This window comes from Arachis hypogaea, chromosome 14, assembly GCF_003086295.3.
Source record: "Arachis hypogaea cultivar Tifrunner chromosome 14, arahy.Tifrunner.gnm2.J5K5, whole genome shotgun sequence".
Lineage (NCBI taxonomy): Eukaryota > Viridiplantae > Streptophyta > Magnoliopsida > Fabales > Fabaceae > Arachis > Arachis hypogaea.
The window spans coordinates 12,739,685-12,811,773 of NC_092049.1; the positions used below are offsets into that span (position 1 = coordinate 12,739,685).

The 72,089-nt window shown below is 34.6% G+C and overlaps 5 protein-coding genes and 1 pseudogene across 11 annotated transcripts in view; 4 read left to right on the forward strand and 2 right to left on the reverse strand.

Moving 5' to 3' along the window:
• Positions 1–4,063, reverse strand: part of LOC112742255 (uncharacterized) — a 15,230-nt gene extending 11,167 nt beyond the window's left edge. For all 3 annotated transcript variants that reach the window (XM_072216078.1, XM_072216077.1, XM_072216076.1), the window contains exons 1-3: positions 3,833–4,063; positions 3,067–3,313; positions 2,527–2,647 (exon numbers count right to left, since the gene is read on the reverse strand). In XM_072216078.1, coding sequence (XP_072072179.1) covers positions 2,527–2,647; positions 3,067–3,133 — 188 coding nt within the window. In that variant the 5' untranslated portion in view covers positions 3,134–3,313; positions 3,833–4,063. The remainder of the gene's footprint in view (positions 1–2,526; positions 2,648–3,066; positions 3,314–3,832) is intronic.
• A 17,139-nt stretch (positions 4,064–21,202) lies between these two features.
• Positions 21,203–26,080, reverse strand: LOC112741564 (uncharacterized). Of its 4 annotated transcripts, none has more exons than XR_011870642.1 (8): positions 25,408–26,080; positions 24,792–24,867; positions 24,621–24,705; positions 24,081–24,201; positions 23,687–23,741; positions 22,943–23,005; positions 22,208–22,616; positions 21,203–21,808 (listed from the first exon to the last, which is right to left on the reverse strand). XR_011870642.1 is itself a non-coding variant. In XM_072213781.1 (7 exons), exons 1-7 carry the CDS (start codon positions 25,704–25,706, stop codon positions 21,593–21,595), a joined length of 1,269 nt encoding a protein of 422 aa, XP_072069882.1. In that variant the 5' UTR covers positions 25,707–26,080; the 3' UTR covers positions 21,203–21,592. The 4 variants fall into 4 exon arrangements, 2 of the variants coding, with proteins under 2 accessions (XP_072069882.1, XP_072069883.1); XR_011870641.1 differs by having other exon boundaries at positions 22,862–23,005; XM_072213781.1 differs by lacking the exon at positions 23,687–23,741.
• A 2,501-nt stretch (positions 26,081–28,581) lies between these two features.
• LOC112741569 (stilbene synthase 1-like) lies at positions 28,582–30,630 on the forward strand (annotated as a pseudogene).
• A 4,264-nt stretch (positions 30,631–34,894) lies between these two features.
• Positions 34,895–36,828, forward strand: LOC112741570 (stilbene synthase 1-like). The gene is made up of 2 exons (XM_025790591.2): positions 34,895–35,178; positions 35,617–36,828. The coding sequence occupies exons 1-2, from the start codon at positions 35,001–35,003 to the stop codon at positions 36,606–36,608; spliced, it is 1,170 nt and encodes a 389-aa protein (XP_025646376.1). The 5' UTR covers positions 34,895–35,000; the 3' UTR covers positions 36,609–36,828.
• Positions 36,829–42,049: 5,221 nt separating this feature from the next.
• LOC112741573 (putative stilbene synthase 2) lies at positions 42,050–43,910 on the forward strand. Of its 2 annotated transcripts, none has more exons than XM_025790593.3 (2): positions 42,050–42,375; positions 42,711–43,910. In XM_025790593.3, exons 1-2 carry the CDS (start codon positions 42,198–42,200, stop codon positions 43,700–43,702), a joined length of 1,170 nt encoding a protein of 389 aa, XP_025646378.1. In that variant the 5' UTR covers positions 42,050–42,197; the 3' UTR covers positions 43,703–43,910. The 2 variants fall into 2 exon arrangements, with proteins under 2 accessions (XP_025646378.1, XP_072069884.1); XM_072213783.1 differs by having other exon boundaries at positions 42,109–42,379.
• Positions 43,911–51,806: 7,896 nt separating this feature from the next.
• On the forward strand, positions 51,807–52,340 carry LOC140178481 (uncharacterized). Its single transcript, XM_072215575.1, has one exon. The coding sequence runs from the start codon at positions 51,807–51,809 to the stop codon at positions 52,338–52,340; it is 534 nt and encodes a 177-aa protein (XP_072071676.1).
• Positions 52,341–72,089: the final 19,749 nt, after the last annotated feature.

Here is a 72,089-nt window from a genome sequence, read left to right on the forward strand (position 1 = left end):
GTGTCAGCAATCTGTAGAAACTGTGCCAGAAACTCTGTAGGTTCTTCCTGTGGAAGACCGGAATACTGGCAACTTTGCTGCACCATGATAATGAGCTGAGGATTCAACTCAAAGCTACTGACTCCAATGGAGGGTATGCAGATACTACTCCCATATGAAGCAGTAGAGGGGTTAGAATATGACCCCAGAGTCCTCCTGGACTGTTCATTTCCGCTTAGGTCCATGATGGAGAAAGGAAGATGATGTAAAATAGAAAAAATATTTTTATTTATTTATTTATATATTTATTTCGAAAATGAAATAAATTAAAATAAATAAAAATTGAGTGAAGATTTTCGAAAAACTGAGGAGAGAGAAAGTGGTTAGGAAGTTTTGAAAAGGATATGATGATTTTAAAAAAAAAAGTTTTAAATTTTGAAATAAAAATCTGAATTTTTAGAAATATATTTCGAAAAATTGTTTTTAAAATAGAGAGAAAAGATATTTTTGATTTTTAAGAGGAAAGAGAAAAACAATAAGATAGCACAAGATTTAAAATTTTTAGATCTAATGGTCCTTATTTTCGAAAATTTTGGAGGGAAAACACTAAGGAACACCAAACTAAAAAATTTTAAGATCAAGACACAAAAAAAACTCAAGAACACTTTGAAGACTCACAAGAACACAAGAACATGAAGGACGAACACCAAATTTAAAATTTTTAGAAAACCAAAATAAATTTTCGAAAATTTTAAGAAAAATCAACAAGAAAACACCAAACTTAAAGTTTGGCACAGAATTTAGTAGAAAAATTATTTTTTTGAAAAAGATTTTAAAAAGAAAATAAGGATTCTAAAATTTTAACACAACAATAATAAGAGACTCTAAACAAAAAAAAGGAGAAATTTTTCCTAATCTAAGCAACAAAATAAACCGTTAGTTGTCCAAACACGAACAATCCCCGGCAACGGCGCCAAAAACTTGGTGCACGAATTGTGAATCACACTTTTCAAAACTCGTACCACTGACCAGCAAGTGCACTGGGTCGTCCAAGTAATACCTCACGTGAGTAAGGGTCGAATCCCACGGAGATTGTTGGTTTGAAGCAATCTATGGTTATCTTGTAAATCTAAGTCAGGAAGTCAATTATGTTTATCAGTTGAATTGCAAATAAACAAGAGAGCATGGATTAAAGGTTACTTGTTATGCAGTAATGGAGAATATGTTGGAGTTTTGGAGATGCTTTGTCTTCTGAATCTCTGCTTTCCTCTGTCTTCTTGTTCACGCACGCACGTCATCCTATGGCAAGCTGTGTGTTGGTGGATCACCGTTGTCAATGGCTACCTTCCATCCTTCCAGTGAAAACTACGCTCACGCGCTCTGTCACAGCACGGCTAATCATCGGTTGGTTCTCGATCCGGTTGGAATAGAATCCCTAGATTCCTTTGCGTTTGTCACTAACGCCCAGCCTTCAGGAGTTTGAAGCTCGTCACAGTCATTCAATCCTTGAATCCTACTCGGAATACCACAGACAAGATTTAGACTTTCCGGATTCTTGTGAATGCTGCCATCAATTCTAGCTTATACCACGAAGATTCTGATTAAGAGATCTAAGAGATACTCATTCAATCTGATATAGAACGGAGGTGGTTGTCAGGCACACGTTCATGGGTTGAGAATGGTGATGAGTGTCACGGATCATCACCTTCATCACAGTTAAGCGCGAATGAACATCTTAGATAGGAACAAGCGTGTTTGAATAGAAAACAGAAATACTTGCATTAATTCATCGAGACACAGCAGAGCTCCTCACCCCCAACAATGGAGTTTAGAGACTCATGCCGTCAAAGAGTACAAAGTTCGGATCTAAAATGTCATAAGGTACAAAATAAGTCTCTAAAAGTAGTTTAAATACTAAACTAGTAGCCTAGGTTTACAGAAAATGAGTAAACTCTGATAGATGGTGCAGAGATCCACTTCTGGGGCCCACTTGGTGTGTGCTGGGGTTGAGACTTAAGCAATTCACGTGCATAAGGCTATTTTGGGCGTTCAATGCCAGGTTTGGATCCATTTCTGGCGTTGAACTCCAACTTTTGATCCTTTTCTGGCGCTGGACGCCAGAATTGGGCAGAGAACTGGCGTTGAACGCCAGTTTACGTCATCTATCCTTGTGCAAAGTATGGACTATTATATATTTCTAGAAAGCCCTGGATGTCTACTTTCCAACGCAATTGGAAGCGCTCCATTTCGAGTTCTGTAGCTCCAGAAAATCCACTTTAAGTGCAGGGAGGTCAGAATCCAACAGCATCAGCAGTCCTTTTTCAGCCTGAATCAGATTTTTGCTCAGCTCCCTCAATTTCAGCCAGAAAAATACTTGAAATCACAGAAAAACACACAACTCATAATAAAGTCCAGAAATATGAATTTTTCCTAAAAACTAATGGAATTAAACTAAAAACTAACTAAAACACCCTAAAAACTATATGAAATTAACCCCAAAAAGCGTATAAAATATCCGCTCATCAACACACAAAAAAAGATACTCACCCTGTACTAACTCTGGACTCAACTAACTTGGAGAGCTGTGTCAATGCCTCCCTTGAAAGCTTAACTTTCTGAATGTCACTGTCCTGCCTGTACCCTTCATCTCCAACAACAAATCCATGTCCTGATTTTATATTTGTACACCATAACCAACATAAAAATAAAATAAATAATCAATTAGCTAAATAACAGATTAAATCTTGTTTGCCTACAGAAAAACATAGCTTAATTCTTTAGTTTTTAGATGAATTCCGGGTTTATGTGATTAAGGAGAATTTAAATTGGTAATCAAATTTCCATGTAAAACACCCAAAGCAAAGAAAACATAACCAAAAAAAGCATCAGAGAGGAATATAGCTTGAAGCTGGAAATTGAAAGCAACCACTATGTTCAAGGAATTCATCATATTAACTAGATTTGGAAGGTTAATTTTACCAAAAGAGAATTCATCATATTAACTAGCCTCCTCAAAACATATTTACATGTCATTGGAAAAAAACAAAAATGGAAAATTCATAGGAAAATGTAATTGCAATTACCTACCTATTGATATCAATCTTCTCATCAGATTCAACAATAGTAGCTTCAAAACCATAAATTCCACCTCCATAACTAGTAACAGGTTCACCTTCAACAGTTACGATGTAAATCTCAACTTTCACATACACAATAAGACCACATAGAACTGCAACCAAGCACCCAAACTCCAACAACCTCATTGTGCCAACTCCAACACTTCACATCCACAAGATCTGTTTCATAATCCAAATGATGACACAGTTGAGTTAGACTGAAAAAACAAAGAAAGAAGGTTAGTTCCAATGTGACACTGATCCGAGTAAATCAGCTGAACGTGCATTGGTAGTTGGTGTTTAAAATAATATAACTTCTGAGAACATAGAAAAGGATCAGCAACTCATTCATATATGGTGTTTTGAAAAAACAAGTCATTAGCAAATCTTCTATTTTGCTTTTTAATTGATATCAAAATTCAGGAAACACAGTTGAGCTGCAATAGGGGACTGAACCGACCACTTAGAATTTAGAAACATGCAAGATTACAGCTCTTGAATCAAATTCCTTCCTGTCAAGTTCTACAATGATCAGATTTTGAAACTAATCGACACTAACTTTTGAAACTAAAATAACTGTTATAACAGATGCTAGTCTAATAGATATAGTGCAGCAAATTGTTAAAAATTGAAACAAACAAACTAACTTCTAATTTCTAACTAACCTGACAATTATAACAAATTAACCAACTCACAAATTCTTCAACAGATATAGTACCAAAGCAAACTGAAAGTACCTCCTCATTGTCACCCTCAGGATCTGAATGTGACTCAGTAACACTACAAGTAATTCCTCTCTTCCCTCTTTATTCCAAAATAACATCACCACGCGAAGCAGAATCAGTAACAATTCAGAAAAAATAAACAAATAAACAAATAAAACGCAAATTCCACTAAGAATGGAAAGCAAAGCCGCTTCCTGAAGCTCGAGCTCAGCTTGAAGGAACTCCAACGCCGTAGAGGGTAGCAGGTGCGTACGGAAACTGGGTAACGGGTTTGGCGAGAATAAGGAAAAAAAGGGTATTCAAGTTGAACCATGCATGTTCATCAACAACGGTGATGAGCGGCGACGGAGAAGAGATGAGCGGTGACGCAACATCTTGGAGACGGTGCAGCAGCTCAGCAGCGAGCTCCAGTCGACGACAGCGCGGCGACAGAGCACAACAGTGGCGAGACATCCCTTCGAGATCCTTGGCAGCGGTACATCAGCCTGGCGGTGGCAGAACGGCGATGACAACAAGTGTAACACCCTACCATACAGAATCTTATGCTTAAGTCATAATTCAGAGATGGCAAGGTATTACGACCTCTAAAATAAAAATTGAGTACGTATAGTAGTATGAATGATTGATTATAACTAGGAGCCTTTATAGAAAAAGGGGTAAACAAAAAAACGTAACTCGAAAGCGCTACACTCCGATCGATAACGTAACGAGTAAAGGATAAGCGAATGCGAGATCATATATATAAAGAGTGTCAAAAACGGGAATAACAAGGCTCAAAATCCGGCCGCGAAGATAACCGGTCCGAGCATAGCAATATATACATATAATAAAATAAGGAAAACCCCAAGGAAAACCCAAAGGGACACAAATACAGAAACCTATTCTCCAAAACCTCCTATAAGAGGAGTCATCACAGTTTGTATTATTTAATGGAGATAAAAGTATCTAAACAAGATATATAACCCAAAACAGAGTCCCGAGAACAAAGGATCTTCGCTAATCCAGAAGTCTCCAGCATGCCTCAACGAGAAGCCTCGCGTCCTGCATTTGAAAACCACAAAATCTGCATGGGTGAGAACCAGAGGTCCCCAGCACGGTAACAGCTTTCACATATATAATACATAATAATAGAGGAAAGCCGAAGGCAATCCTAGAACTTCCTCCAGATAATATCAAAGCTTATAAACAAACTAAACCGTAAGTGGCAACTGACTAAAGATTCTTCAGTCTAACTAATACTTCCCTTTCCAATTCCTTCAGACCTCCCAACCACCAGCAGGAGTATAATATAGCAAACACAGTTATATCAGACAAGAGATTTACAAATAGGAATAGATAAGGCATTTAGACAATTAGCAAGTAATATGAAGTCAAATAGGCAATCTCAAACAATTCATGTAGTATGCTTATGATGCATGCCTGTCCCTAGTGGCTGATGATATCATTTGTCGGTTATAGAGCCAACCCGACAAGTCCTGGTAGCTAACCATTGGACTGTCCCTCTGTCGCACATCCCCAACTCGAGTTGTACTCATCATAAACTTGATCATAATCATGATCCATATCCATCACCCTCACTGGTGAATATTTACGGGGGCGAGCTCATCCGAGCCTTTCACAGTGCCTGGCCACACTTACGACATAGGGTCAACAGAGTATCAAGTCTCAACCTGGAGCACGTGGTGGCTAGCCACTGCTGCTACCTAGGGAAACTCGTATCTCAGATAGTGGAAGTGCAACATTCACAATTCATTCAACAGCATATATGCATTTATACTTAGCCATAATCATGGCTCCGCCGTAACACGGCAATAATCTAGCCATCCGGCTTACGGTTAAATCCATAACCAGCCAATTCATTAACAATTACGGCCCTTCGGCCCATGGCATAACAAGCACTTCCACCGCCATTCTCCGCATCTCACGTAATCATCTTTGATCATCATTGATCATTCATTTTTCCCTTGCTTCACTCGCAAGTTACCACATTCACTAGCCCTTTTCCTCATGCTAGGCATATCATAATGATTTAAGATATAAGTGGTGAGATCGGAGGCTTAGAAGTATGAAATTTGGCTTTTAAAACTCAAAAATCAACTTTGGGATGAAAACAAGGCCACGCGTACGCGCACTCCACGCGCACGCGCGGATGGCCAAAAACTCATCGACGCGCAAGCATCATACGCGCGAACGTGCGGGTTGAAAAATATCCAAACGACGCGCAAGCGTCAGCCACGCGTACGCGTGGGTGCTCTTGCGCCCAGGCACAAAACTGGCACAATTCTGGCACAACTCTCTGGAAAATAGCTGGGAATATGGCGCAGCGCATCGACGCGCCCGCGCACACCACGCGCACGCGTGGATGGTGCTTCCTGGAAGAATGGCGTGCACGCGCCAAGTGCGCCTACGCGCGGAGGGTTATTCTGCTAAAAATTTTCTAAGTTAAAAGCTGCAGAATTCACAGATTCAACCCCCAATCTTCCGACGGTCATAAGTCTCTCATTTTAAATCATTTTTCACCCGTTCTTCGAACGGCATGGACATCCCGGATCCAATTTCATTTCTAAATAGATTTGGCACAAATCAGAGATCCGTAGTCCAGGTTATGTCCCGTCAAAGTATGCCCAAAAACCATGTTTTCATACAAAACCACAAAGTGCCATTTTCAAAACAAGTCACTTTCAACTCTTTTCAAAATCAATCAAAACATGCCAATTTCAAGCCTTTTCTTTGAAATCATTCGAAATGTACCAAAATCAACAACAAGCCATCCTCAACTCACACATTGACACTTTACCAAAATTTCCAAAATCACCATCCAACCCTTTTAACACTTCTCAATCAAATTGCTAAAGGACAAACACAATATCATGTCATACATCCTCCCTCATCCCAATTTCCAATAATACCATTTCCAATCAACCATCATTATACATAATCAACATCATACTCACCATCAACATGGTATCACCCATCAATTCAACCTCAATCATCCATCAAGCATATATCACAACATGCATTTCTCATATATCACACAATCAAGGCATCAATATTCATAATCACATATATGATCACATCATATATCTCAACCATTCAACCACATCAACAATTCAATTCCTATCTTAGGGCCTCTAGCCTAAGTATTTCCTACCACATTACATATTAGATACGGGAAACCGAAACCATACCTTAGCCGATTACCCAAGCTCAACCGGAACACTTCCAAACCACTTGTCCACAAGCTCTCAAGGTCTCAACACCTCCAAGAACAGATTTTATCACACAAAACCCTCTCCCAAGCTTTCCAAAATCACCAATCAAGCTCCAATATTCACATATACACAACCTAAGCCACAATCATCATATCCATACACAACATCTCAATACCCAAACATCATAGAACAACAAATTACACTAGGGTTGAGAATCTTACCACACCCAAGGTCCAAGGAGACAAGATTAACCTTCTCCTTCAAGAGAGTTGGGTCCTATAACATCAAAGAGCCCAAAATCTCAATATTTTTGCTCATGAAACTCGAAATCAAGGCTGGAAATTCGAAGATAAAAACGTGGCTTACCTCAAGATTGATTGTATGGGTTTTGTAGAGATCTTCGCGGTGAACGCGTGGCCGCAAACGGTGCGGCAATCGGAGCTCTAGATCAAAAGTTATGGTGGTTTGAAGATCAAGTGAGAGATAGAACTTGAGAGAGTGTTCTTCCCCTCCCTTACTCCATTTCAGCGTGTTTGAGTGATAAGTGAGGAGAGAGAGTGCTGAAATAAGTGTTTTAGGGTTTAGTTATGTTGGGCCAAGGGCCCACTTTGGGTCCGGTTGGCCCGGTTTGGCCCGTTCGGTCCAATCTTGGTCCGATTTCTATAAAATTGGTACCGAAATTCTCGTCTCAATCTCCTCTATCATATTAAGCCATAAAAATAACATTTTTGGCTTTATAGAATAAATTCTCATTTATGGGTTAATTAGTCGTTAATTAACCGGGTCTTACAACAAGCCCTAGCAGCGGCGGTGGAGCTTCAGCGGCGATAGAGCACCCCTTTCTTCTCTCCTCCATTGCGTTTTCTCTCTTCCTCAAGCTCTCTCTCTCTCTCTCACTGGCATTCGACGACGACGATGACAGAGCCCTAGCCAGTTAGCCGCCGTCGTTCTCTCCTTCCTTCCCTCTCCTCTCTTCTTCTTCCCATTCTCCCCCTTAGTTTTCTGATTTCTTCGCTCTTTCGTGTGTCTGTTGAGTGAGGATGAGGGTGTGTGTCGAGTGAGGATGAGGGACTGAGGGTGATCGATTGAGGGCAAACAAAATTTCACTAAGTGTTTATTTGGTATTTTAATATTAGGAGACACTTCTGAAGCGCACCCAAAACTTAATAAATGAGTTACGTTTTAAAAGTGCTCCCTTTGGTTTAAAAAGTGTACCCATAGCTTTTTAGATTTGGCTACACTTTATAAGTGATATTTAAAATATCTAAGGAGACGCTTTTGAAGTGATGCCTCAATAGTGTTTCCTTTTCTCTTATAAAAGGGCACCATGCAAAAAAGCGTAGCCTATTCTAGGAATAGGCTACGCTTTTCAAATGTAACTTAAAAAAAGTGTAGCTGAATGGGTGTTTTTCTTGTAGCAGTAACAACCCTTGCTTTCACCTTCGTCCTCTAACGGTTGTTCAGGTCCACTGCTCTTATGACTTTGAGTTAATTTTTCTGAAATAATTTTGTTGATTGCTGAAGGTACTTCTTTTAATTTTTTTTTTGTTGATTTATGATGTTATTGTCTAATTGTAATGGATTTTGACTTCTGAGTTTGTCTTCTGAACTTTTAAATGTAATTGTTGATTGTGTTCTAATGATGCATGTGTTGTTGGTTTGTTGATGTGATTAGAAATTGTATAAATCTTTGTTACTAATTCATACTTAATTGTTGACTGCATTTAATTTGTATAAGTTTGTGTTTGTGATTGTTGCTAATTATAAATTTTTATTTTTGAAAATAGAATTTTTAATAATTTTATTTTATATTTAATTAAACCGGTTGAATTTCAGTTGAACTATTGAACTAATCATCTTACCGGTTTATTGATCGATTTGGTTTTCGGAACCTTGCTATAGACTATCTCTATTGTTACGGTTTTTAAACATGACATAAAAAAACCGTAGCTTAATTAAAGACCGGAATTATATATGGTGGTAGACTCCATTATTGTCATCCACCCACCAAACTCCTCACACATCCAGTCAAATACATCGTCTTTGAATATTGAAATTTATATAAAATGACAAGATCACCTTAATTATAAATATACTTAAGTACCACTAGTTAATAAATCAGACACAAATATTTTTGCAATTCTAAGAGATTTAATTTCAATAAGACTTGGATGTAATGGAAATAATAAGCACGTGTGTGCAACTTTAATTTCAACATGACTTGGATAATGTTAGAGATATATCTATCTATATTATTTTTTTTATTAGTTTAAATTTTTAGAATGAATGGTATATATCATGATATGATATCAAAATTTTATATCCAAAAAATTTAAAATTCAATCTTTGATAAATTCTAAAAGTAAAAAAAAAATTATACAAAAATTAAGTAAATTCAAATAAAATTTACTTAAAAAAAATTAAAGTATCAAAAATATAATTATTAATTCATGTTATCTTTTGTTGTCAACGTAATGTTTTGGCACCAGTAGTATCATGATAGATGTAATGGAAATAATAAGCATGTGTGCCCAACTACCTACTGGATGCACCTATTCATATCTTTCGTAATTGGATGCAAATATATAAAATATTAGGTAAAAACTTAGGTGAAGTCGACTTCACGTGAAGTTGATATTTGAGAACCGTTAGATGAAAATTTAGTCAAATCAGTCAAATTATTTAACGACTCTTAGGTATCAATTTTACGTGAAATCAACTGCACCTAAGTTCTTTCTTTCTTTCCAAAATTTTGAAAAATATCCAAATACACAATTAAATAAAGATGTCCATTGGAGCTATAGTAAAATCACTAGAAAGTCAAATTTACTTTTAAAGTAAGTGCAATTGCGTAAACCAGTAAAAGTACAGACAAGGTATTAGAAAGAAATAGTTGTTAAACTGCATAAATAATTTCAAAGTCTCATATATAGAAAAGTATATATCTAATCAACAGCAATTTATAAAATCTCAAAATTGGTTGTGATCACTGTCCAGTAAGAGAAAAACTGAATCAACAATTTCTCAAAGAATGGAATCAGAACCCGGAGTTAAAAGTCACAGCACATTAAGACAAGTTCAAGGCTATATCAAAGAATACTTGAATCAAGAAGAACTCAAACAGAGGAAGATAGATGCAACAAGGATTTTAAACAAGCATATGCACTTAAGATCAAAAAGAATGCATATGAATAGAGAAACAGAGTGGAAGCATCAAATTACTTTTCAGGAGGAGTAGCAAACAAGAACTTCAAGTTAGGGTATGAAGAACAGGTCGACTCGAACAAAATCCAAGATACACAACTGAACAGTCTCGAGAAATAGTTTCTAACGTTTCCAAAACCAGCGATTCGCTTCACTCAAAACTCGTATATCATCTATGATAACCCATTAGTGCTGTTATATACAAGATTCACTGGTATTAAGCCGGCCAAACTTAATATCAGGAATTATGCAATGCAAGACTAATAGCGTTAATCAATAGATCGTCATGTGCATAAAGCTCTAATTCTCGTCATTTGACAAGACCTATTCCATGACAAACGCTCAGAGCATGCAATTGAAGCATAGTCAGTCCATTCCTCAGGCTCTACAGGAAGAACTGCTCTGATACCATAATGTAACACCCTAACTACCAAAGCTCACGCTTCCGGCTGCGCGACTCTGATAGGTCGGACATTACGACGACACTTATCTTATTTAATACTAAAATATGAGCCTGTTTGAAACTTTAAACCGCAATACCGCTCCCAAAAACTTTCATCCGATAACATACGTCCATAAATACCATACAACTTACAAAACTCATAAAGAGTACATCCATATATATACATAAATATATATAAATAATATCACAAACATAATCCAACACAATTCCTATCCCTCTTACAGAATATCTCAAGATAAAGGCGAGGGTACAAATAATAGTCTAAAGCAATACAAAGCATTTCAACCACAACTAAAAGAACTCTTCGTAACTTCTGCGCCCATATCCTGAAAGGGGAAAAATGTAGGGGGGTGAGAACATCATCCTCGAAAGGATTCTCAGTAGAGGGTTTTTGGGAATTACTGTAATAGGATACATGAAGATAAACCGTACCAGTGATTAATAACCTTCTTATGCCTCTTTTCAAAAACACGGTTTTCAATAAAAGTAAAGTCAAAAATCTTTACTGAAAGAGGAACCATTCAATTCTCAAAACTCAAAAGCCTTTCAAAACGGTTTATCTATGCGGAACAAAAATAGCCTTTCATAATTTTATTCCAAACCAGAAACACAAAACCGAAATCAACCATCAGTTCATCTCTTTCCAACCACGGCCCTAGGCCCAAACAATCCAACCAACAACCAATCACCACAAATCCAACAGAGTCCCAGATGCAAACACAGATAGGAAGTTCAAGCACAAACAAACAGTTATTACAAGTAGAACAGTTAGCAATTAATCACATAGGCAAACCAAGTATAATATGCACACCCAACCAATGTCACACAAATGCATATGATGCATGCCTGTCCCTAGTGGCTGATGATATCATCTGTCGGTTATAGAGCCAACCCGACAAGTCTTGGTAGCTAACCATTGGACTGTCCCTCTGTCGTGCATCCCCAACTCGAGTTATACTCATCATAAACTTGATCATAATCATGATCCATATCCATCACCCTCACTGGTGAATATTTACGGGGGCGAGCTCATCCGGGCCTTTCACAGTGCCCGGCCACACTTACGACATAGGGTCAACAGAGTATCAAGTCTCGACCCGGAGCACGTGGTGGCTAGCCACTGCTACTACCCAGGGAAACTCGTATCTCAGATAGTGGAAGTGCAACATTCACATTTATCAATGATTCAGCATAAACATGCATTCAATCTCATCCATGGATCAACATCCATCTCAGCCATCCGGCTCACGGTTCAGTCCAGAACCAGCCAATATTCATATCATACACAGCCATTCCGGCTCACGGTTCAATCCAGAACCAACCAATATGTATAATCATACACAGCCATTCCGGCTCACGACAAAACATCACTTCCACCAATCAACATCATTAAATTCATAAAGTCGGCATTTAAGCCATAAATCATTTTCTCAATTCATTTCACTTTGAAATCGAGTTTCAACTCTTTTCAGCATTGGCTTTAGAAATCTCATTTCTCAAATCATCTCAGGCTCATAAGCCGAATTTACTCAAAGTGAGTTCCCTTTTTAAAACAAAGCCACTCTTGGCATTCTCTTTCCAAAACTTCCAAAACCATGGAAAGTTAAAGATTCCTTTTGAATCATTCAAAATCACCCATCCAACAATGAGATTTTTGCAACAAAAGTTCCTCGGCAGAGTCCCAAGTCCTTAGGGGAGAACAGCATAACTCATTTTGCCAAATTCATTTAAAATCATTAAAACATTGGCTTTCCGATTTGAGTAATAAAATAGGATCCAAGCCAAACCGAGTCACGTAATCATTTACTTCCTTCAAAGCCGTTTCCTCTACTTAGGCAAAACCAGCTTTAACCCCCATGACAAATTCTAAAACGTTTCATCTGTTAAAATTGTTTTAGTCTTGCAAGGATTCAGAATTCAAAGAGTACTCAAACCTTTCTCAAAACATTTCAAAATGAAACTTGTCAATAGACACTCAGGTTCTTTCAAAGTCATTGAAACTCCTTTAATTAAAACCCCCAAGTCAAATTCAAAGGCATAAACCCTTTTCGCATTCAAACAGCTTTAAAACACAAGTTTCATCTAAATAACTTTCTCTTGAAAGAGATACAATGCCTTTCTTAAGAAGCAAGACTAAATCACAATTTCCTCTTTACTAACTCATTTCGAAAGCATGAATCTTCCTTTTCTTGATAATTCAAATAAAATAGCAGAAGTCTTTAACTCATCATTTTCCAGACAACATTTCAATAAAGACTCAGGTTTTATAGAAATTTCGGCAGCACCTCCCCTAAAACTTGGACTTTTGCCACCCGGTTCGGGTCCCAACTAAACTGTTTCTCATTCCTTCTCAACAGCTCAAAACCAGAAATCAATTCAAAAACAAGCTAAGTCCAACAATCGCCTCAGTGGCATATCTCAAGGAAACCATTTCAAAAATCAACTCAATATCAACCGATTTAACTCATTTCCAAAGCTTTAAAGAATCAGTTCAGCAATAAATCATTTATCAAAACCACATCAATTAAAGCAACCCAGGCTGAATTTCAAGAGTATTCTATCTTCACATCATCAAAATAGTTGACTCAATTCAAACCAATCCTCAACGGATTAAACTCATTTCAAATCTTTAAAGAATCAACTTCAAACATTACATCTCACAAGCCACACAACAATTCAGCCAAACCAACATCCATAGTCATTCGAGTCAATCAAATAATACATAAGGCAGATACAATCACCAAATACACAATATCTCACATCAGTACCCATATGTAATAATTCCAATAATAAACTATAGTTTTCGGAAAGCGCCCTACCTCAAAACGCAAATCCATAACTCAAACGCGCCACAAAGTCCTTTCCGCCTCGACCCGAAATCCACAACCACAATTCCGGCAGCCAAAACCTCAGCTTCCAGTCACGTTCGCAATAACCATAGCAACACTAATCGTAACATACAATAATCAGGACTCGACGCCACGTTATCAAAACTCGTATTCATTAACCGAACACAACAGAATACTAACGCGAGATCATTCGAAACATAATTTCTTACCGAAACAACACAATGAGGCAACTACGATTTCGAACCGGCCCGGCAACAGCTCCGGCGGCGGCCAGAAGCTCCGGCGGATCAACTGGAAGAGCCGTACAGCATCAAAACCTTCTCGAAACTCAAAATGACCGAAGCCACAAATTTAAAACCCTTACCGGCAAAGTTCTCCAGCGACGGCAGCGAAGTTTTGGGCGGCAGGAGCGGCGACTTGAACGGCACCCAGGAGCTGGCAGCAGCGGCAAAGCCTTGGAACAACCCCAACCAGCTCCATTAACGGCGACCTGAACCATTTCTGATGGCGGCGCTCGAGAATGTCGGCGACGACAACGACAGCACAGGCAGCGGCGGCGGCACGGTGCTTCTGGCAGCGTCCACCTCCCTCGCGCGTCTCTGCTTTGGTGATGGCTGAAGGACGACGACACGGATCCACGGCGAGGAGCAACCGCGGCCACACATAAGCCCCGCGAAGACGGCGGCGGATGCAAGGCTACCTCGCGACGGCGCCTGCACGAGGGTGACAGCAACTGGAGTCTGAACGGCGGCGAGTTGAACGCGGATTCTGGGCCGCGCAGCAGCTTCTCCGGCGCTTCTCCTGGACGACCGTGGCGGCGCGATCCTCTCCCTCTCGTGTCTGTTTGCTCGCTCACTCGCCCTCCCTGATGCAACACGGCGGCGCGGCGGCAGTGACGCCCGCCGGCGCCGTGCTTCCTCCCTTTCCCTCATCTCTCTCAGAAGTTCTCCTCCCCTGTTTTGTGTGTGCTTTTCATTTTGGGGGGGGGGAAGAAGGGGCTTGCGGCTGCTACTGCAGCTTCTGATGGGAAACGGTAATGGGTTAGGGTTTTTAGGGTTAGGATTTTATTTTCAAAAATTAGGGTTAGGGGCATTTTAGTAATTTCACTTAAAAATAGGGATAATATAGTAATTAGAAATAAATTCTAATCCATTAATAATAATGTATAAAAATACTATTTGCTCATCAATTTCATAAATTATTTTCAATAAAATGTCCCCACCAAATAATTAGAAATAATATACTTATTTTCTTCATTTTCCAAAATAGTAATATCAATATTCTAAAATATTAATTATTTAGTCCAAAATCATATAAAAATCCTTTTTATTTCACAACTACCAATTATATGATTTAAATATAGAAAATAATCCAATAATTGTAAAATTGGATAATACCCATAACTTATCTCAAATTCAATAAATCAAAACTTGCCTTAATTATCTTTAATAAAATAATCTCTGAAATTAAGGCTATAAATAACTGTAGGATTTGAGACTTGATCATAATAAGACTTTTCAAAGATTCTGGGTCTTACAGAAAGCTAAGAGAGTGTTCTTTTGCCGTTTTCTTTCGTTTTCACCTTCGTCTCATCATCTCTTCTCCACCGTCACTGCTCATCACCGCGCTCACCAGGTAAGCATTCTCTATCTCATTCTCCATTCTCTCTTCTCGCTCATTCTCTAACTCCCTCTCCCTTTTCAGTGTCGAAAAAAGTCTGTGCACGCTCTGCTCTCTCGCGACCCCTCCTATTTTAACGAGTAAGCACGTAAACCACGTTTTGAAGGTTGATTCGCTGCTCCGATGAATCTATTGAAGAGTCAAGGTTTTTGATGAGGAGAAGCATCAATCTCTAATGAGCGAGGTAAGCGCCTGATGATGATGATGGTGAACAACAATAGCTAGTGAAGACAGAGAAAGTATGTATCAATTTTCAGTTGGTTCTGTGAAATTTGGGGGGTTTTGGGTTTTGATTTTTGGATTTTTAATTAAGAATTTTTGCTTCTGAATCTATATTGTTTCTTATTTTTAGGATTATAAGTTTTGTTTTGGGTTCTGATTTGCCAAAAATAAATTAAGTCAGGGGATCCATGTATTGGTCCGTCAATTGCATTGGGAATATTAGTGCAAAATTGATATATCTGTCTCCATTCATATATAAAATTATAATAATTATTGATAGATAAGTAGATTAAAATTTATATTATTTTAATCTTATAAGAAAGGAATAAAGTATAGACTAAAAGACAAATAGGTCCCTGACCTTTTCGGGGACATTTTCGTCCCTCAAGATTGGAAAATACATTTCAATCCCCCACGTTTTAAAACGGGAGACAATTATACCCTTCTGTCCGTTTTGGGCCAAAAACGGCAACGGAGCCAGCTGACATGGAAGGGCAGTGAATGACGTGGCCGTTACAGTTGGTGAGGTGGATTGGGACGAAATTTTAGTGGACAATTATACCCTTTCTTTCTTTTTCTCTCATAAACATTTCATCAAACACCATGTCAGCTCCACTACCACTAACCCTTTTCCTCTTCTGCATTATCATCTTCTTCTTCCATTGCTGCATGTGCAATGACTCATCATCAACAACAACCCTTCAAACCCTTAAGCCCATCCTCCCAAACAAAAGCCCAGGCCCAGGCCCATCTCATCCATCAACAGCAACCATCCCTGCATTCCCTGAACAATCTGATGTCAAAGGTTCCCCTTGACACTCTCAGATGAACTCTTTGACGGTATAAAGAATGCTTGTGGAGGCGGTGGTGGTGGTGGTTCTGACATGGAGCTCTACCGCATACGGTGCTGCCCTGTTCTTGCATCATGGTTATACTCTGCATATTCTTCCACTGCATTAACCCATAGCCATACCCACACATCATCATTGTCATATGAGATGCCATTGTTACCAGATGACTCAGAAACATGTGTGAATGACTTAGAGAATGCACTGAAAGTGAGAGGGATTCAGCTGAAAAGACCCAATGAGACATGTGATGTTGTATTCTGCTTCTGTGGGATAAGGCTTCACCCTCTGAGTTGCCCAGATGCATTTTTAGTTAATGAAAATGGTGAACTTGTTGGGGATAAAACTGTGAGAAAGTTAGAGAAGAATTGCATCAGTAGAACCAACAATGTCAATGGCTTTCCTGGTCTTGGTGGCTGCTCCAAGTGCTTGAACACACTCTACAGGGTCAGTTTTCTATTAATCTTTTCCCAAAATAGATAAAAAAAAAGAAGTTTTTGTTTTGATTTGGGGGTTGTTTGATTCGTTATTTTGACTTAGAATTTGATGGATCTTTGTTGAATATGATGAATTTGAGTTCATTTTATTGATGTTTATCTTCTTCATGGTTTGGTGATTTGGTAAAGTTGTGTTTATTTTATCTTTCTGTTTGAGAGTTTGGTTGCTCTCTAAGTTATCTTGCAATGTCACCATCCTTCACGCGCCTTTGGAGCTTGTGCGCTTCACGGAAGTCATAAGAACCAATTGAAGCCAAAGTTCTTGAAAAGGGTTGCAAGGAGATGAGGGCTAGTGGCCTATTACTGAAGTTTCTTGAGGCAATTCTCAAAGCTGGAAACCGGATGAATGCCGGAACTTCTAGGGGAAATGCACAAGGTTTCAACCTAAGTGCTCTTAGGAAGCTTCCTGATGTGAAAAGCATTGATGGGAAGACTAGTTTGCTACACTTCATTGTAGAGCAGGTGGCTCAGTCAGAAGGAAGAAGAGAAGCTATGAATCAAAAGCATAACATTCCCAAAATCAACGGTGATATAAGCAACTCCAATGAAAACAATAATAGCCTTGTGCAACATGAGACAGAGAAAGAGTATCTGATGCTTGGTTTACAAGTGTTATTGGGAGGTATAAAGGATGAGTTATCTGAAGTAAAGAAAGAAGCAATAATTGATCATCAGAATTTCATTAGGATGTTATACATTCTCAATGCTCGTGTTAGCAAAATTCGAGAGATTGTAACCAAATGTTGCAGCGAGAACAATGAGAGAGGTGGATTTGTTAAGGAAATGAAAGGGTTTGTAGAGGAATGTGAGGAGGAGCTTAAAGTTGTGAAAGATGAACACCTTAGGATCATGGAGCTTGTGAAGAAAACCAATGAGTATTATCTAGGAGGTGGAGGAGGATCAAACCCCTTTGAACTGTTTCTTATTGTGAGAGATCTTGTGCATGAAGAACCCCCCTCGCTCATCATGGACGATCGCACAAGCAGCGGCCATGACTTCCACCTTGCGTTTGGATGAAATAGGGCTCACCGGTGGAAACGGCGTCGTTTGGCACTTCAGGGACGAATTTGTTTAGTTAAATTTTGTCCCAATCCACCTCAGCGAGTGTAACGGCCACGTCATTCACTGCCCCTCCATGTCAGCTGGCTCCGTTGCCGTTTTTGGCCCAAAACGGACGGAAGGGTATAATTGTCTCCCGTTTTAAAATGTGGGGGATCAAAATGTATTTTCCAATCTTGAGGGACAAAAATGTCTCCGTTTTAAAAGGTCAGAGACCTATTTGTCTTTTAGTCTAAAGTATATTTTTGTTTCACTTGATTTTTGGTAACTTCGACAGGGTGTCAAATCAAGCTTGTATCAAGATTTCAATTCGAGAAATAGATACGACTCTTCTAAAAAAAGTGGGCTCGACGCAGGAATTACTAAGCGTTTGTGTCAAAACAAATTGCGTCGAAATACTGGTAGCAAATTGTAGCAAATAAAAGGAAGTACAAAAAAATGTAAGCTTTAAATAAATGAAAGAGTAAAATTAAAATTGAAAGAAAGTAAAATAACAATAAAATATTGAAAGCAAAGAAATAAAAAGAAATGAATTAAAATGAAAAAGAAAGAAAAAAAAGGAAAATAAAATAAAAATGAACTTCTGGCACTCACATGCACTTGCACTCTATGATCTTCCGTTGCGTCATTGGGATTGAAAATTTTTGCAGAGTTTGGTGTGATGGTGAAGTATTTTTTATTGAAGTCCCTGAACTCTTGTGAACTTCTCCTATTTATAGACTATGAGAATAGACTTGACCATGAAGAATTTTACCTACGATCTCGCTTCCTCCTTTTTCTCAGGCCACGACCCTGCCTTCTTGACTATAAAGAATCTTGACTCCCAAATTTTGACATTCCATTTATTCTCTTACCTTGGTCTTCAAGTAACTGCTTTTCGACTTTGACATTCTTTGCACTATCTTTCTTCGACTTCAGCTTGCTCGTCTCTGCTTCTGTAGTCGAAACAATTGGTAGTCAAAATGTCTTCTGGTAAAAAAAATCTATTTTTAGTACCAACAATTTTATAAATGAATAGAAAGAAAATACCATTTACATCGATACGAGAAGGAACTGTCAATATTTCTTTAAGCAATAATTTCTCTGTTAGGATGGAAAAAAATATACTAAAATCAATATCTGTAGATATTATTTGTGACAAGAAACTAATTGAGAACTCTCGAAATATCTACCGGGATGGGATATAGGTATCCACCCCACAAAGATCTACTAAATTTTTCTGAATAAAAAGTTATCTAATAATTCAATAAGGGTCTTACGATAGTTCAGGTATTACGACGACTCTTATAATATTTAATACTAAAGTATGAGCTTGTTTAAAACTTAGACCGAATTTTTAATTAACATACATTCATACTCACAATATAAAGTACCATACTCACAGGAAATACATATATATATATATATATATACACATTAGTTTACAAGCATCTCATATCAAAATTCTATCCCTCTTACAAAACTTGTAAAGTTAAAGGCGAGGGAACATAAATACTAAAACAATACAGAAATATCGTCTAATAGAAAAGAAATAAGCTCTTCTAGTTATATTATATATATTATCACAATGTTTATAGGAAAAACCTCTAACAAAAAATCCTAATGATACCAAAATATTAATTAAGTAATTGCAACTAAAGTAGGATTCTTTAATTATATCATCGTCCGATCCTTTGGCTGGCGCTTTCTTGGGGAATAGAGAAATTCAATTGATAAAATCATTTTCAGACTGGGAACACAGTATACTTGAGTTTCCCTGTATCACACAAACCAAGATATTGATACACTTGTAACTAATAACTGCTACAACATCAGTTTAAACTCTATATATATAAGTGTAAACAAGTCATAGAATCAATTACATTTTGTGACTTTGTTTATGAATCATCGGTGATTTGTTAACATTTGCGATAGCAGAAATATTATCCTCCACTATAGCCCTATGTCAACACACTATAACTAATGCTAATTACAGCTATTTACTAACGAGAATCATGCATGGACAACTTTAACTCTTGTCATTTTCTTTGGTATTCAAAAAACCGAATTATCAAAGTAGTAAGTACTTTCCAGACTTCCACTTTCAAGGAACACAAATCCAAAACTAAATCGTAAGATAAAAAATTGAAACTTGAAAACCTTAGTAGACACTTTTAAATCACAATTTTTAAATACGACATAACAAAAATTGATCTAAAGTCTGAAATAATTCAATTAAAAAAGGTGAACATTCAAAACCTTGATCTTTGACATCTATTGTGACGTTTTTTTTTAAATTATGTGACAAAAATCTATTTTCTAAAAGCACTATTCAAAATTGTTACTATAAATAAAAAATTATTACTATAGACTAGTGTTCTAAAAATCGAACCGGACTAACCGGTTTGATCAGATTAATCAGGAACCGATTCTCTAGTCTATCCGATTGACACAAAAAACCACTTGACAAAAAACTAGTGAAAAAACGGTCGAACCGGCAATAAACCGGTGAACTGATCAGTTTTTTAACGCTTTTTATAATTTTAATTAAAAAAAAACCTCAAGCTGAGTTACAACGCCGCTAGCCCCGCCGTCTCCTCTTCAAGGGTCTCCTTGCGTTGCCAGGTCTTCTCGGGGCTGCTGTTGGCGTCGTCGTCTTTGCCTTCATCGGCGGTGGCCACTCTGAAGTTGTGTCTCTGTCATTGTGCCATCACAACCAGAAGTAGTCTCTACAGATCGGTCCTCTTCTCGCCGTTGCGCTCGGAGCTCTTCTCCTTAATTACCATCATGAAGGTCTCCTCGGAGATCTTCTCCTCGCTGTCGCATCTCTCTCCCACGATTATTGCTTACTCACAGTACACTACAAGAAAAACACCCATTCAGGTACACTTGAAAAGTGTAGCCAAAAGTGAAAAAAATGATGCCTTAGGCTACGGCTACGCTTTTTGGAGTGATTCCTATTCGGCCGTTGCCTATTCTCAAAGGCTACGCTTTTCTGCACCAAAGGCTACGCTTTTGACGTTTGGGAATAGGGTGCGCTTTTCAAGTGATGCTATCTAGGACCAAAGGCAACGCTTTTCAGCTTCCATTTTTGCCAGAATAGGCTACGCTTTTCAACACTACTGCATCACCTGTAAAGCGTAGCCACATTGTATACCATGGCTACCATTTATAAGTGTAGCCTTAGGTCCCTCTTTTTTTTTAATTTTCTATATATATATATAATATTCTAATAATTTTTTGTACAACATAATATTTAGTAATATGATTACATGTATCATTTTACATTCTTAATTAAATGAGTTAAATATTATAAAATAAAAATAAATACATAATAATAAATAATTTCTTTAAATAATAAAAATGATCTTTCAACAAAAAATATATTTATAATGAACCAAAAGCATTAGAATGAACATAATTTTGAATATTTATACATCTCACACTAAATTAAACATACCCACCAAATTAAACATATTCTAAATCAATTATCCATCTCAAAATCTGGCCTAAAGAGCATTTTTCTAGGAAGGACTATTAAAAATCAAGCTGGATGAGCTAGCATTACTGTCATAATCAAGATTCTCCTCTTCTATTGTTCTCACCGGGTGAATAGTGCTTGAACTTCCACCATCAGCCTTTTGAAGATGCTGTATCTTGGTAAGGCCGGTATCACCGTTTCCCTTTGGTTCATACTGAGTCTTTAACGAGGGAACTTCTAAGCTGGGAGATGTAACTGGAATTAAGGAATTAATGAAGTCATTGCCATTCATCATATACACACAAGAAATAGAAAGAAATGAAATGCAGACTTTCATCGTCAGGGTTGCCATTGTTAGAGGGTAGTAAACTGTTGACAAATTCAGCATTATCAATTCTGGAAGGAAAAGTTCTGGATGAGTTACTGTTGGATCCATCCTTCTTTCTGTGGCCTATAAGCTTCATCCTCAGTTTACTTGGGGAAATTATTCCAGTCTGCATAACAAACAACTTAATTAACAAATTAGAAGGAAGGCATCAACGGTGGCTGACTAATTTGAACTCCATAATGAAGAAGACAGTGCAAAAGGTAAATTGAAATGGAGCTAAATGACATGAGGTTTGTGAATCCTCTCGTAGTCCATGAATAGAGATGAGATATCTGTGTATGCTTAACAAATGCAACAGCAGTGCAGTTCACTTCAACTTAGCTGCTTCAAGCTTGGTTTGCACAATGAAGGAATGAAGCATAATACACAAGAAACAATGAATCAATCAATGACTTTTTTGCATCAAGTTTCGGTTGCTGTATAAAAGTTGAAGTAGTTTCCAAAACATAATAAAGACTAAAGAACGTAACTACTATTTGACCTGACATGGTAATTATTTTGGTACCTTGTTTTCATAACTTGCTAGGTAGTCACACTTGATATTGTTGGGATGAGGCTCATAAAGATTGAAATGAAGGTTTCCAACATGTAAAACCATATTAAATGGTGCATTCCATTGAGGGGTTGATCCAAGTCTGACATCTGTTCTCCTGATTAAGTCCCCAACTTCTACCTCGACAAATGTTTGTAGGTCCTTGTCATCAAAACAGTCCACCGAGAAATTGGTTGTACCATTTTGAGGCCTCCTAGATCCCCCCCCCACCCCCTTGAAGCAACTCCTTGAAAGTTTACTAACCGAAATCACTCTAATATATATACTGCCACCAACAGCCTTATTCATCAAATAACCAGCAGGCAAAGTAAAAAGCTTCTTCCACCATGGTCTTAACCAAGGTGTCAGTAAAAAGCTTTTCCTACAAAAATTTAAATTCAAAATAAGCATGATTACATGAAAGGCTTCAAGCTGATATCCATTTACATAGAATCAGCTTCATAATCCATAATGCATTACAATTTCTAAGAGTTGCATCAAAACTGAAGTTCATATTCTTTCTGCAACAGCACCGCAAATAGAAGTCTTTTACGAAAAACAACACAACTCAAATTTTATTATTTTTCTTGGAACAATTATATTAAATCAAACGTAGTAGAAGCACACCAGACAAGAAGAAACATTGGGCCATTCAGTGGCGGGAAGTGACTGGCTTCCACCGCTTCCAAAGGCGATTCCTATTCTCACCTCAAAAGTTGATACAACTGAATACAAAAGTGTTTTTCCATCCAGGATTGGTGTAAATAGAAGCTGCAAAATGAATATGAATCTTAGTAACAAAAAGATAAAGCACCAAACCATGTTTTTAATTAATGCATGAAAATCAGTTCACATCCCCAAAAGTAAAGATACATATCCACATGTTTTCTTTTTCTCTAAATTTGCTTCTTCGAAATTCAAAATGCCGACATTGCTTTTACATACATCACCCAATGGAATAAAGAATCTAATCAGCTTTCACATAAAATAAATCAAGAATTATTATCCAAACTATCAACAATACAACACTCAAGAACTAGAATAACATGTTCAAAGTTCACTAACTAAAGCTAATTCTAATTTGAAATCCTAATTCAAACTAAGTTAAACCTAAAAATTCAAGTCTAATTAAATTCAAACAAAATCCAAACAACAAAATTAAAATTAACCTAGAGACTTCATCAGCTATAAGATCAGAAAAATGGAACCTAGTGCAAATTGACAAATATGAGTTACAGGGAGAGGGGGAGGATGCTGTTTGAACTTAGAAAAGATGGTCATACCAATCCAAAGTTCTCTACCTCTTAATTTGACCCAAAATGCAAATGTTGCAGCAAGTGAAATCCCACATAGGTAGAATGCTCCTAGATTTATGAAAGGCCCAAGGTGCTGCCATCCACAGCCTCTAGATATGCAAACAGAAGATTTATGGTAGATAGTGTTTAATCTAACCTGGCAGCAGCCCCAATTCCAAAAGGAATAGAATAGTGTTAAGATCGTATCGAGACTGCACAAGAAAAATCTGACTTAGATTTCTAACAAGAAAAGTTATGCTATGTTATAAAACTTATCAAACTGAAAGAACCGATGTTTCAAGTTCTGGATCTGCTAAAATGATAGAATCAAAATTCAGTAAACAATCTCAACCAGAGGAAACAGATGATAGTTCATAAGGTATTAGTTATAAATTCACTCAATTGTTTAGAGCTTCACACATTTATCCGATGTTATCAATCCAAATATCATCATCACCTACACAACTGAATGAGCACTTCCAGGTTCCAACATCAATTAAGAAGAAAGAAATTCTCATAAGCTGCACACAAAAAAAAAAAAAGATACTCACCCTGTACTAACTCTGGACTCAACTAACTTGGAGAGCTGTGTCAATGCCTCCCTTGAAAGCTTAACTTTCTGAATGTCACTGTCCTGCCTGTACCCTTCATCTCCAACAACAAATCCATGTCCTGATTTTATATTTGTACACCATAACCAACATAAAAATAAAATAAATAATCAATCAGATAAATAACAGATTAAATCTTGTTTGCCTACAGAAAAACATAGCTTAATTCTTTAGTTTTCAGATGAATTCCGGGTTTATGTGATTAAGGAGAATTTAAATTGGTAATCAAATTTCCATGTAAAACACCCAAAGCAAAGAAAACATAACCAAAAAAAGCATCAGAGAGGAATATAGCTTGAAGCTGGAAATTGAAAGCAACCACTATGTTCAAGGAATTCATCATATTAACTAGATTTGGAAGGTTAATTTCACCAAAAGAGAATTCATCATATTAACTAGCCTCCTCAAAACATATTTACATGTCATTGGAAAAAAACAAAAATGGAAAATTCATAGGAAAATGTAATTGCAATTACCTACCTATTGATATCAATCTTCTCATCAGATTCAACAACAGTAGCTTCAAAACCATAAATTCCACCTCCATAACTAGTAACAGGTTCACCTTCAACAGTTACAATGTAAATCTCAACTTTCACATACACAAGAAGACCACATAGAACTGCAACCAAGCACCCAAACTCCAACAACCTCATTGTGCCAACTCCAACACTTCACATCCACAAGATCTATTTCATAATCCAAATGATGACACAGTTGAGTTAGACTGAAAAAACAAAGAAAGAAGGTTAGTTCCAATGTGACACTGATCCGAGTAAATCAGCTGAACGTGCATTGGTAGTTGGTGTTTAAAATAATATAACTTCTGAGAACATAGAAAAGGATCAGCAACTGATTCATATATGGTGTTTTGTAAAATGTAAATTGTAGCATCATATTGAAAGTCATTAGCAAATCTTCTATTTTGCTTTTTAATTGATATCAAAATTCAGGAAACATAGTTGAGCTGCAATAGGGGACTGAACTGACCACTTAGAATTTAGAAACATGCAAGATTATAGCTCTTGAATCAAATTCCTTCCTGTCAAGTTCTACAATGATCAGATTTTGAAACTAATCGACACTAACTTTTGAAACTAAAATAACTGTTATAACAGATGCTAGCCTAATAGATATAGTGCAGCAAATTGTCAAAAACTGAAACAAACAAACTAACTTCTGATTTCTAACTAACCTGACAATTACAACAAATTAACCAACTCACAAATTCTTCAACAGATATAGTACCAAAGCAAACTGAAAGTACCTCCTCATTGTCACCCTCAGGATCTGAATGTGGCTCAGTAACACTACAAGCAATTCCTCTCTTCCCTCTTTATTCCAAAATAACATCGCCACGCGAAGCAGAATCAGTAACAATTCAGAAAAAATAAACAAATAAACAAATAAAACGCAAATTCCACTAAGAATGTAAAGCAAAGCCGCTTCCTGAAGCTCGAGCTCAGCTTGAAGGAACTCCAACGCCGTAGAGGGTAGCAGGTGCGTACGGAAACTGGGTAACGGGTTTGGCAAGACATCCCTTCGAGATCCTCGGCAGCGGTACATCAGCCTGGCGGTGGCAGAGCGGCGATGACAACAAGCCCTAGCAGCGGCGGTGGAGCTTCAGCGGCGATAGAGCACCCCTTTCTTCTCTCCTCCATTGCGTTTTCTCTCTTCCTCAAGCTCTCTCTCTCTCTCACTGGCATTCGACGACGACGATGACAGAGCCCTAGCCAGTTAGCCGCCGTCGTTCTCTCCTTCCTTCCCTCTCCTCTCTTCTTCTTCCCATTCTCCCCCTTAGTTTTCTGATTTCTTCGCTCTTTCGTGTGTCTGTTGAGTGAGGATGAGGGTGTGTGTCGAGTGAGGATGAGGGACTGAGGGTGATCGATTGAGGGCAAACAAAATTTCACTAAGTGTTTATTTGGTATTTTAATATTAGGACACACTTCTGAAGCTAGCGCACCCAAAACTTAATAAATGAGTTACGTTTTAAAAGTGCTCCCTTTGGTTTAAAAAGTGTACCCATAGCTTTTTAGATTTGGCTACACTTTATAAGTGATATTTAAAATATCTAAGGAGACGCTTTTGAAGTGATGCCTCAATAGTGTTTCCTTTTCTCTTATAAAAGGGCACCATGCAAAAAAGCGTAGCCTATTCAAGGAATAGGCTACGCTTTTCAAATGTAACTTAAAAAAAGTGTAGCTGAATGGGTATTTTTCTTGTAGCAGTAACAACCCTTGCTTTCACCTTCGTCCTCTAACGGTTGTTCAGGTCCACTGCTCTTATGACTTTGAGTTAATTTTTCTGAAATAATTTTGTTGATTGCTGAAGGTACTTCTTTTAATTTTTTTTTTTTTGTTGATTTCTGATGTTATTGTCTAATTGTAATGGATTTTGACTTCTGAGTTTGTCTTCTGAACTTTTAGATGTAATTGTTGATTGTGTTCTAATGATGCATGTGTTGTTGGTTTGTTGATGTGATTAGAAATTGTATAAATCTTTGTTACTAATTCATACTTAATTGTTGACTGCATTTAATTTGTATAAGTTTGTGTTTGTGATTGTTGCTATATAAATTTTTATTTTTGAAAATAGAATTTTTAATAATTTTATTTTATATTTAATTAAACCGGTTGAATTCCAGTTGAACTATTGAACTAATCATCTTACCGGTTTATTGATTGATTTGATTTTCGGAACCTTGCTATAGACTATCTCTATTGTTACGGTTTTTAAACATGACATAAAAAAACCGTAGCTTAATTAAAGACCGGAATCATATATGGTGGTAGACTCCATTATTGTCATCCACCCACCAAACTCCTCACACATCCAGTCAAATACATCGTCTTTGAATATTGAAATTTATATAAAATGACAAGATCACCTTAATTATAAATATACTTAAGTACCACTAGTTAATAAATCAGACACAAATATTTTTGCAATTCTAAGAGATTTAATTTCAATAAGACTTGGATGTAATGGAAATAATAAGCACGTGTGTGCAACTTTAATTTCAACATGACTTGGATAATGTTATATATCTATCTATATTTTTTTTTTATTAATTTAAATTTTTAGAATGAATGGTATATATCATGATATGATATCAAAATTTTATATCCAAAAAATTTAAAATTCAATCCTTGATAAATTCTAAAAGTAAAAAAAAAATTATACAAAAATTAAGTAAATTCAAATAAAATTTACTTAAAAAAAATTAAAGTATCAAAAATATAATTATTAATTCATGTTATCTTTTGTTGTCAACGTAATGTTTTGGCACCAGTAGTATCATGATAGATGTAATGGAAATAATATGCATGTGTGCCCAACTACCTACTGGATGCACCTATTCATATCCTTCGTAATTGGATGCAAATATATAAAATATTAGGTAAAAACTCAGGTGAAGTCGATTTCACGTGAAGTTGATATTTGAGAGCCGTTAGATGAAAATTTAGTCAAATCAGTCAAATCATTTAACGGCTCTCAGGTATCAACTTTACGTGAAATCAACTGCACCTAAGTTTTCACTAAAATATTATGGTGCGTTCGGGCATTTATATTTTTTATTTTAATTTTTAATATTTTTTATTTTTTAAATTTTATAAAAGTAAGAGATAAAAATAAAAAAACAAAAAATTATTATTTTTACTATTTTTACTTTTTTGTTTTATAAAATTTAAAAAACAAAATACTAAAAATAAAACGAAAAAATAAAAACGGAAATCAAACCCGCACCCTTGTCTTCCCCTAACAATTCTGCAGCACAGTACACCCTATCCAACTTTGATTAAATAAACAGAGCCGCCACACATTAAATAAAAAATTTTTATTATATAATTGGATGCATGAAATAAAAGAAAGGAAATCTTTTACAAAAAATAAAAAAAAAAAAGATAAAATATCTATATTCTTACAACAAATAAAACACGTTAAATACCACAAAATTTTATTTTTTTTATGTAAATTTTTTTAAAAAATTCTTTAATAATATTTTCATGTTAAATGCAAGCTTTCAAAAATTAAGATATTTTTAACCAACCAAATTAAAGTTGACTGAAAAGAAAGAGAGAGAGAGAGAGAGAGAAATAAATACTTTATTCTACCAACCACAAAAAAATGAACCCATACATCAATTACTAAAGACGGAAAGATCTCTAAACAAATATGCCGCCAATCTGGTCCGCCATCCACACAATATCATGAATTAAATAACACTAAAACTACACAATATGTAAGTAACATGTTACATGCACAATTAATCAATCAAAGTCAAAGCAAAAGAATACTTCGTTTTTGAAGTTAACTAATTAAATAATAATCATTGTCACCATTACGACACTTTGAGTTAGCACGTTTTCAATTGAAAGTTCCAATTCACCCATTTAATTCCACATATGCCCCTACTCATGCATATAAATATTCCCCTTCTCCCTGCCTAAGTCTTCACCAAAATACAAAGCACATAGCTAAAGTTTGCTCTCCCAAACAACATAGCTAAGCTTTGTTGTCCCAAAGAACACAGCTAGGAAAAGATGGTCGCTGTTAGTGAGATCCGCAAGGCTCAAAGGGCAGAAGGCCCTGCAACGGTACTGGCAATTGGCACAGCAAATCCATCAAACTGTGTTGATCAGAGTACATATGCAGATTATTATTTTAGAGTCACCAACAGCGAACACATGACCGATCTTAAGAAGAAGTTTCAACGTATTTGTATGTATTTTTTATTTTTACTTTTGTTTTATTTAATATTTATCAAAGTAAAATTTATTATTTTATTATTATATTAATTAATACACAATATATAACATATCATACCAAACAGTAAAAAAAAAAATTTTAGTAAAGATAAAAAAGTGAAATTGTCATGCATATTAGTTTCATTAAAAATATCAATAAACTTGTACAACGTATTGGGTAAACTCTAATAATATTTTAAACTCTCATTTTATTATTTCACCATAAAGGATTTAGGGAGAAATGAGAATTATTAGCTATTCAAATACAAGGTAAACGTAAAGAAAAAATTTTGTCCATCGTCAAATATTTTCATAAATTTAAACACTGATAATTAAAACAATGAAAAATATAAACCAACTTATATCCTATAAAAATTGGGTTAGTTTAACAAAATTATATACAAATGAAAATTTACATATTTTACGGTCACCATTTAAATTTTCATAATTAGAAATAATAACTTGTTCAGTACATATATTTACCATTTTTGAAACTTCATCAAGGATATTGATAGATGTGAATTACATATTATTACAGGTGAGAGAACACAGATCAAGAACAGACATATGTATTTAACAGAAGAGATACTGAAGGAGAATCCCAATATGTGCGCATACAAGGCACCGTCGTTGGATGCAAGGGAAGACATGATGATCAGAGAGGTACCAAGAGTTGGAAAAGAGGCTGCAACCAAGGCCATCAAAGAATGGGGTTAGCCAATGTCTAAGATCACACATTTGATTTTCTGCACCACCAGCGGTGTTGCGTTGCCTGGCGTTGATTACGAACTCATCGTACTCTTAGGGCTCGACCCAAGCGTCAAGAGGTACATGATGTACCACCAAGGCTGCTTCGCTGGTGGCACTGTCCTTCGTTTGGCTAAGGATTTAGCTGAAAATAACAAGGATGCTCGTGTGCTTATTGTTTGTTCTGAAAATACTTCAGTCACTTTTCGTGGTCCTAGTGAGACAGACATGGATAGTCTTGTAGGGCAAGCATTGTTTGCCGATGGAGCTGCTGCAATTATCATTGGTTCTGATCCTGTTCCAAAGGTTGAGAATCCTCTCTTTGAGATTGTTTCAACTGATCAACAACTTGTCCCTAACAGCCATGGAGCCATCGGTGGTCTCCTTCGTGAAGTTGGACTTACATTCTATCTTAATAAGAGTGTTCCGGATATTATTTCACAAAATATCAATGATGCACTCAGTAAAGCTTTTGATCCACTGGGTATATCTGATTATAACTCAATATTTTGGATTGCACATCCTGGTGGACGTGCAATTTTAGACCAGGTTGAAGAGAAGGTGAACTTGAAGCCAGAGAAGATGAAAGCCACTAGAGATGTGCTTAGCAATTATGGTAACATGTCAAGTGCGTGTGTGTTCTTCATTATGGATTTGATGAGAAAGAAGTCACTTGAAGCTGGACTTAAAACCACCGGAGAAGGACTTGATTGGGGTGTGCTTTTTGGTTTTGGTCCTGGTCTCACTATTGAAACCGTTGTTCTCCGCAGCATGTCCATATAATGCGCTTAATTATATATCTCTGCATATATGCAATTATGTTATTTTTTAATAATTTTTTTTACTCTAAAATAAGATTCTAAATGTCTCATATTCTTAGATGAGTGAAAAATTAGACAAAGATGTCTAAAGTTAATTCGTTATGCGAAGATTCAATATCAAAATTTGTAATTGTTATTAAAAAATATATCAAATTCTTTTCAATTGATGAGCAACATGACACATACCAATATTTGGGTTGTAATTTTATCTAAAAACAACTATAAACACCTTTGTATGAGGTTCCATTAAGATAAAGTTTAAAGTATTAGGTATTATAGTACAAGGCTTGATGTTGTATTATGTTTGTAAGTTTTTATATTATCGCTCGTGTGTTTGATGCCTCTCATATAATTATCTAATAATGTCACTTTTATTGTCTAATTTTTAATATGTTGTCACTTGATACAAGATTGAATATAACAAAATTAATTTTATTGAAAAAGAATACTCATGTTATCTTGTATATTATTCATGTTATCTTTTATTGATAGTTGATTTTGATTTGTTAGATTAGTTTGTTCGTGTTTTATTTTTTATTTAGAGAATTTTGATTCTAATTAATATACTGATTTTTAAGGATTTTTTAATTCTAAATATATGAGAAAAAAAATGTGAGACGTTAATTTCTTAACAAAAAACACGATGCTAGTTTGTGTGGTAATATAAAAGAAATGGTGAAATGTGTTTTATGGGTAAATACCCTTCTCTTTTTTCGTAAGACATAGTGCACCTTAATTATACTTAAACTTCAGCAAGGTCTCCACTCATCAAGAAAAATAGACAGTAATAATAAATATATATTTTATACTATTAGTATTATTATTTCATTACAAGAAAATCACTCATTTAACAACACTTTTTTTAAACTACAGAAGCGCCTGATGATGATGATGGTGAACAACAATAGCTAGTGAAGACAGAGAAAATATATATCAATTTTCAATTGGTTTTGTGAAATTTGGGAGGTTTTGGATTTTGATTTTAGGGTTTTTAATTGGGATTTTTGCTTCTGAATCTATATTGTTTCTAATTTTTAGGATTATAGGTTCAATTTTGGGTTTTGATTCGCCAAAAATAAATTAAGTTAGGGGATCCATGTTTGGTCCGTCAATTACATTGGGAATATTAGTGCAAAATTGATATATCTATCTCCATTCATATATAAAATTATAATAATTATTGATGGATAAGTAGATTAAAATTTATATTATTTTAATCTTATATAAGAAAGGAATAAAGTATATTTTTGTTTCACTTGATTTTTGGTAACTTCGACAGGGTGTCGAATCAATCTTGTATCAAGATTTCAGTTCGAGAAATAAATACGACTATTCTGAAAAAAAGTGGACTTGACGCAGGAATTACTAAGTGTTTATGTCAAAATAAACTGCGTCAAAATACTGGTGGCAAATTGTAGCAAATAAAAGGAAGTACAAAAAAAATGTAAGCTTTAAATAAATGAAAGAGTAAAATTAAAATCGAAAGAAAGCAAAATAACAATAAAATATTGAAAGCAAAGAAATAAAAAGAAATGAATTAAAATGGAAAAGAAAGAAAACAAAGGAAAATAAAATAAAAATGAACTTCTGACACTCATACACTTGCACTCCATGATATTCTGTTGCGTCACTGGGACTGAACTCTTGTGAACTTCTCCTATTTATAGACTATTTGAATAGGCTTGACCATGAAGAATTTTGCCCACGATCTCGCTTCCTCCTTTTTCTCAGGCCACGATCCTGCCTTGACTATAAAAAATCTTGACTCCCAAGTTTTGACATCTCACGTCTTCCTTACGACCTTGGTATTCAAGTAATTGCTTTTCATCTTCGACATTCTTTGCACCATCTTTCTTCGATTTTAGTTTGCTCGTCTCTACTTCTGTAATCGAAACAATTAGTAATCAAAATGTCTTGTCGAAAAAATCTATTTTTAGTACCAACAATTTCATAAATAGAAAGAAAGAAAATACCATTTACATAGATACGAGAAGGAACTGTCAATATTTCTTTAAGCAATAATTTCTCTGTTAGGAAGGCAAAAGAATCTACTAAAATCAGTATCCGTAGATATTATTTGTGACAAGAAATTAATTGAGAACCCTCGAAATATCTACAGGGATAGGATATAGGTATCCACCCCAGAAAGATTCACTAAATTTTCGTGAATATAAATTTATCTAATCATTCAATAAGGGTCTAGCCAATAAGCCAACAAATATTTTTGAATTACAATTTATACTAATTAATTTTTATTAATTAGTCATTATTTAAATTTTATTTTAAAAAAATACAAAATGAATGATTATTAATTGCAATAATTGTTTAAAATTAGCTGATTAGAAATAATTATTTTTCTATCCTTTTCCTTATCCATAAAATCCATTCTAACGAATCACACTCTGCTTGCAGTTCAATCTATTATTTTTGCAACTTGCAACCATTTTTGCCTTATAGAAGCACCTATCCTTTTTATATAGGAGATTAGTGAGAAACAGGCATAATAGTAATTCAACGTTTTATTTATTAAGTATATAATGTCAATAAAAATGAAACCAGTTAAAATGAAAGAGTTTGTAAATTAACTAAGATATATCTTGAATAATTTAATATTAAAAATAATAAAAAAAATACATGTTTTAATAGATATAGATGATAAAAGATACTGTTGAAACAAAAATAAAATTTTATATAAAAATTAAACTCCAATCCCTGTTATACACATTGGTGGTGGTAAGCTTCGTTACAGATTTAGTGACTATATATATTTGATGTTAAAAAAGGTATCACTGCATAGCTTTTCTATGACATTGCCCTTGATATCATGCTAAATTCAATTTATTCTTGAGATAATTGAGATCATATATATTGAGAAATATTTGTGATTCCAGAGTTTTATAAGTTTATAGGTTGTGAATTGCACTAATTTTGATGAAAATAACTTTTGCATTGGTAAAGTGATGAGAGAGTGACTAGTAATAAAAATTCTAGCTAGCGGTATAAAACTATATAGTCAAACATATTATTGTTTAATTTGTTCAAGCAAGACTACTTAATTAACACCAGACCCATATATGCTGGTAGACTCCAATGTCATGTTATCCACCAAACACCTCACACACCCAGTCAAACACATCGTCTTTGAATGTTCAAATTTATATAAAAATGATGACATTTTTGCTTCGAAGAAGAGATTTAATTTCAACAAGACATGGATGTAATGGTAATAATAAGCACGTGTACCCGCTAACTATTCATATCCGGCTAATTTTTTTTGTTATGGAAGTAGAAGTGATGATATTCCTTAACATTGTAATTTTTGGTATTTTTCAAAACTGTGGAAGTATAGAAATCGGAGGGTCCGATTTCTGTACCTTAAATTTTTTTTTTTTAACCACAAATCGGACGGTCCGATTTGTGTACCTCCCACAAATCGGACGGTCCGATTTCTGCACCTCCCACAAATCGGACGGTCCGATTTCTGCACCCCTACAAATTGGACGGTCCGATTTCTGCTTCTCTAATTAAACGATCCCATATTTGAATATAACACACCCAACAATCCACATTTTAAAAAAACACCACTACCACTCCAATATTAAAAATAAAAAATTCTTCATATCCTTCACACTTGGATAGATATATGTAATATAAATAACGACTATGTTAAGTGTACAGTAAAATCAACTACTAAATTCAGTTTTCAGTATAAAATATATATTAGAATATAAATATACATTAAAAATAAATTAAATTATATATATATTTATACACAAATATATTAATAACTAATTTTAAAGTACGAATAATAGTTTTATATAACTAAACAGGGCCGCCATACATTAAATAAAAGATTGTTATAATATGATTGGATGCATGAGATAAACGGAAGGAATTTTTCCAAAGGAAAAAAAAAAGAAAAAAAATAAACTCTTTATTTTTTACAAAAAATAAAACACATTAAATACCACAAAATCTTTTATCTTTTTTATGTAATTTTTTTGAAAAATACTTTAATAATATTCTCATGTTAAATACAAGCTTTCAAAATCCATACCCAAAACTAAGATATTTCTAACAAAGCAAATCAAATTTGATTGAAAAAAAAAAAAGAGAAAGAGGAAGAAAAGAAATAATAAATACTATATTCTACCAAGCACAAAAAATTGACCCATATACATCAATCGGTAAAGACGAAAAGATCTCTAAACAAATATGCCGCCAATTTTGTCTGCCATCCGCACAATAATGAATCACAGCCAAAGTAAAACAATTAAACAGCCAAGAAGCTAGAATGCATCGTTTGAAGTTGACTAAAAATAATTGTCACTACTATTACGACACTTTTGAGTTGAGCCCGTTTTCTATGTAAGTTCCCAATAGTCCATTTAATTCCACATATGCCCCTACTCTCCTGCATATAAATATCCCCGCTCTCCCTGCCTAAGTCTTCACCAAAATACCAAACAACATAGCTAATAAGCTTTGCTATCCCAAAGAACATTGCTAAGCTTTGCTATCCCAAAAGATACAGATAAGAAAGGATGGTGGCTGTGAGTGAGATTCGCAAGGTTCAAAGGGCAGAAGGCCCTGCAACTGTATTGGCGATTGGCACAGCAAATCCATCAAATTGTGTTGATCAGAGTACATATGCAGATTATTATTTTAGAGTAACCAATAGCGAACACATGACCGATCTCAAGAAGAAGTTTCAACGCATTTGTATGTATTTTTATTAAGTGTTTTAATTTAATTTTATTTAATATTTATCAAAATAAAATTTATCGTTTTTCTTTTAGATTAATTAATATGCAATAATTAATCATTATACAATCTATCATATTCATTGCTTAATATAATAATATTAACTATTTAATGATGATATCATTTCTATAATTATAAAATTTTATATAAACTGTTAAATGGTATCTAATGAAGATTCAAGTTACTACAAGAATAACTCACAAGATTTCAAAATGTGATAAAATATATAACAAAAATAACAATTTTAAAGTAAAGAATAAACAACTTTTATATTTGGCAAATGACTTGTGTCAATTCGAGTTTAAAATGATCACAATCCAATTATTACACATATATATAATTTTCTATACTTCAACAAGGATATTCATGGATGTGAATTTCATATTATTATTTCAGGTGAGAGAACACAGATCAAGAATAGACATATGTATCTAACGGAAGAAATACTGAAGGAAAATCCTAACATGTGCGCATACAAAGCACCGTCCTTGGATGCAAGGGAAGACATGATGATCAGGGAGGTACCAAGGGTTGGAAAAGAAGCTGCAACTAAGGCAATCAAGGAATGGGGTCAGCCAATGTCTAAGATCACACATTTGATCTTCTGCACCACCAGCGGTGTTGCGTTGCCTGGAGTTGATTACGAACTCATTGTACTCTTAGGGCTTGACCCAAGCGTCAAGAGGTACATGATGTACCACCAAGGCTGCTTCGCTGGTGGCACTGTCCTTCGTTTGGCTAAGGACTTGGCTGAAAACAACAAGGATGCTCGTGTGCTTATTGTTTGTTCTGAAAATACTTCAGTCACTTTTCGTGGTCCTAGTGAGACAGACATGGATAGTCTTGTAGGGCAAGCATTGTTTGCCGATGGAGCTGCTGCGATTATCATTGGTTCTGATCCTGTTCCAGAGGTTGAGAATCCTCTCTTTGAGATTGTTTCAACTGATCAACAACTTGTCCCTAACAGCCATGGAGCCATCGGTGGTCTCCTTCGTGAAGTTGGACTTACATTCTATCTTAACAAGAGTGTTCCGGATATTATTTCACAAAACATCAATGATGCACTCAGTAAAGCTTTTGATCCACTAGGTATATCTGATTATAATTCAATATTTTGGATTGCACACCCTGGTGGACGTGCAATTTTGGACCAAGTTGAAGAGAAGGTTAACTTGAAGCCTGAGAAGATGAAAACCACTAGAGATGTGCTTAGCAATTATGGTAACATGTCAAGTGCGTGTGTGTTCTTCATTATGGATTTGATGAGGAAGAAGTCCCTTGAAGGAGGACTTAAAACCACTGGAGAAGGACTTGATTGGGGTGTGCTTTTTGGCTTTGGTCCTGGTCTCACTATTGAAACTGTTGTTCTTCGCAGCGTGGCCATATGATATACTTAAATATATCTCTCTGCATATATGCAATTGTTTTATATTTAATATATAATTATCTGTTGCTCAAGAATAAGGTCTTGATTGGCCCATATATATTGTTAGATGTGTGAAAATTTAGACAAAGATGTCTAAAGTTGATTCTTTAGGAGAGGATTCAATATCCAAATTTGTAACTGTTAGTAAAAAAATATATCAAATTCTTTTCAATTGAACAACATAACATATACCAATATTTGGGTTTTAATTTCGTTTGAAAACAACTATATATAAATACCTTGTATAAGGTTCCGTTTAAGATAAAGTCAAAAGGTATTAGGTATGATAGTACGTACATGGCCTGATGTATTATATGTTTGTAATCTTTATATTATCGTGTGCTTGAAGTATCTCATATATAATTATATAATAATGTTACTTTTACTGTCTAACTTTTAATATGTTGTTATACAAGTTTGAATATAATAAAATTAATTTTATAGAAAAAGAATACTCGTATCATCTTGTGTTGCAGCAAATACGGAATAAAATTCATTGTCATAGTATTTTGTATTGTTCCAGTCATAGCTTGAGTTACACATATTAAAGTAGCTTGTATGGTAGTAGAAATTTATTGGGATAATATTTCTCTCAGTCGTTCAATATTTGTATAGTGACGATTTTCTTTAAAATAGTCGTAGCAGATGTGCAAAAGTATAATACTAGTTTTCAAACATATATACTTAAAGTAATTTTTTTATTTATTTGTTTCTTGTAAATATATTTTCTTTAATATTTTATTATATTTAAATATTTATTGACACACCTTTATCTATAGCAATAATTTGTATATCTGACCGTGTGAAGTGCTCTTGATGGGTGATACTTAATTGATATTATTGTCATCTTATATTGTGCACTTGCTAGCAAAGAATGATAATTTAAAGATTGTAATCTTCTTGTTATTATTTTTTGTAAGCAACAAAAGCGAACAACTGAGTTCCGCAGACTATATATGCGAAATCATAAGAAACCATTTGGCCAATCTTAATAAGTATCGTGATCAACGTGACAGGCCAGATCTTTCAGCTCCGGAGAGCTTGCAACTGTATCTGGATACAAAGTTTGAGCAGCTGAAAATTGCAACAGAACTCGAACTTTGGTAGGTTAGTGGTGATTCACAAATTATTTTTACTAGGTTTGACACCAAAAAGTTGTTAACAAATATAACATCATAATTTGCTTACCCATTTGTAGGAAGCTTTTAAATCTGTTGAAGAAATACATGGACTGATATGCTTGGTCAAAAAGATGCCGAAGCCATCTTTGATGGTTGTTTGCTAAATTGACAAAAATATATTGGATCAGTTCAAGTCATTTATATCACATGCATATACATGGTTCACTTTTCGTGATTCCTCATGATCACACTCATGGAGTATCTCATTTGGAACTGGAGCATGAACATTATTAGAAACAATTATACTAATGAGCTATTATTATTAATATTAGAAACAATTACAAAGAACACATGATACTGTAATTCTTCAAGTGTTTAGTTCTAATTGACATGTGGCCATTTAAGGTCACTGAAGGTGTTTATTATAAACTTATGATTGTTGTTACATACAAGATCAAGAGAAATAATTTTCTACGGAAGAAATCTCATCCATGGTTCTTATTAAAATGCAAGAGATTGCAAAGGTATACTTAGATAAGAAGAACGAGAATAAGTGTTATATTTTCAAACCGTACAATTTCAAACAAATAAAGATAAACAAGTAAAAAAAAATATGAATAAGAAGACAACTTACTAATGGTGAATTGGAGATTTGGGAATTTACAACGTCAAATGATTGTTATAGATGAAGGTGTGTAAATAAGGATTTGAATATAACAGAGAATCAAAGAAAATATATTCACAAAAAAGAAATAAATGAAAAAATTATCAAAGAATATATTTGTTTCTCTAAGAAAGTATTTGGTCATTCTCTCTATATATTATAGAAACTAACCCTTTTTAATAATTTTTATATTAATGATCCTTTTTAATAATTAAATCTCTCTAATAGTTCTTTATAATAATTTTTTTCTTTATTTTACTTACATCCAATTCAACAAGTATGTCTGCTAAGCTCATCCTAGCTAGATGCATATGTGACAAAAATATATCCAATATTTTTTTGGTACTTTGATTCTCATTCATGCAGTCCCTACAAAATTCAATTTTAATGTAAGAAATAACATTGAGCAACTAGAATAGCATAGATCAAGTTAATACATATTATTCATAGTGCAACAAAAATTTTTAAAGATAGCATTAGGAGGAAAACTTTTTCCCAAAATACCCTTTATATTTCTTTCCCCTAAACTAAATATGGCTACATAAAAGACTTATTAATTCATCTGGCACTCATTTGTATTTATCTATTCAGTTATAGGATACGTTCAAATAAAATGCTTTAAATCATTCGAAGAGATATGGAAGAGATGAAGAGATGAAGAGATGAAGAGGTAGTCAATTTCTATTTTGTTTCACATATTTCTTCAGTTTTGTAATATTCATTTGTTAGTTATATGATTGTGCCAATATCAATGTTATTATAGAAGTAATTACAGAAAAAGCACATTAGTAGAGGAGAGATATGGAATATGGTTCATAAAAGAAAGGATGGCTATATCCATGATGATGTGCATGTTGTTAGTGTAAGTATCATTTTAAAATTGTCTAGTTCTAGTTTTGTATTTATATTGCTAAATTTAAAATCATTATAATGAAATTCTAGCATGTTTACAACAAGCGATTGCGAATATTTTAGAGCCAAGATGAATCCTCCAAGAAGTTTCATAAAATGATTCGCTTGCACAAGTCCTTAGAAAGGAGCACCCAGTATGAGTTTGTGGTGTAGATTTTGGACTATGTCTCACCCAGCTTTTTGGTAATACTACACAATAGTCAGACTCTGGTGTGCAAATAGAGGAGTATCAAGAGATGATTGTCGAATTAAACGCTGAAGCAGCAAAAGAGAAGATGAAAAGACAAACAATGGAAATCTTTTGAGATACCTCATTCAACAGCAAGAAAATAATTTGTCACCTGACATTGCTGCATAGCTGGATTCTTTAGGGAGCACACCAACTTTATCTTGTGAAAGGCCATCTATCTTCTTCTGGCAATGATAACCTGCAAAAAAAAAAAAAAAAAAATCATGAGTTTGAATCAATTGGTACAAATACTATAGAATTCTATTTGATTTTGTCTTTACTATTTATTTACCTAAGGATAGATACTTTTTTTTAGTTTATAGCCAATGATGCACTTATGACAAATTACTTTTATATATATTATTTTTGCATGTGTGTTTTGATTTGATTGAACGCTATTTATTTTAATTACTTTCTAATAAATTAAACAAAAATAAAAAATGGCACAAAATACAAGATAGAAAATTATTGATTATGAAATAGAGTAAAATGCCTACCAAACCGAGAAAAGAACTAATAACAAAAAAACAAAATATGACGGCGGTTTATAGAATCGCTGCAATAAGATCGTAATGTTATATTTTCGTTTTAGTTTTAGCGACGGTTGCAAAATAGTGACAATACAAACGCCGAATTTTTAAACATTATTCAAATCTAGCAACGGTTATAAACCATCGCAAAAGGGATCCGCAGCAAAGTCCTAGTATACAGCAGTTATTCCAGGGGTTTGCGAAAACTGCCATTAATGGACAATCGATGCTATCTGTTTTGCAGCGGCTATAAAACCGCCACTATCTGACTATAAAACTGCCACTATTTGCCAAAATTTATGTAATAGTATACGAAATTGTTTTGTCAACAAAATTGACTAATAATATATAAAAATATAAATTAATGAATTATTATTTAAAAAAAAAACAATTTAGGCACCTCATTAATATAGAAAAAGGTAATAAAAAAATAAAAAATATTATTAAATTAAATTTAAATGGGTTCTATATATTATCTTAATCTATATCTATAAAAATATAACAATATGTACAAGGGGATCGGCTCTTTTTACAACCTTTCCCCTCTTTTTGACCTTCATATTATTTATTTAACAATTATCAATAAGATCCATTCTAACGAAACTGACTATTTTAACTTTCATATCCATTACCATTTTCGCGACTACTTCTTTTGAAATCACACACTACTAATTGCAGTTTAATTAATTTATTATTTTTGCACGTTGCAGCCTTTTTTGCCTTAGAGAAGCAACTAACCTTCTATCCTTTCAAAGGAGATTAGTGCATAAACCGGTATAATACTAATTCAACGTTTTATCCATTAAATATATAATATTAATAAAAATGAAATCAGTTAAAATGAAAAATTTTGTAAATTAACTAAGAGATCTTGAATTATTAGAATATTAAAAATAAAAAAAATGTTCAATTTGTAACAGATATAGATGATAAAAGATACTATTGAATACAAATAAAATTTTATATACAAATTAAACTCCAATCCCTGTTATATACATTGGTGGTGATGGTAAGCTTCAGTTACGAATTTAATGACTATACTATTAAAATTCAATTTATTATTGCGGTACGTAGTTGAGATGATATATATATTGAGGAATATTTATGATTCCAGTTTTACAAGTTTATAAGTTGTGAATGGCACTATATTTTTTTTAAGAAAATATCTTTTCCATCCGTAAAATGATGAGAGACTGACTAGTAATAAAAAATTCTAGCAGTATAAAATAATATAGTCAATTATATTATATTATTATTGTTTAATATGTACAAGCTAAGCAAGACTAAAATTAATTAAGACCAGACTCATGTGGTGTGGTAGATATATAGAGGCGTGGAGTGACTCTCCAGTGTCAGCATCCACCAAACTCCTCACACACCCAGTCAAATACATCGTCTTTGAATATCGAAATTTATATAAAAATAATAAGATTACTTAACTATAAATAAACATAATTAAGTACCACTAGTTAATAAGTAACACACAAACATTTTTAATTCGAGAGATTTAATTTCAACATGACATGGATATAATGGTAATAAAAAGCACGTGTGCCCAGCTACCTACTGCATGCACCTATTCGATGATATGCCCAAAACTAAGACATTTCTAACAAACCAAATCAAAGTCGATTGCCATAAATAAAAAAATAAAAAAAAAAAGGAAAGCGAAACAACAAATAAATACAACATATTCTACCAAACACAAAATATATACATACAGCACTATAAAGAATTAAAGAAATATACCACCAATATATAATCTGAGCCGCCATCCACAATATCATGAATTAAATAATACTAAAACTACACAAATATGTAAAATAAATCAATGATATATAAACAATCAATCAAAGTCAAAGTAAAGCAATAAAACAACCAAGAAGTCAGAGAACATCGTTTGAGCACGCTTTTTCTATGTATGTTCCATTTCGTCCATTCAATGCCACATATGCCCCTACTCTCATGCATATAAATATCCCCCCTCCCCCTGCCTAAGTCTTCACCAAAATCCCAAAGAACATAGCTAATAAGCTTTCCTATCCCAAACAACATAGCCAAGCTTTGCTATTCCAAAAAACACAGCTAAGAGAAGATGGTGTCTGCAAGTGACATCCGCAAGGTTCAAAGAGCAGAAGGTCCTGCAACCGTATTAGCGATTGGCACAGCAAATCCACCAAACTGTGTTGATCAGAGCACATACGCAGATTACTATTTTAGAGTAACCAATAGCGAGCACATGACCGACCTCAAGAAGAAATTTCAGCGCATTTGTACGTAGTTTTATAGTTTTGTTTTATTTTAAATATTTATAAAAAAAATTCGTCGTTTTAGATTTATATTAATTAATACGTAATAATTAACATATTATATGATATATCATATTCACTGCTTAATATTAATAATAATAATAACTATTTAACGATAAAATTATTTTTATAATTATAAGTTTTTGGATAAACTATTAAAATAGCATCTAAAGATTCAAATCACTACAAAAATAACTCAAAAAATTTACAAATGTGACAAAAATAATAAAAATGGTGATAAACAATTTTTATATTTGACAAATAACTTGATGGATGTGAATTACATATTATTATTTCAGGTGAGAGAACACAGATCAAGAACAGACATATGTATCTAACGGAAGAAATACTGAAGGAGAATCCTAACATGTGCGCATACAAAGCACCGTCCTTGGATGCAAGGGAAGACATGATGATCAGGGAGGTACCAAGGGTTGGAAAAGAGGCTGCAACTAAGGCAATCAAGGAATGGGGTCAGCCAATGTCTAAGATCACACATTTGATCTTCTGCACCACCAGCGGTGTTGCGTTGCCTGGCGTTGATTACGAACTCATCGTACTCTTAGGGCTCGACCCAAGCGTCAAGAGGTACATGATGTACCACCAAGGCTGCTTCGCTGGCGGCACTGTCCTTCGTTTGGCTAAGGACTTGGCTGAAAACAACAAGGATGCTCGTGTGCTTATTGTTTGTTCTGAAAATACTTCAGTCACTTTTCGTGGTCCTAGTGAGACAGACATGGATAGTCTTGTAGGACAAGCATTGTTTGCCGATGGAGCTGCTGCAATTATCATTGGTTCTGATCCTGTTCCAGAGGTTGAGAATCCTCTCTTTGAGATTGTTTCAACTGATCAACAACTTGTCCCTAACAGCCATGGAGCCATCGGTGGTCTCCTTCGTGAAGTTGGACTTACATTCTATCTTAACAAGAGTGTTCCGGATATTATTTCACAAAACATCAATGATGCACTCAGTAAAGCTTTTGATCCACTAGGTATATCTGATTATAACTCAATATTTTGGATTGCACATCCTGGTGGACGTGCAATTTTGGACCAAGTTGAAGAGAAGGTGAACTTGAAGCCAGAGAAGATGAAAGCCACCAGAGATGTGCTTAGCAATTATGGTAACATGTCAAGTGCGTGTGTGTTCTTCATTATGGATTTGATGAGAAAGAAGTCACTTGAAGCAGGACTTAAAACCACCGGAGAAGGACTTGATTGGGGTGTACTTTTTGGTTTTGGTCCTGGTCTCACTATTGAAACTGTTGTTCTCCGCAGCATGACCATATGATGCAGTTTATTATATCTCTCTGCATATATGTGATTGTGTTACTTTTTAATAATTATCTTTTGCTTAAGAATAAGGTTTTGATTGTATTGTTAGCTGAGTGAAAACTTAGACAAAAATGTCGAACGTAATTCTTTTATGTGAGGATTTAATATCAACGTTTGTAACTATTAGTTAACAAATATATGAAATTTTTTTCAATTGAGCAACATGACACATACCAATATTTGGTTTGTAATTTCATTTAAAAACAACTATAAACGCCTTCGCATGAGGTTTCATTGAAGATAAAGTCAAAAAGTATTTGGTATGATAGTAGTATAAGGCTTGATGTATTATGTATTTGTAATCTTTATATTATCGTGCGTTTGAACTTTGAAGTATCTCATAGATAATTATATAATAATGTTACTTTTATTGTCTAATTTTTAATATGTTGTTATCCAAGTTTGTATATAATAAAATTAATTTTATAGAAAAAGAATACTCATCATATCATCTTGTGTTACGTTGCTGTAAATACGGAACAAAATTCAATTTCTTAATATTGTGTATTGTTCCAGTGATCCAGTCAAAGCTCGTCGAGTTACAGACATTTAAGTAGCATATACAATTGCTGAAATACATTGAGAAAATAACGGAAGTGTTTGTAACCGTTGGTATTATTATTATTATTATTATTATTATTATTTTTCACGGTATCTTTCAGATAGGTTAAGAAATACTAGACTCTATTTAATAATTTATTATTGACCAATAAATTACTACATACACAAGACATAATTCGAACCATCGACATGTGTTTAAACAGACTACTTGCTGGTTATTCTATTATGAAAAAAGTTTGATAACTAAAAAATTTCAGCCATAATTAGCCAAAATTTTTTATAATATACTTCATTTACATCATTTAATAACAGTTTTATTTTTTAGCCCACTCTCTTATCATTCTGCTTGTCATTCTACTTATCATATTCTTATCAACTCCACTTATTAATAATATTAATTATAATATCATATCCCTTACTATTAGGCATTCTTGTAATCAATACTTAATATTCCTTTTTATAATTTGATTTTTATATTTAAGAATAAAATAAAAATAATTATGACATTAATTGTCCTAAGACACAGGTAATAACATATATAGTTTCTCTGTATGTTTATATAAAGATTAATAATAATAATAATAATAATAATAATAATAATAATAATAATAATAATAATAATAATAATAATAATAATAATAATAATTAATAACGGTTATAATTTATCATTGTAATTGATTCTTGCTTTATTCTTTCGCCTAATAGAAATACGATAATATTACATAAATTCAATAACTGTAATTGATTATTATCATACACGCTTTTTTATTTTATTATCATTATCATTATCGTTTTTTATTGTAATTAATTTTCTACTTTTGTTAAGTCATTTATCATCATTCAATGGAGAGATACAAAATCTGCTACCCTAATATAATTTTGTTTCTGTTAATTCAATTATTTTCATTCAAAATTCACAACTCTAATACCATTGCAAGCACAATTAGAATAGGTCAAGGAATTTTATAAGAAATCATCTTTATCATTAAAAATAGTATGGCATTTGAATTCGACTTTAATATGGTACCTATGGTAGAAAGTGTTGAAGAATTTGAACAACGGATGGACTCACTCGACGAAGTTATTGCCAGTCAATCAATTTTTGAGAATATGAAAAAGCTACACTAGCTTTGATGAGGTATAATAATAAACTGTTTTAATTTTTTTTTTTTTGTGTTTTTATGTGCATTTATAATTATATTGTACTAACTAAGTTCATACACATAACATTCATACGTTTATATACATAACATCCATAATTACATACAACTAACATCTATAAATTAAATTCATGTTTATAAGATATTACATCCATACACATATCATTTTCTAGTTATTGCATAAGTAACTATAAAATTAACACAGATGTTTTTAAATTTTATCATAATTAAATTTTAAAAAATATCAAATTCTTAAATTAATTTATTCAATTGATAAATTTACTCATAACATCCATAGATTCATACACATAACATCCATTATTTCATGTTAATAACATCCATAATTTGTACTCATTATATTCATAATTTCATACCTATACGATATCTATAATTAATAAATTTTTATAATTAATATTATCAAATTTTAAACTATACGTTTTATTGTATTTTTCAAATAATCTCATATGTGCACTAATAGGTCATGATTTTAATTATTTTAATATTTTTATTTAATATTCATATGTATGCTTATTTATTGATTTTAATATAACGAGTTAATAATTATTTTTAAAAATTTATTTTTTAATTTTTGTTTATATTTTATGTTTTATTTTTTAATAGTTTATATGTAAAATATAAGTTGTATAGTAGAAGTTGTTAAAATTTTTTAATTTAATTTTTATAATTTTTGCAGAAAATTATTGCATTTTAATGGATAATAATGTGATTGAGAGATGTTAGGGATTTGATTTGGGAGAAACTGAAATTGATTTTGAAAAGAACATTAATGACTCTAAACATGCAACAAAATAGTAGTGATAAAGAGGATAAGTGATAAGGAGGTGTATGTCACTTGCTTATCAAGAGAATGAGAATTTTTATGTGAAATTTCTAAATTGTAATTATTTTTTGGTTACCTAACATCATCCTTAATCTATTTTTTTAAAAATAAATTCAACTAAATTTTTTTTTTACACTTTTTTTATTTTTCTTTAACTGATTTTTATTGTGTTAATAATAAATTATTTGACTAACTTAATTGAATTTAGTTACTAAAATAACTTCGTCATATAGTATTATTGTTTTCGAAAATATCCTTAAAAACTCTAAAAATAAAAAAAAATATCAATTTTTTTCCTCTTTTGTATCTATTTATTTTTAAAATATTATTAAACAATATTTTATAAATAATAAAAATAAAACAAACAAACATATATCAATCATAATAATAAAAATAAAATAATCAAATTTAATTTTTTATTTTTTATTAGAATTTACTTGTAGACTGGATTACGAATATATATTCAAAATTTTTTATTTGATTTTATTATGTACATATTTAATTCTGATATGATCCAATAAATTTGTGGACCGAGTTATATCTGTAAATTTTGAATATATACAAATAAATAATGTAGATTTTGTGAATCGGATCCATATTCGTACCGCCCTAGATAGGTTAAGCACTAAAGCATCACCTATTTCATACGTTTGATGCAGGGGTATTAATTAGACAATCCAAATTTGGTCAATTTATTTTTCTTATTCGGTTATGTTTTCTTCATGCATCTGTAATAATTCTTAGCAAGAGTTATATATATATATATATATATATATTAAGAAATGAACAAAACAATATTTATATAGTTGCCAATGAAGAACATAATAACGACCTATGCCTATTACATACACTAGAGGGGATGTATTATTTTATGCTGATGTTGACACAAATAGTGAAATATAGGTCTAGTTTGGGTAAATAACTTAATTAAGTTATTTTTGAAGAAATAAATTAAATAATAAATATTTATATTAAAAGTAGCTTATAAATAAATTATTTTGTGTTTGGTTTTTTAGTTCTAAAAGTACTTATTTTAAGAGAAAAGTGATAAAAAACTTTTTATTATGAGAGAAGTCATTTTTTTAACTTCTCCTTAAACATCAAAATAATTTTTTAGAAAATTACAATTTTATTTTAAAAATTATACCAAACATTAATACTACACATTTTTATAAGTTAAAAATTAAAAAAATCACTTATAAACCTATTCAAACCTGGCCATATTCTGCCGAATGATTTATACATCAATATGGTTACCGCCATGTTAGTGGGATTTTAGTTATCTTTTAATACCATAATACATGCAACTGGCATATTAATTATACGTTAATAACATGAGTGAGGAATAGAGATAGCAATGACTATCTATTGAACGGGTATTCTCTTCTTCTCGTCTTCGTTTAAAAATTTTAAAGAAAATTAATAAAAAATATAATTCAATATAATTTAATATAATCTAACAAAATATAACACAATTTAACATAATATCATAACATAATTAAAGTTTAACACAAATTCATGGTTAGTAAGACTGAAAATGATCTATGATGACTGAAATACCAGAGAATGACAACAGAAATATAATTGAAAAAAAGAATTGAATTAACATTAATAGATATATATAAATGAGAACAATTAAGTAATTTTATATTTGCACCAATTTAACGAATTTTTGTAGGATGGATACTTAGAATGTTTCCATTCCTATAAATACTTTGTGAATTTTCATATAATTTTCTATCATCAATAATATCTACGGATATTTATTTTGGCAAGTTTTCGTCTTCCATAATAAAAAATACTGTTGCTTAAAGAGATATTGACACTCTGTCTTCTGCGATATATTTAAATGATATTTTTTCATCTATTTATAAAATTTATATTATTTCTTTCTCATTTAACATGAAAATAATATATACTTTAATTTAATCTATTCGACCATAATATCCATCAATAATTATTAAGATTATATTTATATATATAAATTAATGATAATTATTTGGTTTATTCAAATAATAATATAAAAAATATATTTATTATTATTGTAAATTTTACCACATAATATAAAATATTTAACTTATTAAAAAATATTTAAATTCTTTATGTATTTTATAATTAATGATAAAATATTAAAATGAATAAAATTTATTACATTAATATTAAATAAAATTATGCTTGTAAAACTACTTTATTCTGAATGAGAGAATGAGTGAGAGAGAGAGAGAGAGAGAGCGGGGGTGGAAAACACAGGGAGGGGTAGAACGATAGGTCAGGTCAAGGATCTAAGAGTTTGGAACCGAGAAGAGTATTGACAATTGGAGCACGAGTCCTTCTCAATATTCGTGGATAATCTTCCAGAAGACATCTCCAAGAGAGAACTATTCCAGTTGTTTAATTGGACTGGATGCATAAACGACATATACTTATCAAGAAAACAAAAAAATGGTAACGTATACATCTTTGCGTTCATACAGTATACTACGAAAGGAGGAGCGTTGAAGGCTATAATAGATATGAATCATATGCGGTTGAGAGGTAAGGTGATCTTCGTAGGGGAAGCTAAATATAGGAGAATACCTGATGCGAAGGACACGAACAATGTGCAGCCACGAGGCCAGCTATCACCAGGAAGAGAAGAGAATAAGAAATCTACTGAAGATTTAACAAAGGAGAAAACGTCCCGAGATTCACACAGGAATGGGTGGACAAAGAAGGTGGAAGTGGTTGTGGCGAAAGAAAACATGGTCTGGTTGCAGAAAAGCCTAGTAGGTGGTACGACGAAGGCTATTGACTATAGGTCTCTGAAGGAATCAATTGCGAAGAGCTTTCCTCAAGTTGTTGAGGTGAGAAATGGGAGCATATAAAGCTCTGTTGACCTTTGACACTCTGTTGAATGCGGAAGAGACTTACACAGTCACAATGAATAGTTTGTTACAGCTATTTCATAGTGTATGGAGATGGGACGAGTCGGAGAGAAGTGAAACTCGAAGAGTGTGGTTGGAATGCTTCGGGGTTCCGTTACATGCATGGTCTATGGATACTTTCAAGATACTAGGAAACCAATGGGGTGAGGTGGTTGGGTGTGATGAAGTGACGGAATCGTGCCGGTCCTTTAGTGTCGGCCGTATACAAATTGATACCTGTGGGATGGATGTGATCAATGAATGAGTCCATATCACAATAGGCACTAGTGGCTTTGATGTTTTGGTAAAAGAAGTGGGAAGTGAAACATATGGGGCGCTTTGTAAGGTAGAAATAGTGGAAGATGAAGCAGTCAAATGTGAACAACAGAAGTACATATGTGACAGGGTTGGTGATGATGCAGCTATGTGGTCCAAAAGCTTAGTATTTTTGATGAACTGTATTGACCAAGCAGCAGAAGTGATAATGGAAGGGTTGCGGGAAGAGGTTGAAGACAAGGATAGATTGGTAAATTCAGAAACTATTTTAAACGAGTGGAGTTATGATTCTTTAAGCTTCAATCACATGAAATTAGTAACGTTCCATTCTCATAATGTTGACATTGAAGGTAGAGCTGATTTAGTGGGATATGAGGGGAGCATTAAAGGTGATTCCGAATTAACTGTGTCTTGGGATTATTTTTGCAAGGATAATGGGCTGGCTAAGGAAAATAAAAAGTATGAAATGATAAATCCTAATAATAGGCCCACCAAAAGATATAGGTGCAGCAAGGTTACGTTGGGCCACGAGGGCCCAAGTTCTAAAGCCATCCTTCATGCTGATGAGAAGGGAATCTCTCCTGGGCTGGGCTGGAGGAGAGCGGGTCAGCTTTGGAAGATCCAGCAGGGTAGAGGAGCGCCTGCCTCAGACTCTGCTACACGTGAAGCTCCGCGTGACTTGGATGGCGTGGAACCCAACCTGGAAACACGTCCGGGAGTACAATGCCTGGAGGTGATTGCTGGGAACCAGCTTCACGGGCCGCTACACGCTTTGGGGTGCGCTAGGTCGGCGGAAGGTGAAGGACCGAACCGGCAGCGCGGGTCCCGGATCAGAGGCGATGGTGAAGACTTATTGTCAACGCAGGCACTACACGTAGAAGATGAATCACGTGAGCTTATTGGTGAGTCCAAAATGGCCAATGTTGACAGGAGTAGAAAGGTTGGTAGCGGAGGAGATACGGTTATGGAGGAGGGGTGCAAATTGCCAAAATTTTGTGGGAGGGCTGAACGGGTACAAGGGGTTAATGGCATAGATGTGGGACTGAATGACGAGCCCTGTAATGATGATGATTCTGAACACAGTGGTGGAGCTCAACAAATTGACATTACAGGGCGGGGAATTGAAACGTCTTGTCACAGAATTGTGCAAGAGATTAATGAACGAGATGGATACGGTGATGATGAGGGTAGTATGGAGGGCAGAACATGTGCAAACGATAATGATGCCAGTGATGATGAGAGCTTAAGATTGAATGAGAAGCTGCTAGAAAACAAAAGGACCTGGGAATTGGTAAAGGAGTCAGAAGCGGCTATATAATGAAGAAGATGACATCATAGCAATCCTCCAACAACAGAATGAAGAAATCACTCGGAAAAGAAGATTGGCGAAACAAAAGGCAAAAGCTAGACGGAGCAGACCCAAAACACAAAAAAAAGTGTGCAATAATTATTTAAAATGATTTTTAGTTCTTGGAATGTTAGGGGGTTGAGGGGTGACGGAAAAATAAGGATGGTAAAGGACCTAAAGAGAAAATTTAGATTAAACATGCTAGGTTTGGTGGAGACTAAAAGACAATCAGTGACTAGTTTTGATGTTAAAAAAATTGGGGGAACGGTTGTGTTGGTTGGGACTATGTTGAGCCTACCAGTGCCTCTGGCGGGTTGTTGCTAATGTTGGACGAAGGTTCTTTTGAAATCATAAATTGCTATAAAAGTGAGAGATGGTTGTGTGTTGAAGGAGTCCTATTGCAGAATAATTTTAATTGTGCCTTTATTTTGGTTTATGGTGCACATGTTAGAGATGAGAAGCTTGTTGTGTGGGAGGAGCTGAGTTACATAGCTGGTTTATGCCAGGTTCCCTACTATTTCATGGGGGACTTTAATGAGATTGTACATGTGGAAGAAAGACGAGACACCGATAGCTTATCCTTGTCGGCGGAGGATTTCAAGAATTGGATACATGACATGGGTCTAGTGGACTTGCCGATTACTGACCGCAAGTTTACTTGGTTCAGAGGACGATCCTGTAGCCGTATTGACAGGGCCCTGTTGAGTTTGGAATGGCTTGAGGAGTTTCCAGAGAATCGGTTACGAGGTGGTCCAAGGGGTTTGTCTGACCATTGTCCTATTATGGTGGAAGATAAGAGGCTGAGAGATGGCCCTAGACCGTTCTGAAGTCTGGACTCGTGGTTTACACATGAAGGCTTCCTGATGTTGGTAAAGGAGGAATGAAGAGGTTTAGGAGAGGTGCAATTCACAGATAAATTAAAGGCTTTGGCAATTCCTCTGGGTAGATGGCATAAAGACAATTTTGGTGACATGGACAAGAAAATTTTGAAGTTTGAAGAAGAGATTAAGAAGATTGATGATATGGTGGGCGAGGGGGTTTATGATGGAACGGTAGAGGCAAGAAGGAAAGCGCTTGTGACGTGTTGTGAGAAATGGTATGTAAGAAAAGAACTACATTGGAAGCAGATGTTGCGCTCAAGACATGTGAGGGACATAGATAAAAACACGAGGTATTTCCACAACATAGCCTCGGCGAGAAGGAGAAACAACAGGGTTGATGCACTGGTCATTAATGGAAGATTGATAAGAAATCAAGCAAGAATTAAGATTGCGATTAGGGACTTTTACAAGGACTTATACCATCAGGAGGAGTCGCCATTGGTGGGGTTCAGAGATGGTCTGGTGGAGATGATCAGTGAGGATGATGCTTTGGCTTTGGAGATGCAACAGACTACTGAGGAGGTTAGAGAAGCAGTGTGGGATTGTGAGTCATCAAAGGCTCCCGGTAGTGACGGTTACAACATGAACTTCATAAAGAAATGTTGGGATGAAATTGGTTCTTAATTCACGAGAGCGGTGTTGGGCTTTTTCTAGTCCTCCAGATTACCGGCAGATGCTAATGTCACTTGGGTTGCACTGGCACCTAAGTTTACTGGAGCAAAGGAAATCAAGGACCTCAGGCCGATTAGTATGGTCGGGTGTGTGTACAAAGTCATTTCAAAGATGCTGGTTAGGAGAATGCGAGCAATAATGCCACGACTAGTAGGCGAAACATAAAGTGCTTTTGTGAAGGGGAGAAAGATTCATGACGAGGCTCTTATTGCGTGTGAAACTGTTCATTGGATTAAATTGAGAAAAAAGGAAGCGGTGATAATAAAGTTAGACTTCCAGAAGGCATATGGTAGGGTCAAGTGGAGCTTTGTGGATCTTGTATTACAGAAGATGGGTTTTGGAAGAAAATGGAGGGGATGGGTTATGGAGTGTGTCAGTACCTGCTCTATGTCAATATTGATAAACGGTTCGCCTTCTAAGCCGTTTAAGATGGAAAGGGGCCTACGACAAGGTGATCCACTGTCTCCATTTTTGTTTGTCCTTGTCGTTGATGTTCTACATAGGATGTTTGGGGAGGCGGTTAGGAACGGGCGCATATCTCCGTTACTGGTTGGTAGAGATCATATTGAGCTGTCGCATCTTCAGTTTGCGGATGACACTATTCTGTTCTACCCTCCAGAGGAAGAGACAGTTAAGAATTACAAGAGGATTCTTCGTTGTTTTGAGCTGATGTCGGGGTTAAGTATTAACTTTGACAAATCTAGCTTGATTTCCATTAACTGTGATAATCAGTGGGTACAACGTATGTGCTGTGTGCTGGGTTGCAAGGAAGCCTCCATTCCAGTAAAATACTTGGGGATCTCGCGAGGAGCTAATCCAAGATTGGGGAAGACTTGGAAGCCAATTATTGACAAAGTAGAGGAAAAACTTAGCCTTTGGAAAGCCAAGGTTCTTAATAAAGCTGGTAAGTTGGTGCTCATTAAATCTGTGTTAAATAGCCTTCTTGTATATTATTTGAACCTATATAAGATGCCAAAGGCTATTGCAGAGAAACTTATCTCCTTACAGAGAAGATTTCTATGGAGTAAGGATGATGGTAGGAATGGTATGGCTCTGGTCAGGTGGTAAGTGGTGCAGGCGCCCAAAAAGTTTGGTGGATTGGGTGTTGGGGATGCCATGCTGTGAAACTCAGCTCTTCTATTTAAGTGGTGGTGGCGCTTTTCAAAGGAAGATTATCCGCTGTGGAAGAAGCTTGTTTGCTCGTGTAATAATCTGAACCCAAACGTGATGCTGTCCTCTCAGGTTTTGCCTATTCGGGGAGGTCCCTGGAAGGATATATGCCAGATACAGTTCAAGAATCAGTAGGTGAGACAGAAGATGATCACTGGATTGGCTATGGAGGTTGGTGATGGGAGAGGGACTCGGTTCTGGGAGGATGTTTGGCTGCGTGGTGGTTCTCTAAAAGATTAGTTTCTAAGACTTTTCTCAGTTTCAAACCAAAGAAGATCTGTTGTAGGAGATTGTGGGTTTTGGGATGGGGCTGAGTGGATATGGAACTTCCAATGGAGGCGAGAGCTATTCCAATGGGAGTTGGATCTAGTGAACCAGTTGCATGAAACATTAAGGCTGGTCAAACTGGATCATGACAGAGAGGATAGAGTGGTATGGAAATTTGATAAACAAGGAGTCTTTTCTACTAACATTTTTATGCAGGTACTGCAGGAGGACGTAATTCCGGAGGATATAACAAGTTACAGCTTTACAAGGACAATTTGGAAAGGTCTTGTTCCACCAAGAGTTGAACTATTTGTATGGTTTGCTTTGATTGGTAGGGTCAATACGAAGGAGAGGCTGAGCCGGTTAGGAGTTATTAACCAGGAAGATGTTGCATATGTGTTATGCAACAAAAGTGTTGAATATGGTCACCATTTGTCCTTGGTTGTGCTTTTTCATGGCAGGTCTGGTGTGCCTGGTTATCATTTGTTGAGAGGCCATGGTCATGCCCGGAGACGTTGAAGGAACATTTTATAAGTTGGACTGAGATATCAGCTAGCAAAGAGGAGCGCAAGAGGTGGATGATGTGTTTTTGTGTGATTATTTGGAACATCTGGCTAAATAGGAACAGAAGGATTTTTCAGAATAAAGGAAAAGGGGTTGACGAGATTATCCATATGTCCTTCATGCACTATAAGGAGTGGTTAGGTGTAGATCCTTTTTGTTATTGATGGCAATGCCGGAGATGACAAGGGAATAAATAGTGGTGTTTTTGAGATGGGGAGCTATTGGTTAGGTGTTTTACTTTATGGTTTACGCGAGTACTTTCTTGTTTTTTCGCTCCACTTGTTGTGTTGAGCTTCTTTCTTTCAAAAAAAAAAATAAATAAAATTTACTTCCTTAATGATCATGAAATGTATAAAAATTTAAATTAGATATTTTTATAATAAATTAAAATATTTTATATTATCTGATAAAATATCAAAAATAAATAAATATGATACGTTTTTTAAATATTCGTGATTTGGATAGATATTATTTAGTAGTTATCAATTTATATTTTTAAATATTAGAATGCTTAAAATAATATGAAGTGTATAGGTATCTCTTAAACTATTGTAACTGTGAGAGAGAAAGAAATTAGAGGTGTGAAAAATCACTTTACAGTTTCATCGACAGTTTCATTTTTCATGATGAAGCTATGATAAGAACAAGTGAAATTGAGTAAGTGTCTTTTTTGTCCCATTAGAAACTGAATAAAAAAAGGTTTAATTATTCTGTTGGTCTTTATAGTTTTGCGAAATTGAGTCCTTGTACCAAATTTTTTTTAATTGTGTCTCTATGCTTTTTTTTTATTTGAGTCCCTACACCAATTATTTTTAGTTGGGTCCCTATACAATTAAATCAATTACTACCAAGAGGGACCTAATTGAAAAAAAAATTTGGTGTAGGGACCCAATTAAAAGGAAAAAAAGTATAGGGACCTAATTGAAAATTTTGCGAAACTATATGGATCAACAGAGTAATTAAACCTAAAAAAACAAAGGTAAAATGATTCTCTTCTATTCAATTTTATTTTTATCTCAAATCATAGTGTCAACAAGTGAAGTTGGTTGAATCTCTTTCTTGTTACATTAAGAATTTGTATAGAAGGTAGAGTGATTCTCTTTCATTATATTCAATTTTTATCTATTCCTTTTTAATTTCAAGTCATCTTTTTCATTTAATTTCAATTCTTATTTTCTTTGTATATCTATCTAATTTTTTATCATAATAAGAGATCAAATTTATTAAATTACTAATACTGAAATATATAAAATTTCAAATTAAATATTTTTGTAACGAGTTAAAATATAAAAGATAAGTAAAATTTATTATAATAATAAATATATACTGTAACACCCTACTACACAGTGTTTTACGCTTAAGTCGTAGAACAGAGGTAGTGTGGTGTTACGGACCTCTAATCATAAAATATTTACTTATAATAGTGGAAAAATATAATATACTAGGAGCCTTGAAAAACGGGTAAAACAAAATCGCAAAATAAAAAGCGCAACGCTCCGGAACGGAATAACTTGCGAGCGAAGAAACCTAAAGATTACAGATATGAATAAGCAAAAGAATAAAAGAAAGCCAAGAATACAGTGAAACTAGCTCCTGACTCAGCCTGCAAAGCCAAGGCTGGCTGGAGAATATTTACATATATTTACATAAGTATCCCAAACACCCAACGTACAGTAATAAGTCCCTAACTCTCCTATAACCTCTATGAGGAACAAAATAGATAAGTTTTTTGGAGAGAAAGCTAAGTAACTAAGTACATATATACATAAGCTGATAAACCAAAATATCCCAAGGACTACTACGCTTCAGGAAAATCCAGACGCCTAGCGTGGAGCCTCTCGACCTGCATCTGAAAACAACAACACAGTATGGGGTGAGAACCAGAGGTTCTTAGCATGGTAAAGGTGCCACGCGTATAATAAATAAGGTCCTGGGAATGCCAGAGGCAATCCTGGAACTCCATCATACAATTATAAAACTTAATTTCTAAGCAGAATCCATAAAAAGGGGTGGGTGATCTAAGTACTCTAAACTTACTCACTTTTAAACCTAACATAAACCCCAAACCATTCCACCCTTCCTCCGATCCTCCATCATCCATGAATCAGCAGAGACAAACAAACAAATAGTTTCACGCACAAGTAGGAAACAGGTAGTGCAAATAGCAAATATAGCAGTTAGCAGGGTATATATTCAGTTAGGCAATCCCAAATAATGCATAGCAAACAAAACAAACAAATGCACATGATGCCTGCCTATCCTACGGCTGTTGATATCAACTGTCGGTTATGTAGCCATCCCTACATGTTCTCAAGCTAAAAAATACACCATGGGGAGAATCCCCAAGCTGACATGGGGAAGAGAACACCCCAAGCTCAATAATATCCATGGGACGAATCCCAAGCTGACATGGGGAGAAGAGACAACAGCCCAAGATGACATGGGGAAAACAATACCCCAAGCTTAATAATAACCACGGGAAAAATCCAGGCTGACATGGGGGCTATGCCCGAAGCTCAAGTTATTCAATCATTTCTTACAATTTATCATTTTCATTCTCAATACTAATTCATGTCTCATCTCATCATTCTCAATTTCACTTAACTCATTGAGCATACATTTTGTTATCCTTGATTGATTAATATCATCCATTCTCAAATTCTTACATTACTCTCTTACTTGCCTCATACATTTTATAATACTTGTAGAAAATCACTCATTCAAGCCTTCGCAGTAGAACTCGTTCATACACGCACCTCCTTCTTATACAGTTCGTCATTTTTAATCTTTACTTCATTCCCAAGTTATCTCTATTTCCTAGCTTCAACTAATTACTAAGCTTATTAATAAGATCCAGGGTTAACAGGGAAAAAATAGAGGTTTAGAAGTCTAAAATCTGGCTTAAAACACAAAATCCAATTTTGCAGGAAACAAGGGCCACGCGTACACGTGGTAGTATAAAAAATTAGCACGCGCGCGCGTTCCCTTACCATGCGTACATGTAGGAGAGAACATCATGTCACGCATACGCGTGGGTCATGCGTACCGTGGTCATGCATGTTGGCTTATCATGCGCACGCATGGGCTACTCGGTTCAAAATGCCACATCACGCGTATGCGTGGGCCACGTGTACGCGTGGATGTGCGTTTTTCCAAAAAAATAACAGATTGCCCAGAAAGCTGCAAAACCATAATATTGTTACCTGCATAACACATTCTTCACACCAAACTTCCGTCGTCCATAACTTTCTCTACGAAACTCCATTTTTCACAAAATTTATATCGTTCAAAAGCTTGTGAAACCATCTTTCATTTGAAACAAACCGCATTTCCATCCAAAATTTGAGGAGCAAGTTATGGACTACCAAATTTTATCAAAAACCACTTTTTACCAAATTACACCAAACCTCATTTTTACCAAAACTACATTTTCCTTTCAAAGCTCATTTCCACTCAACTCAACATACCATAACCATCAATCTAACTAGTCTTTAACCATAGCACAACAATTCTTACAACTTAGCTTAATTACACCACATTTCTCCCAACTTTACCAATTTTAGCCACAAACCAACATATTACTCTATATACATATACTATCATCATCATGAAATTCCTCCACCATTATTACAACATTATTCATTATGACAATACCAACAAGTCTAAATAAACACCACTCAATCCCAACCACATCATTACATTGCCATAATCATAAATCCTTCATCCATTATCATTATACTAGCATATATATAAATACATTCAATCCCACATGATCAACTACTCAACAAATACCCACATCAACTTATCCATTCATATAATAAAAACTAATCATTTAACACATTTAATCACTTCAACTTATCCTACAGTTCCTTAGCCTAAGTTTTCACAAAACCTTATATATTAAACGCGCGAAACCTAAACCATACCTTGGCCGATCACCACGTTTACTCCAAGGCAACCTCACAAGTCACACATACAGCCCCTCTATCTTGGGAAATCCACCAAAATCTTAGCACCAATCTTCCACCAAGCCTCTAATGTTCACAATTCAATTCCAATGCATATATATCTACTTAATTTACACCTAATACACATGTACACTTCAATTTCAGATTTCACATAATAAATTCAAGGTTTGACTAAGGTTTAGGTGATTCTTACCGCACCTACACGCGTAGCAACTCAAACCCAATAAGCTCCGGAAGCTAAATCGAACCTAAAACACCGAATTTGGCAAGATTTCATCACAAGAGCTCAAATTTCACAAATAGAACGGGGGTAGAGAATCTGAGGCGAAATTGAGGCTTACCTGTGAAATTGATCCGATAGAAACGTAGAGCTCGACGTGCTAGACGCGTTGCCGCAAATGGTGCGGCGATCAGAGCTCAAACGAGGAAGTTATGGTGGTTGGAAGGTTTGATGAGGGTTTGGAGCTCTCCTCTCCCCCTTACTGCCTTCAGCGTGCTTTGTTGCTGAATGGGGGAAGGAGATGGCTCTATCCCCTTTAAGTTATGGGTCCGGTTGGACCCACGAGCCCAGTTTAACCAGTTCGGCCCATCCGGTCCAATTTTGGGCCAAATTTTTCGAAATTGATATCAAAATTCTTGTTTTGAAGAGTTCTATCCTATTTTGACATTAGATTTACATTTTTAATTTTTCTAATTAAAATTCAATTTATTGGCTAATTATTTACTAATTTTAGCGGGATTTACATCCTACTCACCTAATTAGGAATTTTGCCCCCAAATTCAAGCTTAGTAATCTGAGATAGGCACATTGGTCATTTCTCTTCTTGGGTTCAAGTTCTCAGGTGTGTTTTCTCGTTCCAATTCTTAGTCTGTACTAATATCATAAATAGTTCAATACATCCTAGTTTTAATCCTTTAATCTTAATTGCGCACCGATTTTTATTTTGTTAAAGCAACATTTAAGAATGCGCAACTAGTTTCTCTTGAGGAGGTTCGAAAACTATTTTTGTTCTCAAGCGGCTAATCAGTAATGCCCCTTAAGGTATGGAAGAATATTAAGGGACCGACATTCTTAATGGTTACGGTTAGGCATTATACGTGATACTAACTCAAGCTTGGAAAGATAATAAACCCAGAAGTGATTAAATTATTGGAACGCTGTTCGCTGTAAAATAAAGGGATGCTCTATATGGTGAGTACAACAAGTTCTAGAGATTAACGAGATATACAAGAAGAAGTTAAGGTGCATTTTCAGAGAGAATGGAGATTCAAGCTGGTTAAGGAGAAGATATAGCGCACCAATTTAAATAAACTTTAGCCAATGTCAACGGATTACCAATTTTACAAAAAAGAGCAATTCCACTTGCGGCAAGTTCCTAAGATTTATGAATTTACATTATTATGACAAGACAAAGTCGGATTCATTTGGGGGGAGCAAGATTCGTGCAAGTTAGGGATAGGATTAAGAGTTTATCCATTCATTATTTAAGAAGAAGTCCGGGGTAGAATTCTATTGTAAGCTACAAAAGAAGGTTAGGTCGACTCGGAAGGATTCATTAACGCGCTCTCTGATCCAATTGGTATTTCATACCGGGAACACTTGATTGAACGAATCTCGTCCTCTATTTCATAATCCCCCAAGCTTCTGAGTTCCATCGATTCTAATAGTGTCGTCACACCACTCTCAACCCTCTTGATCCCTAACCTATGACTCAAGTTGTATGTTTACTCTTCTATTCTTCTTTTACTACATAACTCTAGCTATTATTTTTCAAAAACCTAGTCACTCCCTCAAAGTCAACCAAATACCGTTTTGTCTCAGTAATAAAAAGTCATCTTTTGATCATTTCCTTGGAAATCACAATTCTCACAGCCCGGGGGTGGATTATGATAAGTGTTACAGGTCATCATCATGTAAAGCAGTCAAAATTTTAATTACTAGTTCATCATTACCTCTAACCGGAGCATATGTGCTCTTAGCACCATCCGCCATCATAGTATACACTCGTCCCGCCTGCGGAGCTCTCCTAGCATCCTGACTTTTCTTTTCTGGGCAATTCCAGGACATATACCCGGCTCTTCCACAGTAATAACAGACATTCCAGCCAGCCCTACACGGAGTGTTTGGGTGGTACCTTCCACACCTCCTGCAAGTCAAGTCGTCCTGTGGAAACTGAGCTTGTTTTCCGTGTCCTCATCCCCGGTTATTATTATTATTGAACCTCCGGAAGCTATTCTGGCCTTGATGTTGCTATGGAATATTCTCGTTTTGAAGAGCTCTATCCTATTTTGATATTAGATTTACATTTTTAATTTTTTAATTAAAATTCAATTTATTGACTAATTATTTACTAATTTTAGTGGGGTTTACATATACTTTATATTATTATTATTATTATTTGAAGCAACTAAATTATTTTTATTAATTTATAGATAATAATAAATAATAATTATTGATAGATTTTAGTCAAATAAACTATAATTTCTGTTATTTTAATCTTAAAAAAAGCAAAATATATATTTTATAAATAAAAAATAAAAAATATTATTTAGACATCTCGTAAAAAAATATTATTTTCTCATGTTTGAAAATATTGTACAGTTAAATGTATGTCGTAGGATTATCATTTTATTCTATCTAATGTTTATTTGAGAATATTAATAAACTTTTATGTTTTTGGTTTTATATGTTAATAAAATACTATTAATTAAGTTTAATAAATTATTACAAAAACCTAGGAATTTAATTTTTTATCTAAATAAAAAATTCATTAATGTTCATTTTGTAACAAAATAAGAACATTTATGCTTTAATATATTTATTAGTCAATTTTGCAAAAATAACAATTTCGTTGCTGTTTTTTTAGATATTTGTTTTTTAGATATTTGTTTTTTTTAGATTTTTATCAGGTTTTGGTATAACACTTAATTATTAGATCTTATGTATTTTTAAAATTTTGGGTGGGACAATTTGTGGTGGACAAATTGTTGTAGCAATTTTTTTTCTAATTTATCTGCAGTAATATACAAAAAGCGTATTGCATTTTTAAATATTTAAAAGTACAAGACGCAGGGGACGTATTGTGTTATTTTAATATTAAAAACACAATACATGGAGTTATTGTCAATACACAGGAGGTGTATTGACATTACACAGGAGCATATTGACGTTATACATGAGGCGTATTGTATTTTTTATTTAAAAAATATAATTGAAGTATTATAAAAGGAAGAATAGATTTGTTCGGTTGAGTGTGAGTGTAAGTGTGAGAGATTTTTTCCTTGAGAGTGTAAGATTATAAAAATGGAGAGAGGTGCTAGATTCAAAATATATTATAATGGTCAAATTTTTTCTGAAAAATTTAAAGGTGAGTTTTGTGTGTGAGAATCTATGTGATTTTATTATTCCTTTTGTAATAGCATATGAGAAATCTAAGAGTATATTTTGTCAATATGTTGATAATCAAGTATTAAAGAGAGTTACAAATATTCTTTGTAGATAGACTGCGTTAGTATTCGATGGTTTCGTTCAGTTTCAAATAATGTATGTGGCTAATGAAGTAAGTATGCAAGGGATGTTCTCGATCTACCAGCAAACACGGACACAAGTGTCAGTTATCGAGTTATATGTTGAGTTAAAAGAATTTGTTGAGGTTATTTATCGAAATCTAACATCAACTGGACGATTTATGACACTAAAAACGTAAAGAAATTTGAGGGAACTTATCATATTGCTGGTCGAACTGAAGATGTGGATGAAGACGATATAATAGTTGAGGGCACTTATCATGTTAGACGGTTGCACTCTATATTAAGCAATGCTGCAAGATGCCATTTGGAACTACAATGTTCCTTATATGATCATTAAGGTTGTATATGGTTTGGTTAATCCAAAAACTAAATTTATTTTTTGGTTAACCAAAAATTTATTCTTGGTTAATTAACCAAATTGCTTTTATATGATAAAACTAGTTATTAACCGGTTATAAAATTTAAAAATCAGTTTTTAACTGGTTATAAAAATAAAAACCGATTTTGAAAAATAACTGGTTTTTGAAAAAATAAAACCAATTTTTGGATAAAAAATTGGTTTTTAAACCAAAAAACCGATTTTTGGATTAAAAAACTGGTTTTTTAAAAAAACTATTTTTTTTTAAATTGAATTTTTATTCTAGAAAATTAAAATTAAAATTTTTTAAAATTTGGTTTTGGTTAATCGGTTTTTTTAAATTTGGTTTTGGTACCGTTAACCAATTTTAAAAAATATGGATATGATTTTAAAATTATTTTGTTAAATTGGTTAACCAAAATATAGTTATGGTTTTTTAACTGGTTGACCATATTTTGATTTTTTAATGTGCACCCCTAATGATCATGACTATTTGGGTTCACATAAACTGCAAAAAGCCAAAAACGTAACAAAATGAACGTATAAATATAAATAAAATATGCACAATAATAGAAACACTATTAAATAGAATAAAAAATTTACCCCATCTGCAAGAATATCATCTAGTAACTGCCTGATATGAGAGATGGTCCACTTTTTATATCCTTGAAATTGCGATCGCCAATCAATCCAGCTGAAATAAAATAAAACCTTAAATTTCACAATCGATATATTTAATAATATATTTAAATAATATATATTAAGTAATTTTACTTGCAAGTAAGCTGAAAATTTTGCTGTGATTGAACCAGTGCTAGGAATGGTAACCGTTCCCAAGTCCATACACATAGTAGTGCCAAAGTGCCATCCACATCCTTGTAATCATAACATGATGTCCGACATAATGCTCTATATAAATGTGTCAGGCAAGCAGATTCCCAACTAAAATCCCTAATCTTAGAAAGATTTTGGAACAGAGGCAAAAACTTCCAGTGGATTAACAATCCTAACTTGTCATAAAACAAATTTGTCCCAAACAAATAATATGTGAATCTTCACGTACATCTGTCTACCGAGTGTTGTACCCAACTACATGCGGTGATTTAGGTGCAAAGCCATGCAAACTTGACACCGCTTCCTTTACGATCAACTACAGTAGGTAAAATGCTAAATTGTATCATAAATTTATTTTTGAGGCCACTAACGTTGTTATTTGTAAATTCTAACATAGGCATACCATCTATTGGGATATCAAGTATCATTGCAATATTTTTCAAGGTAACTGTGCATTTACTGTATGGAAGATGAAACATATAAGTTGGTGTGTTGCGTAAAGTAAGTTTCCAAATTTGATATACGTGATAGAATCTACTATCTTGTAGCTCGATTTCAACCTCGGGGATCATACATATCTTAGTGGAGATGTCTTGCACTATAAGAAAAATGCTGAGTAATGTCAGATTTACCGTCGGATTCTTCGAATATATCCGATGGTAATCAATTTATCGTCAGATTTACCATCGAAAATAATCAGACAGGCTCGCCGGTAAATATTTACCGTTGGATTTATTTCGTCCGACGGAATTACCGTCGGATTTTGCGGTGGATTACCAGCTCAGAAAACCAATTAATTACTGGTTTTCCGATGGTAATGTTGGTACCAAACATGTTGTTTCACGCCATGTTACCATTGGATAATTCCTACCGTAATTCCAACGGTAATGTCAATTTTTTTTTTTGGAATTTGAAATAAATAGTTAATTTTAATTTTAAATTTAAATTTTTTTTGTACAATTAGTGGTCAATTCATAAATAATGAAGACTTTTTTTATTTAAAATAAACAAATAATACAATGTGAAAATTAAATAAAAGTCAAGTACACCAAATAAATGTATGAAACAATAAAACAAAAACCTAATATCTACAAATTCAGGTAGTCGTCGTCGTCAGTTTCGTGGCCCTAAGTCGGGGGTGTAGGACTCGGTGACGATGTCCATGTGCCACCAGTTCTACCATTCCCACTAGCAAGGTCGATGCCAGCGGTGTGCATCTGGGCCTGGTACACCTCCATCTGAGCCTCCATATGCTGCATCCGCTCTAGCGACTCCCTAAACTCCAGCCTGAGCTTATCCATAGACGTCACGCGGGTGAGGATCTTTTGATTCCTCTCCTGATAATCATTAAGCTCTTGAGCCTGCTAATGAAGGCTGCGCTGGAGCTCCTGCACTAGAGCTTTAAATCCACGCCTTCCTCGAGCTGGACGGCTTGACTGGTTGTAGAGCCTGACAACAGCCTCAACGTCGAGGTGAGAAGGCTGCTGGTGAAGAACGACCACATCCCGTATACGCTATTATTGTACGAGGCTGAGGCGGTCGCGTGCCAAACCGCATCGAGGTCGACGACTGAGGCCGCAGATCCATCAGTGGCATCTTCCCCACTTTGCTGAGACTGCTGAGTCGCGGGCTCTAGTCTCTGTGTGTAAGACTCCTGTGCAATTAGCACAAGTTACTGTGATTAGTAAGAAAGATATATAGTTAATCTCTAATAATTTCATAGCAGAAGATAATCAGTTATATGTTTACTCACATAATGGTCCTGAGACCTCTGATCAACAAATCTCGCTTTGTTCTCCTTCAACATGTGGGTATACTTGAATGTCTCCTCCAATATGGCCTCATGTTCCAATGCCTTCGACTACACCAGTTGCATTGAAATACAAAATTAATAGAATGCCTAGTAATGATATGCAAAATAAATAACATAACGAAGTTATTAACAATATTAAAGGAACTATATACCAGCCTGGCCTTCGTCTTCATGAAGGTTGCCAAGCCGCCGGTGTACCTGGATGACCTGGTCGATGCCCTATTAACTCGGTTGGTGAGACGCCAACGCCTGAACCCCAAGTCGGCCTCTGAATGAGCTAACATCCGCTTCTTTACCTCCGGTCAGGGCCAGCGCGTCCACTAGTCCCAACCATGACGAACATCATCCAGCATCTGCTTGAGTCGCTGACCCCATCCTATAGTCGAATATCTTCCAAATAGTCAGGCCGTGCTCAGCATCCCAAATAAAGTACAGCTGCAACAAAGAAGCTTTAAATTTAGGTAAACAAGATAGAGGATATAAACTAGCTAAAAAGGTTTAAAACAGAAACAATGAAAGTAATTACCGCCCATTTCTCAAATCAGCACTGCCTAGTCTCAGCAGAGATATTTGTGTAGCTGGGTTAGGGCTGGTCGTACATCAGCTTTATGACATTCGTCATCTCTTGCGTACACGTGTTCGGGTTCGGCAAGAACCTAACAACAACCCACAAACAAGAATCAACACTAATCATTAAATCTAGAAAGAGTAAAGTATCATTTTTGTCTCCAACGTTTGGGGTAAGTCCCAAAGTTATCCCTAACGTTTAAATTGTCCTATTTAAGTCCCTAACCTTTTAAAATTGATTCAATGTTGTCCTGCCATTAGAGATCTATTAACATAATTGATGGTGGGACAAAATTTTGACGATTTTGAAACATTAGGGACGTAAATAGGACGAAAACGTTGGGGACAAAAATGATACATAGAAATAAATTTTAATTTTATCTTTTAATAATATCAATTTTTTACGAATACATAGTTATTCAATTATTTTTAATCACATCTAAGTAAATTACACTTAATCACATTACTTTCATTCTAAATAAATTTATTTTTATAATTTTACTTTTAATGACTTTTACTCTTAAACATTAAAGAATTTTGATACATTAGAGACAAAAAATACAATTTATACTTTATTGTACATGTATCATTTTTTTTTTTGCAAGTTTATGTACTATTTATTCTACAAATATTTCATGATGAGTAAAAATCTTTAAGAGTAAAATTATAAAAAAAATAAATTTATTTAGAATAAAATTAATGTGATTAAGTTTAATTTATTTAGATGTAGTTAAAAAATAATTGAATAACTATGAAGCGTAAAAAATTGATATTATTGAAGGATAAAATTAAAATTTATTTTTATGTATCATTTTTGTCCCCAACATTTTCGTCCTATTTAAGTCTCTAATGTTTCAAAATCATCTCAATTTTGTTCCGCCGACAATTTTGTTAACAGATCTCTAATGGCAGGACAACATTGAACCAATTTTGAAATGTTAGGGACTTAAATAGGACGAATTAAACGTCAGGGACAATTTTGGGACTAACCCCAAACGTTGGGAATAAAAATGATACTTTACTCATCTAGAAAACAAGAATCAGGAATCATAATAATGAAAACTAAAAAATAATAACCAGCCATTCAAATCAACTTAAATCCACTAAAGAGGAATTAGGTTTCAGGAACTTTCAGCAATAACAAGTATAATAATCAATAGAAGAATTTCTAATGTCATTGTTTGACTGACTCAAACATAAACAAATTAGACTATTTGTTTATATATAAAGTGCACTTCTTCTGTTTTCTTATTTTTCTTTGGTCTAAAATGGAGAAATCTAACCCTTTTAATATGTTGGAGTGTTGAAAGTTGAAACAAATTTTAGCACGAAATAGTTTTATGCTTTGAGCTTTGACACTTGAATAACTAGTATCTAATTACATGAATTTTAAATAATTACTATCTACATTAACTAATCCATCTCTAGTGCAAGCTTCTAGCAATTAAACAAGTACTAACTACAAAAGAAACCTACACAGTGAGACAATTATTGGTGGCTAACAAGTACTAATAATTAACTTATTTTATTAAACAATGTAAGTCATACCAAGAAATGTGAAGGAAACATTCTGCTGGAATAATGCTATTTGATGAATTTGCCAAAATGTTTCGCAACTATTAAGCAACTAAATAATCTAAAAACTGAGTTGACGGTATAAACAGCACAAGAAAATTTTTACTGGAAGATTTTTTCGTCTAACGCAAATTATCGGCGGATTTTTTTGTCGGTTCTTTCAATGGATTGTCGAGCCTGAGTTGATGATTAATCCGACGGAACATCCACCAGTAGGCTTTTTATTTTTTTTTTCTGGCACTGTTTAGCCACAACTAACAGTCAAATGAAATTAAAACACTTGTTAACGAAAACGTTATCAGAAATCTAAAATTAGCAAAAAATAACAAATTATTTTATTAAAAATAAATGGTACGAATACAATAAAATATCATAGAAGTAGAGTATTGTACCCTAAACTAACAAAAATGCATAAAAACCTAACCGCTACAAATCCTGATAATCATCGGTAGCGACAGCGTCGTGGTCCCTCTGCTGAGGCGGCGGAGTAGGTGCTGTCGTCGGTGCCCCACAAGTAGCGTTGCCACTAGAACCAGCAGTGCCGCTGCCTCCAGTATGCATCTGCTGGCTGTACTCCTCCATCTGCTATCACAACCAATCGAGCTACTCTAGCTTCTCCGTTAGCTCTGAGCTAGCGGCAATGCTTGCAAGAATCTCTCGATACCTCTGCTCAGACTACTCCTGTTGCTGGTGAAGCTCCTGTCTTAGCTTCTGCACCTCTTCCCTCAGGTCGATAACTTTCTGGGGATCAGCAAGGCTGGTGGCAAAGGTAGGAAGCCGCCAACACGGAGGAGCAGAGGCCACTGGTGAAGAATGAGCCCATCCCGTAGCGGTGATTCTTGTAGGGTTCAGAGGCGGTCTCGCACCAAATCCTGTTGCAATCCACGACTGAGGTATCGGAGATGGCTTCGTCGACTCTCTTAGGCAGCTGAGATTGTTGGGTTGCGGCCTCCAACCTCTGCTGATACTCCTCCTGCGGCACACACGTTAGTTGTGATTAGGATAATAGTTAAATAATTGACTTTAAACCAAATAAAGCTGAAATTTAGGATTAATTTAAACTCATATAATGTGTCGCCGACCGCTTATCAGCAAATCTCTCCTTGTTTGCCTTCAAAGTTTGGGTATACTTGGAGGTATCTGCGAGTGTCACCTCACGATCCAACGACTTAGACTACAAATTAATATATCAACCAAATAATAAACTAAATGAACAAATTAAAAAATGATAGACAAATATATATGAAGCAGGAAATCTTAATTCTAATTTCAAAAACATAATTTTAATTATTTTTATTTCATTAAAAATCTTATAAAAATTTTGACAGAGTCTCCCCGAAATTCGGATTTAGCCACCCTTAAAGGGTTCTATCAAACCTAAATTAACATCATTATTTTCACAGTCAAGCATTTTCCAATTAATTTCAGCAACAGGAATCAACAAATAGTTAAATAATCCAACATTTTCCAGCAATCTCAGAGCCTATCTAACATATTCTAACCTATTCTAACCACCTAAATCCAGAAAAACTTAAAATTAAACACTCTAAACTCTACTAACTACTTAAGTAACTTGATAATGAAAAAGGAAATTAAACACCCTAAATTCTACTAACTAATTCAAGTGACTACTATAACAAAAAATAATGCCAAAATTCTTACTAGTCTCATCTTCGTCTTCATGAAGGCCGCCGACCCACTCGTATACCTCGATGATTGAGGAGAAGTCCTGTTGGTGATGTTCGTTAGACAGTGACGCTTGAACCCCTTTTTATCTCTAAAATGAGCCTCCAGATCACGCTTGATGTTTGGATAGATCCACGAGGTTAGGTGGTCTTTTCCCTGACGAACATCGCTCATCATCTGCTGAAAATGTTTGGTTGTTCGGTGGTCATAGATCTTCCAGATCATGAGGTTATGCTCTATATCCCATATGAATTTTAAGTGCACAAAGTGATTCACCAATATTATTTAGTTGGAAAAAAATACAGTTTAAATACAGTAAATTAATTCTAACCAAATTGGGTTCTTACCGCCCACTTCTGAGACCAGCGCTCTCTGGTCTTAGCCGGGATCTGCGTGTAGATCGGCCACGGATGGTCATACATGGACTTAATAACCTCAGATATCTCCTGTGTGCAAGCATTTGGGTTTGGTGCAAACCTGTCAGAGAACAAACCGCATATTAACAATCAAATAAGATAAACAAACTTAGCATAAACAAACTAAAGATAAACAAACTTAATATTAAAAAATTAAACTCATGACTACATGCCATCGGGCCAAATCCTCAGCCGGATGACAGGCAATGGTGGAGGGGAATCCTGCTTGCGGGCATTGGAGGTATCACCCACCGCAGGCTCTGTCGACATCGTCGCTGCATCTGTAGGGGGCGTAGCAGAAGGAGGTACCCAGTTTGGGTTTGGGACCATGATAAATTGCTAGTCCGATGGACCTGCCTGTGACATCACAGGGGTCGACGGGGTAGCTAGGATAGCGGGCGATGACTAGGCAACCCTAGGGGATTTGGTGGAAGCCCACCCTCTACTACGACCACGTGTCCCACTCGACCTACCTCTGCTGCCTATCGTCATGTCTATACAGCGAATACGTTAATAACATATTAATAATATAACAAACACCAACCAATAATAACATAAGAAGAAACTCAAGAAATAACAAATAATTCAAAAAGTGATTTAGTTTAGTAAATTAAAAAAAAAGGAAATTACATAGTGTTTTAGTTTCAAAATCATTAAATTAGACTTTCAGACCATTTTAACTTCATTCTATCTTATTTTCTTTTCAAAGTATTCTAACTTTCATAGCATTCTAACAAAGCATTCTAACTTTGTTAACAATTTTTCAAAACATTCTAACTTTCAAAGCATTCTAACAATCCAAAAAATTATCCTATGCAAACTCAACAAGGCACAAAATAACATGATGAAACATCACTAGCTATGCATACGGCAGAACGCTGTAATTAATCAGCATAAACCAGCACTTCCAGCAGCAATATGAATCAGCAAAATAAGCTTAAAAATAGTAATTTTCTAACAAAGCAACAGTAACTAGCGAATCATCAAAATAGTTAAGCATTACTCAAACAAATTCAGCAACAATGCTTCAACTAAATTTACAGTAAAACGCAGAATTAATTATTCAGACCAATTCAAATAATCCCAGCAACAAGAATCGGCAATCTCAAATAATAATTCCAAAGACATTGAGTAGAGATCAGAACCTATCAATCTAACTAAATTATCCTAACCTCACCACCTAAAATCAATTTACAACAAAAATTAATCTACCTAAACTATGTACTAAAAATCAACGAACTAAATGAAATTAAGATTAACTAAATAGAAATTAAATAGCGTGAAAAACAGATTCAATGAAAACCCCTAACCACCTAAAATCAACTAAAACATAAATTAATCTAATTAAACTAATTAGAAGAGAGAAGAGAGAAAACCTGGAATAGAAATGGGTGGTTCGAGCAGCGGCGGTGGTGGCCTTTCCAATGACAGTAGGCCAACAGCGGCGAGAATAGATAACAGAGAAGGGGCGTTTTGAGCAGCGGCGGTAGGGCAGGGCAGCAACGGTGGTTCCAGCAACGACGGCACGGGGCTAGAGAGAGACTGCGAGGTTAGAGATAGAGATAGAGAGAGAGAGAGAGAGAGAGAGAGAGAGAGAGAGAGAGAGAGAGAGAGAGAGAGAGAGAGAGAGAGAGAGAGAGAGAGGAAGGTAAGAGAGTAAAGATAGAAACCAATTTCGAAATAAAGGGGAAGAGGGTTCGCAGTTCGAATTTAGGTTACGATTACCGTCGGATTTACCATCGGATTAATCTAACGGTAGCGTGGTGCGGGTTACCAAAATGCAGCGTTTCACTAAACAAGGTTCAGCGTCGGATTTACTCGCCGGTAAATCCGATGGTAGCTAGTGCACCAAAATTTATTTTTTTCCCTCCAATTTTTGTCGTCGACATTACCGTCGAAACATCAACTCCGATAATAATATTTTTGGGTGACGAATTTATTGTCAATTCCGATGGTAAATTTGACGAAAACTCGCCGCTAATGCTTGACGCCAAGTAGTGACCTTAGGTGGTATCTTAGGATTGAATGAATATTCTATATGCAACTAGCTTAGTACCTACAAGGCAGAATCTTTCTTGCGTGTTGGAGGAGGCTGCGCATCTTGAACTACTTCAATTATTTGAGAAGACCAACTACTAGAGAAATCACCATGTTCAAAAGGACAAGCTGGATAATAACAATGCAACAGCAACACCGTTTTGTCCGACACAAATGTAGGATCATTAGGAGGCTCAACTATAACACACTTATCCTTGACAACCTGGTTGAAGCGTGCGCTAATGTCTACAATTCGTTACCATTAGAAATCAGCAATTTGATTAAAGCTTAATCCAGATACCAAAGAACAATGTGAAGAAACTTTCATTTACTAAGATCCGATCATGAATAAGAGTATAAGACTATATATAGTTGATAACTAAGGCTGAGCTAAAATGAGGACTTGATTGTTGAATCGGTCAAATTTTATTATTGGAACAAATTTAAAATATTGAAAGACTTGTTATCTTTTAGTGTAAATTTTAATAAGTTATTTATAGATTAAATAAAAATTATTAGATTTTTTTATTAACCTAATCTAATGCTTTAAATTTTATAGTGCATTAGATAAGCTCAAAAAACATAGACTGATTTTAGATTGACCGTCTATCTAAAATGAGTCTAACAATTTTATGCGTATTAGATGTACTACTTTTTATAAACCATTAGATTTTATTAAATGAACATCATCATATCAAAGAATATTATAAAAAAAAAGAATATTGATAGATTTTATAAATATAAAATATATTAATATATACATACATAAATACATTTTAATATAAAATATTTTAAAAATGATAAGTATAATATTTTTTTAAAAATAAATAAATATAAAATATATAAATACATACAAAAATTATATTATTGTTTAATATGTACAAGCTAAGCAAGACTAATTAATTAGAGGCGGGG

What these genes read in the sequence shown, in the direction of transcription:
- LOC112741564 (XM_072213781.1), bottom strand. Translation starts at nt 25,706, where the DNA reads ATGTACCGCTGCCGAGGATCTCGAAGGGATGTCTTGCCAAACCCGTTA. An exon ending in GAGAAGATTGATATCAATAG is followed by an intron (nt 24,202 to 24,620) that starts GTAGGTAATTGC and finishes ATATAAAATCAG; the next exon opens with GACATGGATTTGTTGTTGGA. An exon ending in CAGTTGTATCAACTTTTGAG is followed by an intron (nt 22,617 to 22,942) that starts GTGAGAATAGGA and finishes AAATTTTTGTAG; the next exon opens with GAAAAGCTTTTTACTGACAC.
- LOC112741570 (XM_025790591.2), top strand. Translation starts at nt 35,001, where the DNA reads ATGGTGGCTGTGAGTGAGATTCGCAAGGTTCAAAGGGCAGAAGGCCCT. An exon ending in GAAGAAGTTTCAACGCATTT is followed by an intron (nt 35,179 to 35,616) that starts GTATGTATTTTT and finishes TTATTATTTCAG; the next exon opens with GTGAGAGAACACAGATCAAG.
- LOC112741573 (XM_025790593.3), top strand. Translation starts at nt 42,198, where the DNA reads ATGGTGTCTGCAAGTGACATCCGCAAGGTTCAAAGAGCAGAAGGTCCT. An exon ending in GAAGAAATTTCAGCGCATTT is followed by an intron (nt 42,376 to 42,710) that starts GTACGTAGTTTT and finishes TTATTATTTCAG; the next exon opens with GTGAGAGAACACAGATCAAG.
- LOC140178481 (XM_072215575.1), top strand. Translation starts at nt 51,807, where the DNA reads ATGGACAAGAAAATTTTGAAGTTTGAAGAAGAGATTAAGAAGATTGAT.